Here is a 57,980-nt window from a genome sequence, read left to right as displayed (position 1 = left end):
CAGGACATAACATTATGTTAAACTTTGCTTTATTTGTGGTATATAATAAATGAGCTAAAAACTGAATGGTTATGTGTTTCAGTTTTTAGGCAAGAGCTTTATGACCACACGCAACATTGGAAATCTGAACTGAACTGACAGTCTGTGCTCTGTGACTAACACATTCTGACCTAAGGCGAGTCGTGGAGCCCCTGAAGACCTCCATTTCTACTACAAGCTGTTAAACAGTTGTTACTGTCTTGTTCTGGTGACTGTGTCATCGTGGTCTCACTCGCTGACGGCACATGCTGATGACACAAATGACACGGGTATGAGCCCATCCCTTCCAAAGTTTCAAGCAAAAGCGAGCAATGACGTCAAATCCTATAGAAAGTTCAGGCAAAACAGATTTCTTTCTTCAAGTGTCCATTGTTTTTAATAGGGGTTGGTGACTTTTACAGCCACAATTTCAGTGGTGTGATGGTGGTAAAGGTTAGACTGTGAAAAGACTTAAGACTAATTGGGTAGTCGAGACACCTTTTAAGAAATAGGAGCTTCCCTCCCTGCCACAAAATGTTTGACTGAAAGGAAAGAACAAAATACTGCAGATACAAGAGGAATACGGATGGATTTCAGATAATATTTAGATCAATATTTTCAACCCTCCTGGAGCCAGTATCCCCCTTTTATAATAATATATTCTAGTCATTATATCCTACTGAAATAAAATTCAGATAATTTAAAAAGCCAATTGAATGCTCTACCTATGAGAAACAGAAGAGATTTATAATAAAACCTCTCTGAAGCACAACTTATCCAACTGATACATATGTAGACAATAGCTGGAAATAGAGATCAGTGGGCTGTATTAGTGTCTTAAAATCTTGAGTGTCTTAATAGCTTCCCTGGTTGATTTTCTAAAATAGGCAAATAACTCTTAAGTCTGAATAAAGTAAAATACAGTCTTGCCCTGGTTTACATAGTAGTTGTGCTTCTGGATATAGTCGGTGTATTTTAAGAGTGCAAAATCCTCCGATACTTCGAATACTTGTGTTTATAAGTAAAAAGGAGTTGGTTCCAGGCTTAAATAATTATCAGGTTTTTCACTTACTGCCTGTTTGAACTTTGACCGGAACTCAACATAATTTTTCCTTGTTCACACTCATTTTTCTGTTTCTAGGCCTGGCAGTCTGAATGGCAGTAATGACCTTCAATCACTACAGATTTCCCAAAATTTTCTAAATTCACTTCCCTTTGGGAAATACCCTCTCCCTTATCTTGGATTCCTAACTTTCATTTAAAATCCTCAGCTAGTAGGCTCATTTGCTGTAAGGGCTAAAATTTACACACTGTGAAAGATTACTTTGAAGAGAAAGCACCATTTTTATTATGCCAGGTCAAAAATGTTGAAAATTTCAGAGCAGGTAGTTTCCTATTTCTCTTATTGTATTACTGCTGCTGTAACAAATCACCACAAATTTAGTGGCTTAAAACAATACAAACTTACTATTCTAAGGTTCTGGAGATCAGTACAGACAGCATGTCCCTGGACTAAGATCAGGGTGTTATCAGGCCTGTGTTCCTTTCCAGAGCCTCGAGGAGAATCCGTTTCCCTGACTTTCTACTTCCTAGAAGCTGTTTGCATTCCTGGGCTCATGACCCTTTTCTTCATTTTTAAAGCTAAGAGTGTAACATCTTCAATTTCTCAGACTCTTCTGCTTACGTCCTCCACTCTTAAAAGACATTTGTGATTACACTAGGTCCATGTAGATATTCCAAACTCTGTCAAGATCTTTAATTACATCTGCAAAGGCTCTTTTGCCATTAAGGTAATATGCTCACAGGTTCTGCGAGTTAGGAAGTGAACATATTTGGGGGGTTCAGTTCAGTCACTCAGTCGTGTCTGACTCTTTTCGACTCCATGAACCACAGTACGCCAGGCCTTCCTGTCCATCACCAACTCCCAGAGTCCACCCAAACCCATGTCCATTGAGTTGGTGATGCCATCCAACCATCTCATTCTCTGTTGTCCCCTTCTCCTCCTGCCCTCAATCTTTCCCAGCATCAGGGTCTTTTCAAATGAGTCAGCTCTTCACATCAGGTGGCCAAAGTATTGGGAGTTTCAGCTTCAACATCAGTCCTTCCAATGAACACCCAGGACTGATCTCCTTTAGGATGGACTGGTTGGATTTCCTTGCAGTCCAAGGGACTCTCAAGAGTCTTCTCCAACACAACAGTCCAAAAGCATCAATTCTTCGGGGGCTAGGGGGTGCATTATTCTATCTACCAGAAAAGGATAGAAGCAAGGAATACAGAGTTGAAACTGGGATACTTTAAAATATTTTTTTTCTTATAGTATTTCTTTCTTGCAGTTCAACCACCCTTATTTTTTGCCTTTCAAAGCCAAACTAAGAATTCTCTAGCTGCTTATGTTAGTATGGTTTCTATTTGTAACTTCCATTAAATTTAAAATAGCACGCTAAATGTACAGTAGAGATTTGTAATGTAAATGTAAAGTGGGGAGATAGACGTTGTACAGAATACATTTACATATTAAAGACAGATTTATTTTTAAAAATATTTATTTGGTTGCACCAGGTCTAAAGTTGCTGTACATGGATTCTTAGTTGGGGCATGTGGGATCTAATTCCCTGAGCAGGGATCAAACCTAGGCCCCTGCATTGGGAATACATAGACTTAGCCACTGGACCACCAGGGAAGTTCCCTCAAAATAGAGTTCTAAACCTGATTTTGGTTTTCATATTGAATACATAATATATGGTTTCATTATTCTGCCAAAGCTTGCTTATTTAGCATTATCAATATTGGAACAAGTTTTATATACCATATTTGTTCTATTTCTTTCTAGGATTTTCAGCAATTTTTAGAGTTTATCATCAACTAATTTTTTTTTAATTAAAAAAGAAACATGGAATTTATGATTAAAAACAAAGTCAAATCATACAGAAGTACATGTGGTAAAAAGTTAAAGCCTGTTCTGTTCCTGTTTCATTCCTCTCTGCAAAATAAAACACTGTTCAACAGTTTGATTTCCATAGAGCTGCACAGATTGCCTTCCAGACTATTAGACACATCTTCACATATACACTCCCCTGAGTTTTTGTTTATGTAAATGACGTCATACTAATTATACAGTTCTGCTATTTCTTTGCACTATATCACACTGTCTCTACACCTACACTATATTGATAGTTGAATGCCCATAGATATTAAGGTAGTAGCGTGATTTTAGAGTTTGGGTTCTAATTTAAATCTTGGTTCTGTCAAGGTATGCCCCTGGACAAATTAACCTTTTGGTACCCGATTTTCCTTATTTATAAAGTGGATGAAAATAACAGTAACTCTCTCATCAGTTCAGTTCAGTTCAGTCGCTCAGTCTGTGACCCTATGAGTCACAGCACGCCAGGCCTCCCTGTCCATCACCAACTCCCGGAGTTCACTCAGACTCGCGTCCATTGAGTCAGTGATGCCATCCAGCCATCTCATCCTCTGCCGTCCCCTTCTCCTCAGAGTTGTTATGATTATAGCATTGTGGATGTTACCCAAGACTAATGCATGTGAAGCACCAAGGAGGGCCTAGTAGTGTAATAGCCGTTTAATGGCATTGCCTTAATATTACACTATTTTTTACTGGCTATACAATTTTTTTTTTTTCCTGCCGACAACCATTTAAACTAGTCTAAAAATGTGAATGCTTCCAAACTGGGGTTCTAATGGAATATACTACTGTTAGCATTGAAGCCCATCTTTTTTGCTTGTATTGAATTACATTTCTAAAGCTAAATTTTTGTCAAAGGCTGTGCACACATTTATGGTTTTTGCTCTGTATTGCTTTCCAAAAGGATTACACCAGTTTTAATACATCAAAGAATTATTCAAACTTTGTTGGCAGGATTTAGAAAAATTTTGCTACCTTAGTAGTCATAAAATGGTATTTCAAATCTGGTTTAATTTGTACATTTTGCATCCTGGTAAGCATATTTACTTATGTACTTATTTATATTTTTCCATTCATTTTGCAGTTATATTGCACACTTGAGTGCATCACTATTCTAAGGGCTGGACAATCTAACAATAGTTAGACAAAAATCTAATCATGGAAATGGTTGATACAGCTCTACTGAAACTACAGTGTATTAGGTACTATATTAAACCAGCATAAGCTTTTCACACTAACACTGGCAAATCTTTAGGGTACTTGGCCTTTCTGGGATAAGAAGCTGGTACAGTCATGTGAAAGATAAGCATGGTGTACCTTCTGCTCATTTATTTACTATTAGTAATAATGAGGCGATTTATTTAAAGATTTGGAGTGAGAAAGTAAATCAGTACGTAATTAAAACTCATTTTTATAGTTACAAACGAGTTTTTAAAACTAAGACAGTTTTCAAGGAAATTTCCAGCACTTGTCCCCAGCCTTTGCTCCCTTTGGTATTTTCCCCTGTATTTCTGTGGAAAGACTTGGGAAGCACTTACAGACTATTCAAAATGAACTCCTGGGATGCTGAGGAGTACATGTGTGACAATGTTCCTCATGTTTTCAGCTTTTGGTGATTACAAATAAAGCCACTGTAAACATCTGTTTTCCAAAGTGGCTGTTTCATTTGTGTTCCTATCAGCAATGTATGAAAGTTATATTTGCTCAGCCTCTTCATTTCCACAAACACTAGTACAGTATTCCCCCTCCCATTCTAAAAGCTTTTCAGTGGTACCTCCTGAGCTTTTACTTTGCATTTCTCTAATGATTAATGATGTGGAGCACCTCTCCATGCTACTTATTTGCCATTTGTATATCTTTTTTGGTGAAGTGTCTGCCCTAACTTCCCATTTTTTATTGCTTTTCTCATTATTGAGTTTTGAGAAGTAAAATTTATTTATTAAAGATATGTTTTGATAATAAAAAAAAAACCAAGTCACAGGTTATGGTATCTTTGAGTATGTGTACTCAAACAACTGTGAACCACTTGAAGCCCACATTTTGGTTTTTTGTAACTAATTTAAATGAATCTGCAATGTTATCTTTCTGAGGAATTATATTTTTCTCTATCTCTAAAATGAAAAGAATTCGCTTTGCTGTCAAAATCTAAAATAACTCTCTTCAAGCTCTAAAATAGTATTCTGTATAAAACCGACTACAGCCTAAAATATAGCAGAAACTCTGCTTCTTGTTAGGATGTAAATAAGCGGAGTAATGCATGGCCCAGGAGTAAAGAAAACATTGTTTTCAAAAGACATTATTTTCTAAATTAGGTTTTCTTTTTTAAGTGAACTAGCGACAGAGTAAGGAATGATTTGAAAGAAAGACTGTTTTACCTTACCAGAATCCATACCTTGAGAAAAAGGAACTATAAAAAGGCAGGTGTTTTAAGTTTTGAAAGTAGCGCATGCAAGCTCTTCTTAGTACACATTTGCACCTGCATCTCTGATTTGCAAAAACTGATGCGTAAATTTTCAAAATAGCAAAATATAAGTCTGTTACAATATTAACATGTGGTTTCGTGCTCTATGCAGTAGAGCATGTTACCTTGCAAATTTGCATCCTTTACCATTTCTAATCGTTACTGTAATCTACTTTCATGCTGCTTGAACTGAGCATTTCGTAGGTATTAGACTTGAAACCTCTAGAGTAGTTGTAACTGCTAGAAGGTCCTGCAGTGCGGTTCCCCACTTCCTCTCATCTCGCTTGCGAGAGAAGGTCACCTTCTGCCGTTGACTACTCATTTATCTGGGCGAAATTCCCAGTCCGCTCCTGTCTTCCTGCATTCTCCTTCTGGACCAGGGCTCCTTCATCGAGCACAGCAGTTATTTCCCGAAGAGTCGGATAGGAGATTAAAGTACTTTGAAGGCCGGCCGCAGACCCGGATTATTTCCCTTTCCCGTTCCATGTGTCCAACTAAAAACTTTTTCACCTGTCACATTCCTGCTCCTTCCCGCTACAGTCTTCGCTAGATCAGTAGTTACGATGTCTGGCCAAAAAACCCTCGCATTTTTGCTTAAACAGTAACGGCCGCGCAAATTTTATGGTTAGGTTTGTTTCAAATCCAAAGACTGAGCCTCCTAACTAGTGAGGAGGGATGCCCCTGAGAACTGAGGAGCTTTGGCCGAGAGAAGGTTGCGGTGAATCGGACTGCTCAACCCCTAGAGACACCGTCCACGCCCCGGGAGAAGCTTGGACTCTCGCCGCCGCTTCCGGACACGCCTCTCGGAGAGCCTGGAACTCACTTTCCCAGCAGGCCCCGCGAGGCCCTTAGCGCCCCGCCCCCTCGGGTGCGGCGCTCGGCGCGCTCCGGGCCCTGTCCCAGCAAGACCTTTGAGCCGGGCACGGCCACACCCCCTGGCTCCCAGCTCCTTCCCGGACTCCCGCGAGTTCCAGTCCCGGCTTCCAGCTCCCCAGCCCCGCCCTCAGTCGCGCGCGCTCTCCCCGCCCCGCCCTCGTCCCCCCGCGTGCGGCCGCCACAGCCAATGAGGTTCGGGGCCGCGTGCGCAGATTCAAACGGCGGCTCTTGAGGGAGGCTGGGCGCGAGATTCGGCGGTGCGGACAAAACCCTGCAGGAGGCTACGATCCCTGCAGAGCTGCCCGCTGCGGGGAGAGGGCGGGGGTCGGCGCCCGCGGCAGAGCCGCGCTGGGACCGAGGCGAGGAGGCTAAGAGGCGGCGGGAGGGGCCAAGGAAGGGCGGGAGCGCGCCTGATGACATGTTGGGGGCATCCCTGAACGGGCAGGGCCGGGGCTAAGAAGCAGCGCTGCGGGCCGGGGGCGGGTCGCGGTCCGCCCCTCCGTCCCTCCGTCCTGCCCTGCCGGGGACCTGCGTTCTGCACTCGGTCGGCCTCGGAGCGGGAGCGAGGGAAGCGGCGGGGGAGGGTCGGAGAGAAGGAGCATTCGCCCCAGGCTGGAGGAGGCTGACCCGCGTCCCCGCCCAGCCCGCGCCTATGCGGTACTTGAAGGATGGCGAAGAGGTCGCGCAGGTGGGTGACATCCCTTTCGCCCAGGCCTGTGGGCACAGCCTCGGCTCAGATTCCCTTTCCTTTCCCGCTGAGTTCCCCCCGCGCCTACCTGGGCCCTCCGAGGCCAGGGCAGAAGTTTTCCTTCCCGCTGGCCAGAGCGCAGCCGTGACGTGTGGAGAGTTGGGGACCAGGGCATTTCGGACTCAGAAAGTGAGTAACATGCCCAGGCGGCTCCTTGGAGTCGATTCTCCCCATAGCATATGTCCAGCTCCCCACTGTCCCACAGCCACTTCTTGGGATTTGTTGGCAGGTAAGTCGGTGCGCTTTCAGGGAATACGCTCTGCACCGGAAGGTGGTGGTGTCCTGTCCGGACGGCCTGAAAATGCTGTTCTGGGGCCTCTTTCTCTCTGAATTCCTGAGCCAGTTACAAACAGGGGATCTGTGATACACCTGGGTTGGGGACCCCTCTGCTACCTTGAAAGGTGTGGAAGTCCTCTGAGGAATAGCTAAGGAGAGAGTACTTTTTTGATGTCTACTGTGATTACCATTCCCATAGTCGCAGTTTCCTTCTACTGGGAAGATGTCACACTGTTAACACCAGTAACTTGATCTTAAAATAAAGCAATGTATTTGATTCACTTAATATTTTGTGTGTCCGTTGGACTCTGACTATACCTGAGGGTTGCATAGAGGTAGGGCATTTCTTTGGTGGTGGTGGTTTTGGAAAACTTGCTAGGATGAATTTATGCATTTCGGTTTTATTTAAAGGTCACTCTAGTAGCTACTCCTAAACTGAGTGTGTAGGAATCACTCATATGACAAAAACACTACGGTGTCTTTTAGTTGTCAGTATTATTCAATAAATATGAAAAGTTGTTTGACAGCGTTTCCAAACGGTTTTATTTATCTGGATCCACAACTTCAAAGTCTGAACTAGAGGTGTTTTTCCCAAGTTGAAATTTAGTAGTAACTTCATTCATTGCAGATGTCTATTAAAAATTGTCAACAGTCACACCATAGTATTTGTTGCTCCATTTATTAAGGTTCTGCTATCTGTAAGGTATTTTTACAGAAATCAGCATAGAATGTATGTAATTAAGTCCCTATTAGATTATTATTTTGTACTAACTACAGAATAGATCAAACTTTTGAAGTGGAACAAATAACACACTTCTCTTGAAGAGGATTTTCAGCTTAGGCACTGTTGATATTTGGGATCAGATAATTCTCTGTATTGGGAATGCAGTGGTGGGGGCAGTGGGGAGTGCTGTCCTGCGCTTTATAGAATGTCTAGCAGCATCCCTGGCCTCTGTCCCATGGATGTCAGTAACACTTCACTTCCCCAGGTGTGACAATCAAAAAATGTCTTCAGACATTACCACCAAATGTCTGTTGAAGGGCAAAACCACCCAGGTGAGAATTACTGCTTTAGAACATCAAGGACCTGACTTCTCAGTCTTCAGAAAAGATAGATACTAAAAGCTCCTGTAACTATAATTACTGAGGTATTGATTTAGGCCTTTTCTTTTGAATTTTTAAACATACCTTCTTTAAGCAAGGTGACAAATGAATATTGTCAACTCAGTAACGAGTTTTTTTGTATTCAGTGTGCGGCATTATCTACTTGTCCATATTGATATTAATCTTATTTGAAACAGTTTCTTGGCTAATGCTGTCATCAGCAGTTAGTTATGGTTAGACATGGATGTTTGAATGTCAGAACCCTGCCTTCTTCAGTTAGTTTTTTGTCCATAATTTGTGTATGCTTCATAATAGTAGGCTAAGAAGAAAGTGATTTCATGATTAATTTGCTGGTGTAAGTTATTTTGTTTTATTGACAATATTGTGAGCTTTGAGATCTAAATATTAATTGTACTATTGACTTTTATTCCTGTCAGCTGTGTAAATTAATTGAATTGTATTATAGAATGATTGAAAGAGTCATAAGTCTGGAGTAATTAAATGTAGTGAAGCTACACTCCCTATGTGAATATACGGGTAGATGTGAGAAACTATCATCTCTGAATGGTGTATTTCTTAGGGTCTTCATCGTTGAATGTGTTTTGTCCTATAAATTCTATTTCTTGTATATGTAAATATGACTTATTTGCCCTAGATAAAAAAGAATGTGAAATGTTTTGAAGGATAAATAATCTTCTTTATTCAGCATAGTCTCATGCCTTTAACTATGAATCTAATTTATAGTTGAATGAGAAAGGGCATGAGTCAGTCACTTTGAAGTCTCCACTATACAACCATTGAACTGTTTGATTGAAAACTATACTTTGCTGTATAAAAGTTTTGCATAAGACTACAGGCATAAATCCTGTAATAACCTTTCCTGTATGATCTGAAAAAAAAAGTAAAAAACTGTTATCTCAGGGAGAAACAGCTGAAGGATATTAGCTCTTTTGATCATTGTTTAAGATAGCTGTAGTATCTCTGGTCTGGATTTACATAGAGGAAAAAGTTTATTTAGTGTTGTGACTTTAAATAATTTTAGGTCCCATTGGGGGTTTTAATGACATAATTTACAGGCAGTACTAAAATTGGTATATATGTTGTTAATGTGTACTTGATTTTTAACCATACTTATGTATTAAGTAAGTAATTTTAGATTTTAAAAGCCAGTTCCACTCTTAAAAATTAGCTTAAAAAAATGTCATTTAGAAGCTAGAAGATGTATTTAAGTAGTAACAGATTCAGGTATTTACCCTTGAGATGACTGGCAACTACAGTAAACTGGAAAGACAAAAGCCAGCTCTTGAATTAGAAGATGTTTTTCCATGGGGTATGTGTGTGCGTAGGAAGCAATTTTACTGTGTTGCTTCTAGTGAGATGGGTGTCATGGGTGAAAGAATACTGGAATGTGAAAACTGATATGTTTAATCAACTTTGTAATTAGCAATATTATTTGGAGAAAGCAAGTAAACTCTATATCCCAGTTTTTTGTCTCTTAATATAAGAGGTTTGGATTTTGTGGTCTATAAGTCTTTTAATATATTTCCTATTTTGAACTCTTTTTGTAATCATCTTTCCTCATTTGAAAAAAATGTTCTCGCATTGTTTTTGTTTGCAGATCGCTAGGTAGAACTCCTTTCAGTGTATATTTCATTATTGCTATTCATGGTCAGATGAAGTCCAATTTGTCTTAGTATAATAATGCTAGGTTGCAGTCCAGATTTGAAAAGATATTCATGTATGCAGTACATCATGTTAACCACTGGGTGGCCTGATTTCACTTTACTAAATCAAGCTGGTAAATTTTCATGCCTTGAATTTGATTGAACTTAAAAAAAATGCAAATGCAGTTATCCTGTCAAGACAGTATAATAAAGATGTATTTTTTGATTATGATAAAAATATTTAGGCTTGATGCAGTTTAATTTAAAATACTGTCAAGTTGAAGTGGGTTTGCTAGAAAAAATTTTATAGAACTTCTGATAATTCTCTAATTTCAAATCTGTAGTTTCTATTCAAATAAAATAAATTTTAAACAATTTCAAATTCTTCCTTTGGCATACCTCATTTTAATCTTTTCAGGTAGAATAATTGATGTCCTTTAAAATTGAACTTCTCTTGAATGTTTTATCTTGATATTGCCAAGTGTGAATAGTTTGTGTATTATTTCACAGGGAAAGTTATGAGTATCACATCCTATTAGCTTAACCCCAGTGTGGAATTACTTTTAAACAATTTTCCTGGTCTAATGAGTCATAATATTTTTGTGTGTGTGCTTACTTTTGATGTTTCATGATTACCCTAATCACTTTGTTCATAATCTACAAAAGTTTTTGAACATAGTACTTAGGTTATATATTAGACAGTTACAGAATAAATATTTTCTTTGACTTAAAAAATAAAACTGGCAGAATAATTCTGGAAACCAATTCCTGGAGAGAGATTCAGAGACCAAATTCCTCTTCTATTTTTGCCTTGTGACTGGAAAAATGATTTCACCTATTTTTACTGTCTTCTAGATTAGTCACTCTAGGCTTAGAAATGGTTTATCTATTTATAGATAGTAGAAAGTTGACTTTATTTAGCTATTAAATATTGCTAACATTGATTGCTACAATACAGAAATACTAAAAAATGAAATAAAAAGCAGAGAAATAAAGCAAATGAAATATGATTTGTTTTGGTGGTATCTAATGTTTTGATGGTGTCTAACCATTATTAAGGGTTCCCTGATAGCTCAGTTGGTAAAGAATCTGCCTGCAATGAACCTGGGTTCAATCCCTGGGTTGGGAAGATACCCTGGAGAAGGGAAAGGCTACCCACTCCAGTATTCTGGCCTGGAGAATTCCAGCAACTGTATAGTCCTTGGGGTCACAAAGAGTCAGATACGACTGATCGAGTTTCACTTCAGTTCACTTCAACCATTATTAAGCAGTGAAAATTTTCACTATTAAGTGGTAAAAATAGAACATTGGTGAGGTTATTTGTGGGGTTTTATCCCTTCTTAGTTTTCTTTGCAAAGCGTAGATGTCCTTAGGCATCTTTCTGTTGTTCAGTTCAGTTCAGTTCACTCAGTCGTGTCTGACTCTTTGTGATCCCATGAACCGCAGCACGCCAGACCTCCCTGTCCATCATCAACTCCCAGAGTCCACCCAAACCCATGTCCATCAGGTTGGTGATGCCATCCAACCATCTCATCCTCTCTCGTCCCCTTCTCCTCCTGCCCTCAATCTTTCCCAGCATCAGGGTCTTTTCAAATGAGTCAGCTCTTCACATGCGGTGGCCAAAGTACTGGAGTTTCAGCTTCAACATCAGTCCTTCCAATGAACGAACACCCTGGACTGATCTCCTTTAGGATGGACTGGTAGGATCTCCTTGCAGTCCAAGGGACTCTCGAGAGTCTTTTCTTGACAGTTCAAAACCATCAAATCTTCAGCGCTCACCTTTCTTTATAGTCCAACTCTCACATCCATACATGAGCACTGGAAAAATCATAGCCTTGACTAGACAGACCTTTGTTGGCAAAGTAATGTCTCTGCTTTTTAATATGCTGACTAGGTTGGCCATAACTTTCCTTCCAAGGAGTAACTAGTGATAATTTTCTAGGATCTTTTCTGTCATACTTACTTGAAAGTTTTATCATCCTTTTAACAATTACATAAATAATACAGAAATAATAACTTAATGCTTGCACCAAGAAGTAGTTAGGCAGATAGATTCTAGGAAAGCCCCAGTGGTAGAGAAATGGATTCTAAGAATTCTGCTTTAATCCTCCCTCACATTCAACCACTCAAAAAACCCAGCTTCCTGAACATGATGGCCATGCTTTTGCAAAACAGATAATGAAACCTCTTGTAGAAATAGAAATTTCTCACAAATCAACTATGTGGTTAAAAAATAAGGCAGATTTTTAAAGTTAAAATGAACACGTTTTCAGGAAGGTCATTCCTTGGAAACTAGTCTTTTGACCAAAACAACATTTTTGGATGCATATCTTGAAAATGTTTTGATAAGAACCTTATGGTGAATTTTGTACAGATTAATGTAGGTATTTTTGTGAATAATTAAAGTTTATATTAATGAGTCCCCAAATTTAAAGTTATTTTCAAATAACCTAATTTTTAAAGCATAATCTTAAAATATGCTGTTGGGGAAGCTGTTTGGGTCTGAGAAAAGGGAATAAAAGAGGGAACCTGTAAAAACCATAACCGAGGGCTGTTTGGGAAGGCTGGAAGTGTTAATGTTGCGGGGGACAGTTGTAGGAAAGGTTAGGCTGTATTGGTAGATGCCTCAAAGAACACCTTCTGTACTGAATATTTTCTTTACATTTGATTCAGCAGGTTTATGCTTCTTAAAATTCTACCACTTGGCGGTGCATTTGGATTTTGAAAGTTCTTTTTATGGGAGTATTTTTCACCTCCTCTTAGAGTATTTTAATTTGTTTAACAAAAAAGTTTTTTTTTTTCCTCTCATATCAATTTGAGATCATCTATACTGAGGGAGGTAGAAGTTTTGATTGGGTTGGGAAAGAGTGAGGTAATTTTGGAATACAAAATAGTTGGAGGAGATAAAAGCGTAAGTAATTTATTCAGTAATTTTACAGTCATTTGAATGGTCAAGTCTTGGACTTGGTGCAGAGAGGTGAACGTATTAGACATGGTCTTTGCACTCCGGAGTTTGGATGGGAAGCATAGATGCCATGAGTGCATATAGTGGACAGTAAGCTTAGTATGGTGCTTTATCAGGTTTAATAGCGCCTTAGAAATTTATGAAGTCATTGCATCCTGAACCATCTCTTAACAATTTAATCATCGTTAATCAGGTGATATTTCTGATAGCTGAAGATGGCTGCAAATAACAGGTATTTCTTTAATTAAGTCTGTGCTTTTATTTTCAGCATAGTTTATCGAAACAGTCATATATGAAAATGTAGGACTGGCAGATTGTTAAATAGACATTGGCTTTAGGGGAGAAAACGTTGGAATACCGAAGTGCATTGAACTAGAGAAGCAGTTAGGTGTCATAGCTAGTTGGGTGGGGGATTTTGGTGTCTTGTTTGGTCAGATAAGAATAATTTTTGGTCAGATATAATTGACAAATCAAGGAAATTAGAAGTTCCTGCAAAGCCTCTGTAAACAGTATATATTAAATCTAGGCCTTCATTTTCCACAATGTCTGTTACTCAGAAAGGTTAAATAAATTTTCGCTCGTGTTTTTCTCAGATGTTCATATCTTGGTTCAGTCCACTGACTACTCAGAATTCTCTAATTCAGTTTGTCGTTAAGACCTGCTCTCTTTTCTAGGGTTTTGTGCTCTCGTGGCTTTAACTTTTGTCTGTGTGCTCAGTTCAGTTCAGTCGCTCAGTCGTGTCCGACTCTTTGTGACCCCATGAATCGCAGCACACCAGGCCTCCCTGTCCATCGCCAACTCCCGGAGTTCACTCAGACTCACGTCCATCAAGTCAGTGATGCCATCTAGCCATCTCATCCTCGATCGTCCTCTTCTCCTCCTGCCCCCAATCACTCCCAGCATCAGAGTCTTTTCCAATGTGTCTGTGTGCTAGTGGTTGCCAAAACTAAGTCTCCCCTAGACCTAGAGATGAGCAGAAGATCCACATGCCCAGTTGTCTTCAAGATCTGCTCTGCCCAATAGGAGAGCCACTGGTCACATTTGGCTGTTGAGCTCTTGATGTACTACTAGTCTGAATTGCTGTGTACTTTTTATTTTATTACATCTAAAGTTTTTTATTTTTATTCTTCTGGTTAGCTGTGTCTGAAGCTAGGAATTCACTTTGTTGCTCCCGGGCTGTTTCTATCAGCTTCATCTTGTTATTTTTCTCTTTTGCCTTTGGCTCTCTTTTCTCCTGGACAATGCATGCCAGATTTCAAAGACTTAAGTAAGAAGAAAAGAATGTAAAACATTTTGTGATTATGTTGGTTACACGTTGAATTGATCACTTAAAAATAGATTGGGTTAAATATTATTTCTTATTAAAATTAATTTCACCTGTTTTTTTAAACTGTGGTTGCTAATAAATTACTTAGGTGGCTTGCATTATGTTTCTACTGGACAATGCTTTGTAGATATATCTAGTATCCACCTGTGTATTTCTCAAGTACCTTGAAATCAGTCCAGACTACTTACTCTCCTCATTCCCTTCTCCTTCCCAAAGTTCTTTTTCTCCTTCTATTCTTTATCTCAGCGGATAGCTCTATGTTTCCAAAGCCAGAAATTTTGGAGTTGTCCTTGAATCTTCTTCCCATGTCTCTCATATTCATCAGTTGAACAAAATCCTTTTGTTTATACTTTTTTCTCAGTTTTATGTGTCTTTCTGTTGCTACTATCATGACCTTAGTTGGTTTATTCTTTTTTGGTTTCTCGATTTTTGTCCATTTAGATCTTTTCTACTCAAGGATATAAAAAATAAGAGTTCTACCCTAAAAGGTAGAAGTAATAGGGCTAATAGGGCTTCCCTGGTAGCTCCAACGGTAAAGATTCTGCCTGCAATGCAGGAGACCCGGGTTCAATCCCTGGATCGGGAAGATCCCCTGGAAAAGGAAATGGCAACCCACTCCAATATTCTTGCCTGGAGAATTCATGGACAAAGGGGCCTGCCAGGCTACAATCCATTGGGTCGCAAAGAGTCGGACAGGACTGAGCAGTTAACACTTTTACCGTAATAGGTACTACTATGTTTTCATTTTTAAAAGTGTAGAATATTTGCTTCATCTGAATTTTTTTATTTTAAAGTAGGATTTTATTTTTTAAAATAACTACCCACTGTCCTCCTTTGTTGAAAAGTCCATCTTTACCACACTGATTGATATTATAATTGATGGAATTGCCATGTGAGTTTTTTTTCCTGGATATTCTATTCTGTTCCATTGATTTGAGTATTATTTATTGTTTCTCTGCAGTATTTTCTGGTATTTGGTAGTGCTAATTCTCTCTTTCTCTTTTTAGAGCTTTTCCGGGTATTACTGCTTGTTTGTTTTTCTATATGAACTATAGAATCAGCTTGTCTGTGTTCCTCTGAAAATCTATTGGTATTTTTATTCATTTAATTTAAATTTATGAATTAATTTACAGAGAATGGACATCTGTAATATTGTTTTTGTGCCCAAGAATGTGGTATGATTGTTTTTTCATTTGTTCTTCTGTCTCCTGATAGTGTTTTGTAGTTTACTGTATCTTGATCTTGTATATTCAAATTATTTCTACATGTTTTAACTTTTTTGCTGTTGGTGTTGTAAATGGCTCATTTCTTACATTATGTCTTTTAACTGACTGTGTTTTGTATTTTACCATTATCATTGCCAGGCCCTAATAATTTCTTACTTGGATTCTTGTGAAAGATCACTAACTGATCTTCCTCCATCTCTCCACATTCCTGCCAGTGATTTTTTTCTGAAACACAAGATATTTGTCTTTTACTCCTTTACTTAAATTCCTTTAACTCTGTAGGTTAAAGATCAGATTAAGAATAAAGGCCAAACTCCTTAGCATGACGTAAAGGTTATCACTTGGCCCTTGCTGACATATCTAGCTTCATTCCTGTGGTATCAGTAAGCACTATAGCTCCTGTCCATTATGTGACTGTTAATATTTTTATACTTTGAATAATCTCATTGGACCTATGTCTGCTAGTCTGAGTGGCTTATTTAGTTGTATCTATGTGTTCAGATTTAGTGATTGAATTCACATATTTAAATAAAAATCTTGATTTCAAATTGTGTTGTTTTCAGTGAGGATGAGGATGATGACCTTCAGTATGCTGATCATGATTATGAAGTACCACAACAAAAAGGGTTGAAGAAACTCTGGAATAGAGTAAAATGGACAAGAGACGAGGTGATTATGTGTAATATGGTTTACTAATTCCATACTTACATTTGTTGATTAATAAGATATGTATTAAAGATACTTAAAAACACAACATGAGAAAAGTTATCCCTCAGCTAACTTGCACATTTTTCTTCTTCAACCATACATGAAGAGTGGGTTGATGTTGAGACTGACAGAATCAGTTTAGTAAATGGGAGAACAGGTGTGATAATGGCTTCAGTGCTTCTAAAAATGGCCACCAGATATGACGTGAAAGAATTGGACAGTATATTCAGGAATAGGGGAATAGGGTGAGGGAAGGCTTTTTCATTTTCATAAACCTGTCTTAATAGGATGACAAGTTAAAGAAGTTGGTTGAACAACATGGAACTGATGATTGGACTCTAATTGCTCGTCATCTTCAAGTAAGTGAGACACTATCTCATACTGCTAATACGAATGATTTAGGCCATGGGGTTACATTTGCTGTTTTTCAGAAATGTGTCTAAGTTATTTTAGATTTAGGTTCCCATCCTAAAAACAACTGTTTTGTTCTGCTCTTCCTACAGTTGGAAACTTAGAAAGTCTGGGGTTTTTTTTTTTAGTAATTAGTTTATCCGGGGATCTAAAAAGATGACTGACATAAAGAGAGGGCAGACCTAAAAAAGATGGCTGACTTAAAGCAAAAATGATACGAAGTTTGGATAGGGCTTTATAAATATTTGCTAATCAGTGTTAAAACATTTTGAGAGAAGTTAAATCTATTGAAATAGTTTGGTAACTAATAAAACCAGAAGAAGCTATGTTGCTATGTGAATTAGAAGTAATGTATAGGATGTTTGGCACAGTGCCTTACATTTAGTACATGTTCAATAAATAAAATCTAAATTAGAAAAGCTGCTTACATTAGCTTTATCAGTTTAACTTCAGTGGTATAACAGCAAATGTAGTCAACAGAGAAATGCTACAAGGATGTACAAGAACAACCTGATTATTTTGAGAAAATGATAACCTTAAAGTGAATCAGCATTGATGTACTGAAGCTATACATGAAAACGCTCAGTATGAATAAAAACAAGTCCGCTAGGCATCAGGAGAGAGCTGTGGTTAAATACAGTATTTCTGTTTATGTCATTCAAAATTATCTGTAATCCTGTATATGAACTAATATCTTTAGAAACCAAATCACTAAAGGAAAAGTTATGTTAGTAGTATTATCCTTGTAATACACAGGACTTACTAAGTCATGAATTGACTAAAAATAAGGCTACACTTATTAATCATTTTTCGAGTTTGACATGTTTCTACATAAGGCTTTACCCTGGTAAATTTCATTTTCCTTTTGAACTTCAGTGCTTAAATATTTAACTGATATATAATGTATATCAATCTGGATATATTTAGTTTTTCTTGATAACTTGGAGTTATCATTTATAAACATCCTTTAAATACCATGCAGTAGTCCAATAATGCCTTTTGGGTTTTTTTTTAATTGTGTAGAGTTAGGTACTGCTATACTCTATGAGTCCAGGCTGCTATGCTGTTTGAGTTTGTACGTCTGTATTGTTTAGTTGTCTGTTTACTCCCTTTTATTCATCAGTACATTTCTTTATGTTAGTGTCTGTGTTATTTTGCTTTTTTGCTTGTGTTATCAGGCAGGGTATAGAGATAAATAATTTTAATTTCAAATATATAATTTTTATTTATACTCTAAGCAATGCTGACAACTTTAATTAAAAATGAATTGGAATACAGGCATATAAAATAAATACTGCATTTTTAGAGAATGCTATTGAATGTATTATTCCTGGAAACTTTCTTCTTAAGGTTGTGAAAGTTTGGAAGACAGTTGTTCATTAACAAAATCATCTAAATTCTTTCAGAATCGTTCTGATTTTCAGTGCCAACATCGGTGGCAGAAAGTTTTAAATCCAGAATTGATAAAGGGTCCCTGGACTAAAGAAGAAGATCAGAGGGTAACATGTTCATATTCTTTATTTTCACTGTGTAGGTGGACTTGTTTTTTTTCTTACTAATACATTGTTTTTGGGTAACATAAATACATGTTTAAATCACCTGGATTTGTTCTCTGAGTACTGCTTGTACTAGAATTGAAAATTGAGTATTTTGAGATGTAGTTTTTTCAGAATTGAGTCAAACCAAGTGTAATATAATATAGCTTTTACTGGTTGAAAGTTTGGTTTGTAGAATAAAAAATACTGTCAGCTTAGTCACCTTTTTAGAGCTTAGGTTAGCGATATTTAGGGCATAGTTTCTTACTGAAAATTGAGTTAGCATTTTAAAAACAATTTAATTTTATTCTTATTTTATCTGAAAACTTGAGGTATAAGGAAGTTATTCTTTCACTTTCCCTCTTAACCTAAAGTGGGCTCCCACATAAGACAGATATCTTATCATTGTGTTCCCAGAGAGCTAGAGGATTCAAAACCAAGGTAATTCTTTGTTATGAAAGTATGAGAAGAATGGGAAAATTACTATCATCTTCTGAGAATTACCCTTTAGTTCATGCTCTTTATGGCATCATCTTATTAATATAGTTGGAAAATTAGAGCATTTTTACTGCCACTCAAAAAAAAATTGGTGGCCAGTGATAAATTTTAAAATGTGTGATTTGTATCCTTTCAGTTTGAGAAAGAAAGTAATGAATAGACAGTAACTATAAATCCTTCCTGCTTCTGAAATGATTTATTTGGCTTTCTGCTGAAGCATTAAAAAAAATGTAAGAGTAGAAAATCTTTAAGTCTCAACATTTTACTGTTATTTCATATTAATTTTGTGTGAAACAATTTAATTTACAGGTCACTTTAATACCTTGTATTTAGATAAGTTTGGGATCAATTTTTTGAACTTGGCAAATGCTGAAGGAATATTTTTAGTAAAATTGTTTTTTTAAATTATACTTGTGGTTTGGATTTAATGCATTTAAAATAGCATTCTTGAGTTATGTTTTAAGATTCTATCAAGGTAGTGCTTTTTAAAAATTGAGATATATGGGACTTCCCTGGCGATCCAGTGGTTGAGACTCCACACTCCCAATGCGTGGGGCACTGGTTTGATCCCTAGTTGGGTAGCTAAGATCCTACATGCCATAGAGGGTGGCCTAAAACAATAGATAAATAAAAATTGGGATATAATTATATATTAGTTCCTGGAGAAGGAAATGGCAACCCACTCCAGTATTCTTGCCTGGAAAATCCTGCATTTGGAGGAGCCTAGCAGGCTACAGTCCATGGGGTCGCAGAGAGTGGGACATGACTCAGTGACTTCACTCACTTATATATTAGTTTCAGATGTACAACATAATATGTATATTATGACAGTCAGTTCAGTTGCTCAGTTATGTCCGACTCTTTGAGACCTCATGGACTGCAGCACACCAGGCTTCCCTGTCCATCACCAACTCCTGGAGCCTACTCAAACTCATGTCCATCGTGTCAGTGATGCCGTCCAACCATCTCATCCTCTTTCATTCCTTTCTCTTCTCACCTTCAGTCTTTCCCAGCATCATGGTCTTTTCTAGTGAGTTAGTTCTTTGCATCAGGTGGGCAAAGTATTGGAATTTCAGCTTCAGTCCTTCCAGTGAGTATTCAGGGTTGATTTCCTTTAGGATGGACTGGTTGGATCTCCTTACAGTCCAAGGGACTCTCAAGAGTCTTCTCCAACACCACACAGTTCAAAGCATCAATTTTTTGGTGTTCAACTTTATGGTCCAACTCTCATATCCATACATGACTACTGGAAAAACCATAGCTTGGTAAAGTAATGTCTTTGATTTTTAATATGCTGTCTAGGTTGGTCATAGCTTTTCTTCTGAGGAGCAAGCGTCTTTTAATTTCATCACTGCAGCCACAATCTGCAGTGATTTTGGAGCCCCCAAAGATAAAGTCTGTCACTGCTTCCATTGTTTCCTCATCTATTTGCCATGAAGTGATGGGGCTAGATACTATGATCTTAGTTTTCTGAAAGTTGAGTTTTAAGCCAGCTTCTTCACTCTCCTCTTTCACTCTCATCAAGAGTTCTTTAGTTCCTCTTCACTTTCTGCTATAAGGATAGTGTCATCTGCTTGTCTGAGGTTATTGATATTTCTCCCAGCAATCTTGATTCCATCTTGTGCTTCAACCAGCCCAGCATTTCATATGATGTACGCTGCATATAAGTTAAATAAGCAGGGTGACAGTATACAGCCTTGACGGACTCCTTTTATTTGGAACCAGTCTGTTGTTCCATGTCCAGTTCTAACTGTTGTTTCTTGACCTTCATACAGATTTCTCAAGAGGCAGGTCAGGTGGTCTGGTATTTCCATCTCTTTAGTTTGTTGTGATCCACACAGTCAAAGGCTTTGGCATAGTCAATAAAGCAGAAATAGATGTTTTTCTGGAACTCTCTTGCTTTTTCGATGATCCAACAGATGTTGGCAGTTTGAACTCTGGTTCCTCTGCCTTTTCTAAATCCAGCTTGAACATCTGGAAGTTCACGGTTCACATGCTGTTGAAGCCTGGCTTGGAGAATTTTGAACATTACTTTGTTGTGAGATGAGTGCAATTGTGCGGTAGTTTGAACATTCTTTGGTATTGTCTTTCTTTGGGATTGGAATGATAACTGACCTTTTCCAGTCCTGTAGCCACTGGTGAGTTTTCTAGACCACTGCAAATCTCATTAATATCTATCCCCGTACATAGTTACTCATATTTTTTCTTGTGGTAAGAACTTTTCAGATCTGCTCTCTTAGAAGCTTTCAATATGCAATACCGTATTACTGACTATAGCTACTGGACTGTACAGTACAGTATCTCCACATGACATTTATTTTTTAAAAAATCATACTTTTTAAACTTTATTTTTCTATTTCTTAGGTTATTGAATTAGTTCAGAAATATGGGCCAAAAAGATGGTCTTTAATTGCAAAACATTTAAAAGGAAGAATAGGCAAGCAGTGTAGAGAAAGATGGCATAATCATCTGAATCCTGAGGTAAAGAAGTCGTCCTGGACAGAAGAGGAGGACAGGATTATCTATGAAGCACATAAGCGGTTGGGAAATCGTTGGGCAGAAATTGCCAAACTACTTCCTGGAAGGTACTTATGCAAATGAATATATATTTTCCTGTACTTTAAACTTGATCTTTATTATGGTTACTATTAAATATATTTATAGGTACCCCATGACTTTTATTTATAATTAAAATTTAGACTGCAGAATACAAGCAACCCTTTGCGATATTTGTAGTACATTTTGTGGGAAGGGATGTAATTACTTTTTTAACAAAATATTTTATAGCAGTAATTTGTGCAACAAAATGATACACCTTTAGATTATGTAAACATTTAACGCACTCCCCTAAATTATGGTTACATATTAGTGCCAATCAAGCAGTCTTTGTACAAACTAAGCTGTAATGGAATCTAAGTTGAAGAGATTTCTTTCATATTGGATTCTTTGCATAAGACCAGAGAATAACAAATACACTGGCTGAAATAAATTGCTCTGAAAGTGCATTAGAGAAAATTCAGTTCTTAATTAATGTTTTAGATCCTGAGTAGTATATATATATCCATGTGGCTAAAATATGGAGTTTCCATCAGGAGCAGTGATGGGCTACATATACACTATACATTGCATTGGTTCAGATGCTTCCTAGCCGTTTGTAGTACAGTAGACCAGCAATTTTGGGAAAATCCATTCCTCACTCAGAAAGTGTGCACTTGTTTTTTATTGTTGTAATCTCTGTAAGTACATAGTAGTTAATTAAATGCATTTACATGTATCCTTTTTTTAATAGAAATCAAATACTTTTATTGTTGAATAAACATTAACTCAGAATGTGATGCCCATCATAGGCAATCTGATAAGAGACTGAAAAAAAAAAAAGAGAAATCTCACCTTTCACCCACATAACCAAGCAGATACCACCCATTATATGTAGGTTCTCAAGATAATATTTAGTCCTAAGTCAGAAGACTTGACAGCACCATTTTATTTCATGTAGTTCATCCTATATTTACCTAGCAATTGGAGTGCCCATCTGTTGTCAATTACTGGCTTTATGTAAAGGAAAAACAAACTTCTCATATCTTTTTGTTAGAAGATAGTTTTACAACTTGGAATCAGGTCAGCTAAAGTTGAGTTCCTTTCCTGATGAAACTTGGAGATAGAGCACTATATTCTATATATTCGTAATTAATCTTCATATACTGGTGAAATAATGCAGAGCAACATTGCTGTATTTGTCTTAGAGAAATTAAAGCATAGTGTTAAGTTTTTTTATCCAAGTTACTGAAGCTGGTTGAGGAACTTCTAATGTTTTCAGTGTTTGATACATCTTTTTACTATCCATAGAACGTAGCTTAGTGCTTAGCATAAAGTAGGTTCTCAGTAAATGTTTGTGTATTTTTAAAATGTATACTATAAGTAGCTGTAGATGAAGGCTTCCATTTTGACAAGGGGGACTTAGGTAAAAGGGGAGCCAATGAACTTTTTCTTCCATAGGTGTTTTGTTGATAAGAAGTGAAGATGAATACTGGGATTCTGTCTTTTTATGACCATATTTGATCTTGGCTTCAAGGCTTTTGCCTTTGTTATGCTCTTTATCTGGAATGCTCTTTTTTATTTTTCTTTTCTGTTCTTGTATGACTAGTTCATTCTTGTCCTTCAGATTTTAGCTTCCCTGTCCCCTCAAAATTGCTCAAAATCAAAATTACTGTAGTTACACATTTTCTCTTATTACTTTAAATGATCTGCATTACACTGTTTTTCTTATTTATTTTTTTGTTTTCTTCCCTCCTTCCCTGCTGCCATGCTTCCTGTGAAGGTGTAAGCCCCACGAGAGCTGGGACTTTATCTTATTGCCTTATCTCCAGTGTTTAGAAGTGTATTTGATTTACAGACATACTGAAAAGTATCTAATTTTACCAGTTGTAAAAATTTAAGTACTCTGTATACTTTATATGATGTTAAAAATTTATGGAGTCCTCTTTTTCTTTTTAAAATATACACTTTAATTTCTTAGGACTGATAATTCTATCAAAAATCATTGGAATTCTACTATGCGAAGAAAAGTGGAGCAGGAAGGCTACTTACAAGATGGAATAAAATCAGAACGATCTTCATCTAAACTTCAACACAAACCTTGTACAACTATGGACCATTTGCAAACCCAGAATCAGTTTTACATACCTCTTCAGGCACATATTTTTAATACTTTTTTGTTTAAAAATCTTCTTTAGTTGCTCTATGGGAAGGTGTTTAGTTTCTTAGTAGGATAAAAACAAAATATATTAAGAGAAACAGACATTTAAATTTCTAAAATGAAAAAATATACCATTACTAGCTGTTAAACCATTGTTGTTGTTGTTTAGTCACTAAGTCATGTCCGACTCTTTGAAACCCCATGGGCTGTAGCCTGCCAGGCTCCTCTGTCCATGGGATTCTGTAGGCAAGAACACTGGAGTAGGTTGCCATTTCTTTCTCCATTAGTGGAAGTTTATCTCTGCTTGTTTTGATTGATAAATATTTTGGGAACAAATTCATTAAAATATTTCCTTTTATATATCATTTTTACAGTATCTAATTACGAAACTTAGTATGTACATTTCCTAACTATCATTCTCTGAATCTTCATGATTCAAAGCTAACGATCATTTGTGCTTTAATATCGATTATAGTTTTCTTTTAAAACATTTTTTTGCATAATTGTAGGATAGCTTGCCTGTAAGAGGTGAGTGTATATAAATAATGGTTTAAAGGAGAAAACAGTCAAAAATATTTCAAGCCATCATTTAGCGGTGTGTGGTAAATAATTGGTTCTTTGGCATTCAACTTTGCTGTTCCCTCATCACTTAGCTGACTGAGTGAGTTCAGCCTTTGTTTAGATAGGTTCATTGCAGATTATCCACATTCATCATAGGGCAGGCTGTTTTCCTTTCAAAGCATTTTCCTACCTGCAAGAAATTAGGAGTTTTCATGAGCTTTGTTTTACCTTTTCCCTGTCTACTTGTCTGTCGTGCCATTTTTCATGTTGAGCAGTTCTTAATTTGTGTCACATAGAATGTAAAGATTAAGTCAGGGCTTAAAAGTATCTACTGCAAGATAAAATTTGGCTTGTGGTTAACAATCTGTGCTTAGTATTTAATTTTATTAATTTTATTCCAGATTTAACTTTATTCCACTAAATGGACATTATTGTTTTTTAGACATAATTTTCAAAGAACCTCTTTAAAAAGGTAGTGACATCTTAATTTATAAATAGGAAAACTTGCAAAGACAGTACAGTTATCTGCTGATACTTAGTACCTTAAAATTTCTGTTGTCTTTTTCTGTACATTTTTCTTTAGAGTCCTAGATTTCAGTAGCATAAACTGAAACATTCTGCTTCTGCCTTAAAAGTTATCTTTAAATTTATTTTTTTTAACTCACAGGATAATTTTTTAAGTTATTTGGGGCCAATTGAGTGTTTAATACTCTCAATCAGAATATATTGGAATGTGAGAGTATTTGTTACACTTTAAGAATTATTTACCTTTTAATGATTCTTGAAAGATTTGTGTATGCATAGTTCAAGTCATTTAAACTGCTGAAAAGCTAATTCTACTTTTGACTTGAAAGAAAAAATGGATTGGTATGAAGTACTGTCACAGGTTAAAATGAAAAGTTTGAGAAAGATGTTTCTAATTCATTGGAAGTTGAGCAATAACTGATATTAATCAAATGTAAAAATTAAGTTCTGTGTTAGAAGTTATACATAATGCTTCTCCATTAGTGATTTACATAGGCCATTATGAAAGATAGACAATTTCCTATTTATATTTATTAGATTTTAAGGTTTTAAAAATCTTATGAGGTTCTTCTCAAATTTCTCCCTACCACTGCACACTAAATTTGCATGCAACTTCAAAAATTTTATTACAGATTCTTTAGAAAAGAGACAGAATAATTCATTGTCTATTGTCAAAATACTAAAAATACATGAGTGATCCTGATTGTTTTTCTGAGACAAATAATAGAAGCAGCCTCTGTTTTCTTATCTTCCTATACAGAGATTGGCATGGAGGGGGCGGTGGTGGGAGTAGGAGATGTGAATATGGAAGACTTGCTTTAGTCTCCAGCTGCATAAGTGCTTCATATGGACCAATCAGTCCTTTGCCCTGAACGATAAAACACAATTACTTTGTCTTCTCCAGGAGATAGAGCAGTCCTTTAATAGCAGATTTTAAAAACCACTTGGTAGATATTGTAGATAATAAGTAGACTGATTGGGTGATAAATCTAGCCCAAGTAATTCTCATATTTCATTTAGGGGAAAATAGGTCTTTGCTAATAGTTATGCCTTTTAGTCAATAAATTTTAAGAATAAGATGTAGCTATTAAGAAATTACTATATGTGTAAATACTCAAAGTTAACAGAGATACTGACTTTTCCACGTTGATATCTTATTCAGTTTTTGTGCTTTGCCTCAGATTTTTAAAAAATTTATAGTGTTATATGTATGATATTAATGATATTAATTTTAAATTACTTTTTTAGATCCCAGGCTATCAGTATGTATCACCGGAAGGCAATTGTGTAGAACATGTTCAGGCTTCTTCTGCCTTTATTCAGGTAACTTTTTATTTATTAAAAAACAAAACCAAACCCCAAAGGAAACACTCAAACATTTTCAAATTCTAATAGTGCCTGTTGCTCGCTCATCTATAAAATTTCACCAAAAGCAATACAATCTGATCTACTTATTTTGAGTATTATAGCATTAAAGAAGAAAGTTTTTAAGTGTGTTTGAGAAATATAAACTGTACCAGTGTAAAGCAGTTCACAACACCAGTGAGGTGGTTCTTTCATTCTTCCAACTTAGAACATTCAAGTTATGAATGAACATATTTTTACTAAACTGGATAGAATGTATATATTCAGATTCAATAAATTAAAACAAATTCCACATGTAAAATTTTAAATTGATTAGATGATAGAGTGTAAGTTTTTTCATGCATTTAAATTTCCCAATTCTATTCTGTTAAATTGAAAATATTTACCAGCACCTCTTTAGGTCCCAGAAAAAGTGTGATACTGAGTATTTGGGATTTTGTAGTATTAAGCCTTTATTAGAGAGGATAGACTATGTTGCATAGAAGAAAATAAAACTTGGAACATTAATAATAAAAAAGCAATTTTGTAAATAATCTGTTTTTTCTCTTTTGCTTAACTTATTTTAGCAACCTTTTGTAGATGAAGATCCTGATAAGGAAAAAAAAATAAAGGAACTTGAGTTGCTTCTTATGTCGGCTGAGAATGAAGTTAGAAGAAAACGAGTTCCATCAGTAAGAAATAATCTAAAGTGTTTTATTTTATTGTTAGACTCTCTTATGTGCTTTATATGCCTTTATAGTTTTAGTCAGCACTGACTTTTGTATGCCAGCAAATGGAAAGCATATTCATTGTGATTTCAGATTTTAGTATGAACTGAAAATAGTTTTTCTAATTTGCAACTTTGAAGTTGCCTGTTTTTGATATGCATCTCTTGGAACATACTTTACAGTGTTTTGTATTAAGATGGTTCTTGAATAATATCAAACGAACTTAAGGTATAATCTTCAATATGTGTATTTGTGAAAATGTATGGATTAGATTAGGCTTTGTTTTCTATTAGACATTCCATATGATAATGGCCTTAATAGGAAAAAAAAAGAAACTTAAGGAATTTAATTAGATATGTAGAGAGATTTCTGTACTTCAAAATTATTTTTATTCTCCCTTTGAAAATGTTTTCTTGTCTACTGTATTAGAACACAAATTCAGTAAATTGGAAAAAGTAATAATGTTTTAAAATCAGGAAAAGGAAAGATTTAGGTTTTATGCTGTCTAAAGAAATCTTTCAGTGGAAGTGGGTTTTGATTACCAGATATGAAAAGTATTGTCTGAGATTTGGTTGATGAGAATAACTATGAGTATTAAATCAGGATAAATGATAATGATTCTAGCTAAGTTAAACAGGCTGTGCTAGGAAGAAAAAAAGTTTGTATTTAAATGACAGTTTTGAAAGTTTAATATCCTGGGATTTTTTTACATTTAGGAAAGTGTTTTTCTTGATCTAGGGCAGAGTCAGGGGACAATATATTTAGAGTGACTGGGAACTAATACAAAATTACTAAATACAATAACCTCAGGGCTTGAAATAGTATTATGAGGCAACTGGTGATGTCTTTAAATCATTTCAGATGGTATTAATAAAAATGACATTTGTTAATTGTAGTGAATGAGATAAATACCATGGGAAAAGTAATTTTTGTTTTGCAACTACAAATACCATGGGCAAATAGGGATACCTGAAGTATACTTAATTTCAGTTTTATTAAGAAACTGCAAATAAATATGATTAGAGGGTCCACATTTATAGATAATATATTCAGGTTTAAGCACATTTAAAATTTTTGATAATAGTGTAATTTTGTAATTTAATAGGAAAATATAATTAACTAAAAGAATTGCTATTTTGCATTAAAAAGGGAGAAAGTTACTAATTATTTGTTTTTCAAATTTGCTATCTAAAATCCACTGTCATAAAGATCTGGTTGAATAAGGAGATTGGCGATTTTAGAGGGAAATTGCTGCATCCAGTATAACAGAATCTATATTCATATAAAGTATTTATTCTAGACAATTATGTGGTAATAATGATTGCCATTTTTCTGAGTATTCATTATATTCCACTCTTGTAGATGTGCTAGATGTATTTCTGGTAATCCTTGCATTAACTCTGCAAATTAATTGCTAGGTATTCAGAATCAGATGTATGTGATTACAAAAAAATCTATGGTTTTGCCAGTGGGCATAGTAAGCTCCCTCTTTGAATCTTTTTCCTGCCTGAAAACTAAGTTGAAATGTATATGGTTTGGAAGTTATCTCCAAAAAGTGATTGTAAACTCAGAAAGTGGCTACACTAGTGAAATAAGATTGCTTTAATTTCTTTTATTTATAGGACTCTTTAAAATAGATGGAACTTGTTTTGAAACAGTCTTGGAAAGTTATTTTTTCACCTTAACTCGAGACTTAACATTTTGCTATTGTAAATATGTACTACATTCTAGTGATTTTTAATTTTAATAGTAACAGGTACTGTTTCTTGAGTGCTTCCAATGGATTGAGCAATATGTTCTCCAAGATATGGTAGCTATTCAGTTCAGTTCAGTTCAGTCGCTCAGTCGTGTCCGACTCTTTGAGACCCCATGAATTGCAGCACACCAGGCCTCCCTGTCCATCACCAACTCCCAGAGTTCACTCAGACTGAAGTCCATCGAGTCAGTGATGCCATCCAGCTATCTCATCCTCTGTCATCGCTTTTCCTCCTGCCCCTAATCCCTCCCAGCATCAGTCTTTTCCAATGAGTCAACTCTTTGCATGAGGTGGCCAAAGTACTGGAGTTTCAGCTTTAGCATCATTCCTTCCAAAGAAATCCCAGGGCTGATCTTCAGAATGGACTAGTTGGATCTCCTTGCAGTCCAAAGGACTCTCAAGAGTCTTCTCCAACACCACAGTTCAAAAGCATCAATTCTTTGGCGCTCAGCCTTCTTCACAGTCCAACTCTCACATCCATACATGACCACAGGAAAAACCATAGCCTTGACTAGATGGACCTTAGTTGGCAAAGTAATGTCTCTGCTTTTGAATATGCTATCTAGGTTGGTCATAACTTTTCTTCCAAGGAGTAAGTGTCTTTTAATTTCATGGCTACAGTCACCATCTGCAGTGATTTTGGAGCCCCAAAAATAAAGTCTGACGCTGTTTCCACTATTTCCCCATCTATTTCCCATGAAGTGATGGGACCAGATGCCATGATCTTCGTTTTCTGAATGTTGAGCTTTAAGCCAACTTTTTCACTCTCCTCTTTCACTTTCATCAAGAAGCTTTTTAGTTCCTCTTCGCTTTCTGCCATAAGGGTGGTGTCATCTGCATATCTGAGATTATTGATATTTCTCCCAGCAATCTTGATTCCAGCTTGGGCTTCTTCCAGTCCAGCATTTCTCATGATGTACTCTGCATAGAAGTTAAATAAGTAGGGTGACAGTATACAGCCTTGACGTACTCCTTTTCCTATTTGGAACCAGTCTTTTGTTCCATGTCCAGTTCTAACTGTTGCTTCCTGACCTGCATACAGATTTCTCAAGAGGCAGGTCAGGTGGTCTGGTATTCCCATCTCTTTCAGAATTTTCCACAGTTGATTGTGATCCACACAGTCAAAGGCTTTGGCATAGTCAATAAAGCAGAAATAGATGTTTTTCTGGAACTCTCTTGCTTTTTCCATGATCCAGCGGATGTTGGCAATTTGATCTCTGGTTCCTCTGCCTTTTCTAAAACCAGCTTGAACATCTGGAAGTTCATGGTTCATGTATTGCTGAAGCCTGGCTTGGAGAATTTTGAGCATTACTTTACTAGCGTGTGAGATGAGTGCAATTGTGCAGTAGTTTGAGCATTCTTTGGCATTGCCTTTTTTTGGGATTGGAATAAAAACTGACCTTTTCCAGTCCTGTGGCCACTGCTGAGTTTTCCAAACTTGCTGGCATATTGAGTGCAGCACTTTCACAGCATCATCTTTCAGGATTTGAAACAGCTCAACTGGAATTCCATCACCTCCACTAGCTTTGTTCGTAGTGATGCTTCAGCCACATTTAATTCAGAATTTTAAAATTCAACTTCTCAGTTGCACTAGCCACATTGTTGTTGCTCTTATGGCTGGTGGCGCCCATGTTGAGCAGCCTCAAGTGCAGAACATTTTCATCACCGCAGAGGGTTCTTGGGACCATGCTATACACTTTACATCCTGTTGCTTCTTGTTTTTTTCCTATTTTTTTGAGATATAATTAAGTATAGCTCTATATAAGCTTAACGTGTACAGCATCATGATTTTACTTACATATTGTTAAGTTTAGTGAACATTCATTGTCTAATATAGATAACCAAAAGAAAAGAAAAAGACAAAGGAAAAAAACCTTTTTTTTCCTAATGATGGAAGCTCTTAGAATCTGCCATTCTTAACAGTTCTCAGATTATGTATTGTTTCTTAACCATGGGTCTCCAGGATCTCACTTCTTGTTTTTTGTTATGAGACACTAGAAAACTAGGCTCAAAAGATAATTGGCCAGTGTACATCTCTAGCGAGATCAAGAAAAATGGCACAGTCCCTGAATTCAAAGGATTTACTTTGCAGTGGGGAAACAGTGTGATAAAGTAAGTCACACAGTTTTATGGGAGTTCATAGAAGATTGAGATTTAGGTAGTCAGAAGGGTTCCCTGGAAGAATTCCTATTTGAGCTTAGTCTTGAAAGACAGTGAATATATATTAGCAAAAGAGATGAACTTGGACATTATTATAAACAGAGCAGTTAACAGTGTATAATAGGAAAGAGTACTTCCCAGTATTTGAACTGTATCTTGAATGAGGAATAGGAATTTTTCCTGGTCAGTAGTTTGAGCCTTCTAAATAAAGAGAATGCTCCCTTTTCCTAGGGTAAAAGACCAAAACTCACCGGGAGCTGCAGGTACTACAGTTGGGTTATTCTGTATTCCCTGGGAAGAGGGCTTGTGTTGGGAGATGAAGTTTGAAAGGTAGAGAAAAGTCAGATTCTAGGAGTTTGGACCTTATTTTGTAGTATATACATACTAGTTTTATCTCACCGTGACATAGGTTTAAAAAAAATGTGAGTTAGACAAAAGAAATATAGTCAACATGAGGTTTAATGAAAAAAGCTTTTGGGTCAATTTTAAGGAAAGATGGTATATTTGCTACTATGTTGTTAGCTGAAATGTTGTAAAGGATGTTTTCCTAGAAAATCTCATGCTTAAAATCCACATTTTTGCTTAGGTTGGGAATGACAAGTAATGTTCAAATTTCTTCTGTACTTTCAGCAACCTGGAAGCTTTTCTAGCTGGCCTGGTAGTTTCCTCATGGATGACAGCATGTCTAATACTCTGAATAGCCTTGAGGAGCACGCTAGTGAGTTTTACAGTATGGATGAAAATCAAACTGTGTCTGCTCAGCAGAACTCACCTACAAAGTTCCTGGCCGTGGAGGCAAACGCTGTGCTGTCCTCTCTACAGACCATCCCAGAATTTGCAGAAACTCTTGAACTTATTGAATCTGTAAGTTTGAAATTGTGAAATTATCAAAAAGCTCAATTTTAGATATGTGGTTTCATATTCAGAAACAGTTTAATGGATACTCATCAGTTTTATGTTGCACATTACCTTGTATGTCATGGTTAATTTTGTTCTGATATTTTGCGGTGGTTTTTGGCAAAAAATACATGTATTTATTTATTATACAAGTTGTATATTAGAGATAGTTGGAAAGTAGAGAAAATTAAAGAAGAAAATGAAAATCCTCCATAAATCTAGAGTTAATAATTTGATGTATTTCCTTTCAGGCTCTGTTCTATACATATAAAATATATGCATGTTTTTTTAAACTCAGATGTGCACTAATGCTTGTGAATTTTTTTCCCACATTATACCATGATCATGTCCCTGTTTTCTTAACTTGTTTTTAAACTTGAATATAAATGGTTGATGGTATTCTGTCATATGAATGTAGCAAATTTTATTTACCCAATGTACTATCATTATTGGACATTTATCTGGTATTGTTTTTTCAGTATTACAAATTATAGAATATGTGTAAAAAGCTTTGTGCAAAATCATGATTATGTCCTTAGGTTAAATTGAATTTTGAATCACAGTGTGTGACCACTTTGAAGATACTCCATGTGTGTTTGTGTGTGTGTCAGTCGCTTAGTCGTCTCTGACTCTGCGACCCCGTGGACTGTAACCCTCCAGGCTCCTCTGTCAGTGGGATTCTCCAGGCAAAAATACTGGAGTGGGTTACCATTTCGTTCTCCAGGGTATCTTCCCAACCCAGGGATCTGACCCAGGTCTCCTGCATTTCAGACAGATTCTTTGCCATCTGAGCCACCGGGGAAGCCGTACATGTTACCAAATGATTATGTAGATGTAGAATAGAGAGTAAAGTTTTCTGATAGAATAGAATGTGGAATTTTATGACAAACTATACTGTTTTATGAAAATAATGTAATTTGTTCCTTTCATTTGAAGTACTTTGGTAATAAGCTTCAGCTACTGAATTAGATGAAGTGTTATTTTGACATGTTCCAAATTGGAGTTGTAGTAAAACCATAATCTGTTCCTCTCAGATGGTCTTGCTTAAAAAAAAGAGGAGGAACCAAGGAAAGCCTATTTCGATGGATAAAAATGGGTAGTTACTTAACTCTGGAAATCGTTATCCTATGTTCAAGACTAGATGTAGCCAGGTTCTAATGTTACTAACTTTAGCTAAGAATTTAATCTGTTGCAGGACCCTGTAGCATGGAGTGATGTCACTAGCTTCGGTCTTTCTGATGCTGCTGCTTCACCTGTCAAGTCCACCCCAGTTAAACTAATGCGGATCCAGCACAACGAAGGCGCCATGGAATGTCAGTTTAACGTCAGTCTTGTCCTCGAAGGGAAAAAAAATGGTTGTAATGGGGCAGACGGCGAGGCTGCTCCTTTAACCTCCCCAAGTGTGGCTAAGTTTAGCACTCCACCAACCATCCTCAGAAAGAAGAGAAGAATGCGAGTGGGCCAGTCCCCGGGCGGTGAGCTTGGCGACAGCTCATTCAACGACGGTGGTCACACAGCACTAAAACACACACCGGTGAAAACACTACCATTTTCTCCTTCACAGGTAGTCGTGTTGCTTCTGTTCATGTTTCTAACTGTTGATGAGCTCGATTGAATTGGATCTTGGATATCCATACTAGCAGCTAGTTCATTGCTTTAGTAACACATAAAAATGTATACTGTAATCAGATGTGTGAGAGTGCTGAGCTGGGATAAATCAGAAAAGTATCCCGGGAAGTGAAGTAGTTGCATTTTATCTTACAGTGTTTAGAGCTGAAAGGGATGTCTTAAATGTGTAGTTCCACATGTTTGTAGAACTCATCAGGAAGTAGGCCCAGAAAGGGAAAATGCCTTGCCCACAGTTATCTAATGGCTGAACTGAGACAGAGAGCCAGTTTCCTGACTGACTATTTAAGAAGTACCAGCTATATATTCCTAGACAACTGCTTCTTAGAAGAATTTCATGTGTCAGAAGGTCATCTAGGGATGTCAGGAATTAACCTGCTTTCTCCTGTAGTTATATTTTTGGGCAGCAGATACTTACATTGGGGCAAACTCTTTCTTTGATTTTATAATACTGTCTGTCTGAATGAACACCATATTCCAGGCTGTGTGCTAAACACTTTTCTTATAGTTTCTTAGTTAATGCTCTTGCAGAAAACCTCTGGAGGTAGTTAGAATGAAATTCAGAAGTTAAGCAACTTGTCCAAGATCAGTAAGAAAGAGATGAAGCTGGTATTTGTTTAAAGTGTATTGACAGAGGTGAAAAAGTTTTATGGAAGAAGAAGGAAGTTTAATGGCCAAGTAAACTTGGAGGCTGTTATATTGGAGGTATATTTTGATGCTTGGAAGATGAATATCTGGCAGTGACTACAAAGCCACTGTTTTCTCTGAAAACTTACCACCCCGCCCCCCGCCCCAGTGCACCCTCAGGAATTGCGAAGTGTCCTGAGGAAAGTGAACCTGGGTTGAGCACACTAGCAGTTTTGTTTTTGGAGTTTTGCATGCCTGCAGTTTTTGTTGAATAAATTCTAGGATGGAAAGTGGCTGAGAAGCAGAGGCATGATTGTAAAAACCATATGCTGTGCTGTGGTGTGCTAAGTCGCTTCAGTTGTGTCTGACTCTGTGCCCTGTGGACTGTAGTACGCCAGGCTCCTCTGTCGATGGGATCCTCCAGGCAAGAATACTAGAGTGGGTTGCCATTTCCTCCTCCAGGGGATCTTCCCAACCCAGGGATTGAACCCACATCTTCTGCATCCCCTGCATTGGCAGGCAGGCTCTTTACAACTGGAGCTACCTGGAAAGCCCATAAAGAAGGTATATTCCATAGCAAAGAGCTTGGATTTTATCCTGTGGCTTGCAGGCATCAGAAATGATAGAGCTAGAACTCATTTCAGTTATAAGTAGCCTTAAAGCAGGTTTTACTTTTCCTTATGATTGCTTCTAATCTGTTGGCTACAAAAATAAAGTAGTATTTCACAATTGTATGTAAGTTAAAATCCAATGTGTAAATTGTGTCATTTGGAAAATAGACTCTGTGATACCAGTTTTGGCTGCTCAAAGGTTCTGAACTGTGTTCTAAATAGGCACATTGGCCAGACAGCTGTATTTCTTATTAGTTAAACTTATTCTGGGGCTTCCCTGGTAGCTCAGCTGGTAGAGAGTCTGCCTGCAATGCAGGAGATCCCAGTCCATTTCCTGGCTCGGGAAGATCCTCTGGAGAAGGGATAAGCTACCCACTCCAGTATTCTTGGGCTTTCCTGGTGGCTCAGACAGTAAAGCATCTGCTTGCTCATCTGCCCGGGGAGACCTGGGTTTGATCCCTGGGTTGGAAAGATCCCCTGGAGAAGGGATAAGCTACCCACTCCAGTATTCTACCTGGAGAATCCCCATGGACAGAGGAGCCTGGCAGGCTATAGTCCATGGGGTCACAAAGAGTCGGACACAACTGAGTGACTAAGCACAGCATACCACAAACTTACTCTTGAGTTCTCTATGTTCTTATAGAAAGAAGCATTTAAGATCATTTATTAATAAAATCATAAAACTTTTTTTTAAGTTATACCATTGTACAAAGCTTACCTTTAGCAAAGCAGCTAGTTATGGCTTCTATAGATTCTCATTTGATAAGATATACTGTTTGGAAATTTTTTATTGTGTTTTGTTACTTTTGGATTTTTGTTAAATAGCTATTTTTGGAATACCTGTTAGGTGTTAAACACTGTTCTAAGAGCTGGGGAAGCAGCAATGAATAAAACAAAATTTCCTGCTCTCGTGGAACTTTATTTTTATAGAGTGGAATGTAAATATATTATTATTGGTATCTTTTACTGAAAGGAATGGAGAAATAACTTGAAAATTTAATCAGTTTGATATTTGTGTAGGATTTTTAAATTTTAGAAATTGTCTCTACACTCTCTTTTTTAGTTTTTCAACACATGTCCTGGAAATGAACAAATTAATATAGAAAATCCTTCATTCACATCAACCCCTATTTGTGGGCAGAAGGTTCTCATTACAACTCCTCTTCATAAGGAAACAACCCCCAAAGATCAAAAGGAAAATGTAGGGTAAGTAGATACTCAGTAATTGTGTTGAAGAAAATGGGAAGCAGTTTCAAAAGTAGATTAACTTTTTGTCCATTTATTTGTATATCATAATCCTTTTCTTAATGAGATTTAGAATTAAAAAAAATCATAACCTTGAATTTTATCCCTAGGAGACTAGAAATCAGCTAAAGGTGGTATAGAAGTTTGATAACATTTTTAGTACTTATTTCTACATTAATCTTTTTTCTGTTTTAAGATGATTGGAATAAGAATAGTTTAGGCAGGCAAATTTTAAAAGTCTTGGAATATTTAAAGCATGTATATATCCAGAAAAATTCAGTGTGTGCTTTTATGATGGCTTTGTCTTCCTTAACTTACATGAAATCAAATTTTGACTATAATAAAAATATCTGGACAGGTTTAGAACACCTACTATTAGAAGATCGTTATTGGGTACCACACCAAGGACTCCTACTCCTTTTAAGAATGCGCTTGCTGCTCAGGAGAAAAAATATGGACCTCTTAAAATTGTGGTGTGTATACTCCTTTTATTTTTAAAAATGTTCCTAATTTTAATAAGACACAAATTTTGATTTTTTTATCCTTGATTTTTAACATTTAAAAAAGATGTTCAATGAACTGGATTAAAAAGACTTACCTCCTGTACGTTTGAATTTGTGTTAATCTTTTTCCTTGTAAATAAACCCTTGCTTGGCTTGTTTTGAATTTACACTTTCTTTATGTCATCCAGAGAAAGCAAATCAAGTATCAGTAGAACTCATTTCTTAATACTAAAACCTACCTTTTAGCAGTTGCAGTAGCAGTTACCTACAGTATAATAAAATAATTTTAATATTTTGATATACATAAGCACTGGAGAAGGAAATGGCAACCTACACCAGTATTCTTGCTTGGGAAATCCCATGGACAGAGGAGCCTGGTGGGCTACACAGTCCATGGGGTCACAAGGAGTCAGACACAACGATTTAAACAACAAAATTACATAAGCACATTCCTAGTAATATTTATGAAACTGATCACGATACCTCTTTAAGGCTCAGTTTCCTCTTCTATTCAGTGGATATTACAAAACACCCCAGCAGGTTATTTATGAAGGTAGATAATAGAAATTAAGGGGCTGGTACTAGGATTCAAGTAGTATGTGCTTAGTTGCTGCTATTATTATTTTAATAATGATGGGTAACAGTAGTAGTACGTGAATAGAGGTGGCAAGTGTTATCTGTACTTTCATATATATATTGTCAATGTTGAAGTACCTTAGGTAAGCCATGAGCATTCTGATTCTAGGCAGATATAGATTACTGACAAATTAGGTACATTAGAAATAAAATATGATTTTTAAAATGGCCATTTCTAGGGTACTTTAGTTATGTAAATCAGTTAATAAATTCTGGTTTACTTGATCAGTTTTCTACGAAAAAGCATGTATCGCACTCAAATGTTCTAGTCTTTTCCTTATTTTGAAATACTGTTTTAGAGGGTACATAGTAGGATTGATCAAGTCTTTTTGCCACTTAGCTCCATATACTGCTATAAGAAAAAAAAAGCTTTAGCGTTCTCTAAACTTCTTAGTTTTTATGCATATACATAATAATAGTGGGATCACATTATGTACTTTTTGGTAACCTTTTTAAATTTATAAATTGCATTCATGTTTTTGTACTGTTCCATTGTATGGACTTACCTAGTTGATTTAACTAGTTTATTTCAGCATTTTTTTACTCATTAAAAAAAAATCATTAATTTGACAAATACTGACTGAGTGCCTCCTGGGGTGCCAGCTGCTGGGCTAGTCTTTTGGGGATGTAATGTTAAACATGTTAGGTGTGGTTCCTGCCTTTATAAGGGTGTTTGGCCTAATTGAGAATTCTAAAAATAAGCAATAATTTGAAAACATTTGAAAAATTCTAACAGTTCCTCAGGGTCATTTCACCAACATATACTTTGAATAAAAATTGTTATTTTAATAATAATGCACAAGAAATTAGGTTTCAGGTATCTAAAGTCCCTATCAGTTTGTTCATGTTTGGGAAGAATTTATCCATTGCCAAAATAGGTTGTTTTCATCAAAAATTTAAGATAAAAGGAAAGTGTAGATTTTGCAAGTAAAATTTCTAAAATATCTGCAGGCTCATTTGCAGCAAGCTGACTTCATTCCTCCAGTTGCTTACTGAGCACCTGCTGTGTACTAACCACTGAGCTTTCCTTCATATCTTACTATGGATCAGATGTACTTCTTGGACTTTGGCTTTCTAGGACACTTGTATTCCTTTTTTTAAAAAAAAAAAAAACTGAAGTATAGTCAATTTACAATGTCAAGTTAGTTTCTGATGTACAGCAAAGTGATTCAGTTACATATATATACATTCTTTTTCATATTCTTTTCCATTATGGGTTATTACAGGATATTGAATAATTTTATAGTCCCATGTGCTATACCTTGTTTTTTATCCTTTCTATATATAATAGTTTGCATCTGCCAACCCCAGATTCCTAGTCTTTCCACCTCCAACCCCTCTTCCTCCATGGCAACCACAAGTCTGTTATCTTTGTGAGTCTGTTTCTGATTCATACATAAGCTCATTTGTGTCATATTTTAGATTCCATATGTAAGTGATATCATATGGTATTTGCCTTTCTCTGTCTGACTTGACTTAGTATGATAATCTCTTAAGTCCATCAGTGTTCCTGTATACGATGTTGTTTTCTTTCTTTTTTAATGGCTGAGTAGTATTCCATTATATATGCACCACATCTTAGGGCACTTGCATTCTTATAGGCGAAAGAACAGATTCCAGATTCCTTTTTAAGAATACATAACCTGTGTCCTTTGTGAAACGTAATCCTTAAAACAAGAGCTCTTAGAGCAACACACAGAAATACTCACATAATTCCTGCATGTCTCAGGCTATAGATGAGAACAGTTTAAACATTCTGTTTCCATTTAAAAATTTTTGTAAGTACTGTGAAATCTCGTTTATGTATGGATGCTGTTCTCTCTAACTTTGTTGGCTTGGAACGTAAGCTGCTGGTCATTACACGCTGCCAGTTTGTTCTTTGGTTTAGTGGAGCTTTGATTACTTTTTTTTTTAAACAGGTCTTGGTTATGGTAGATCTTAAGACCTATGGTAGGTCTTAATATAATTTACATTTTTTTCTGAATTATATAGTGTGCTTAGTTATTTGAGGACTTCCCTGGTGGCTCAGATGGTAAAGAATCTGCCTGCAATGCTGAAGACCTGGGTTTGATCCCTGGGTTGGGAACATCCCCTGGAGAAGGGAACAGCTACCCACTCTAGTATTGTTGCCTGGAGAATTCCATGGACTTTATAGTCCATGGGGTCTCAGAGAGTTGGACGCGACTGAGTGACTTTCTGTAGTTATTTGATAGAAGGATAAATGAATAATATTTTGAGACTATTTCGTCATTCAGCCCACATTCAAGTTTTGTGTTTTTTTTTTTTTTATTCTCCCTTCCCACACTCCAGTACACACATAGACAGCCACAGACACACATGCACACACACATGCTTCCTGAACACTGACTCGGCTCTAAGCTTAAGGCTAGATGTGGAGAGATGTATACAGAAGAAAAAGCTCCTAAACAGCTTACATATGTAGTGGTAAGACAAACATGCAAACTAGTAATTACACACTATATAATAACTACAATAAAAATAGGATAAGGAGAGCTACTGTCGTCCAAATTTATTCTGTGTTTGCTATTTTTATGTAAAAATAGGGAAGTAATCTCTCTCTTTTTTTTAATTCTGAAGCTCCTGATTGAAGCAGGAGCTATAATGGGTTCCCCCAAGGGAAGACTTTTTATTTAGTGCCTTGCCATGAAGGAAGTGGCACACTTCATTCAGTGCTTGCAATGTGCAGTATTATTTTTGCCATTCAATGGATTAGTTAATTTATTCAACTTATATGTCTATAGGGGCTGGGAGAAAATTATGCCAATAATGAAAAAGTATAAAAGTTGGGTTTCTATATATGGGGAGAAAAAAGGAAGTGCTATAAAAGGCTTTTTAAAACCCCTTTTAAAAATAATTTAGTCACAGCCACTTGCTTTCTTGGAAGAAGATATTCGGGAAGTTTTAAAAGAAGAAACTGGAACAGACATATTCCTCAAAGAGGAAGATGAACCTGCTTACAAAAGCTGCAAGCAAGAGGTGATCTTTTAGTATTGTTGTTGATAAAAAGTCTTTATCATGTTCCTGTGACTTGCCATAATGTCCCTGTTGTAAATTATTCATTCTAGCATACCGCTTCTGTCAAGAAGGTCAGAAAATCACTAATCTTAGATAATTGGGAAAAAGAAGAACCAGGTACTCAACTGTTAAATGAAGACCTTTCAGACTTGCAGGTTTGTAAAGGATTTTCCTTATATTAAGATGGTTACTTTGAGCTCTAGTGGTTCTTGTGCTTTACTCATTGTGTGGTTAATTCATTAGAGATCATAGAGGGTTTCCTTTGGTATTGTTCAGCCTAATTCAGAGAGAAACAGTTAACTGTAGAGAATATTTCATTCACATCCTTACTTTTTATATTTGTTTTTTGTTTTGAGAGAAGTTAGCTCTCTTATGATGTCAAAGAGTGGTAGTCCTCAAAGCTTGAAATTTCAATGTTTATCTTTGGTTCACCTCTTAAATATTTAATTTCGCTACATTACTAGAAATTTCATCGGAGTGAAAGCTTTCTTGGAGGGACATGCCCAGGATTTCCACTACCACTTACTCCATAGTCCTTCTGTTCATCTCCATTTTTGAATTAGTTATTTTATTTTCCTCTTTCTTTTTTCTCTTAGTCAGAAAATATATTTACAACATCTTTATTAATGATACCATTATTGGAAATACATGACAATAGGTGCAACTTGACTCCTGAAAAACAAGATATAAATTCAACCAACAAAACATATACACTTAATAAAAAGAAACCAAACCCTAACACTTCCAAAGTTGTCACATTGGAAAAGAATCTTCAGGTATGAATTTATAAATTTCTTTCAGTGACTTTTGTTGTTGTGTATTCAGCTATCACTTTGGACCTCTTGATCACAAATCATACTTTTTCTTTTAAATTCAAAATAGACTATAATAGTAACTAGACAGTCACCATTGTTTTGTCACTCAAACTAGATTTGGGTTTCTGAGAGACTCACTCATCAGGGCACATATAAAGTAAACACCTGGAATTATAACTGGGGACTCTCCTGGTGATTTCTTAAGCACTGTTTCATTCTTAAACTAAAAATACCTAAATCTACTTCTGGCACCTCTTCTGTAATAAATAATTGTAGCCCAAATTGCAACTTTTAAAGGGTAAGTGGTTAGAAGCAGTTTCAACTTGATTTTGTTGGTATAATGGTTTCCAGTGAACTTTCTGGCTCATAGTGGTAAAACAAAATGGTTTTTTTCAGATACTGTGCAACCATTATGTTGCTGCAAATGAAAGCTGGAAAATTTTTTACTGTATCTTAAGAATTCAACCTAGAGAATTTGAGAGGTCACTGAGGAAAAAGTTCTCTTCTTTACGCCACAATGACTGCAGAACTGGCGTTCCTGACATTCAAGCATTCCTTGAAAACATCTTTGGCAGTCAGCTGTGTGGCGCCTCCTCTCCTTATGGAGCCGCTGCTCCTCACAGAGCCGTGCAGCACATTCTCTGAATCCATTTAAAGTGATCTGATTTACCAGTGTTTAACACAGAACTTTTCGGGAAAATTTATTACATAGGAGGTCATACCTATACAGTAGTAACCTTGATAATAGAGGACAACAAATGTAAACTTGACTTTGTGTTATTTTTCCTAATTTGCAAGATATAAAGCATTCTCGATTCATTTTTTTGACATTATATCCTCTTTAAATCTTTTGCAAAACTTTGAAGCAGTAAAGACTGATATCTGTGCTCAGACTGATTTTGTAAAGCAACTATATACTCCAATTTAAAAATAAACTGGAATTGATTTGAGGGGCAGTTGTGGAAATAGAACTTTTAAACTGCCTTCACAGGCCTGTATATGGCTAAAACATTGACTAACAATTGATCATAAACATTTTAGTCTGTGATTTTGAAACATCATTATTTAAAAAGAATCACAATGCCATTGTAAAAACATTTTATAGTAATTACTTATCAAATATCCAATCGATTAATTGATTTTTTAAAAAGTCTTAATTGTGAAGTAGAATGGATAATTTTCTTAGCAGTTTTCACATCACTATTAATATTTCCTTCCTAGTCAACTTGTGAATGGGAAACAGTGGTTTATGGGAAGACAGAAGACCAACTTATCATGACTGAACAAGCAAGAAGATATTTGAGTACTTATACAGCTACAGGCAGCACTTCAAGAGCTCTCATACTGTGATTGTTACTAAGACTGATGAAATGTCCCCACTCCCTTACTAGATTCTATACTAAGTTAGGCTGCAATGAAATTTTTTTGTTGATTGTTTTTAAAGTTTTAAAACAGCCCTAAAACGGTTTACATCCTTCTTCATATTGGGCAAGCAGAAAGCTAGGCACTTAAGTAAGGGGTAGGCAATTTCATAGTTTATTTTTTTAAGACATGAGATTTTTTAAAATTGTATTTAAAGAACAAGATGGGGAAATCATATTAGAATGTTCAAGGATATTCTGAAAGTAAATTCTCATATCTTTTCTTCAGAAGATACATGTTGCTACTCTCCTGATGCTGCAGTTTTGTTATAGATAGGTCTTATGAGTATGTGTGATTTCTGAAATTAGTCTCTATACAGAAAGCACACATGGCCTTATGAAGTACTTTTGCCTATCTGCTGATTTACTTAGGCTACCATTTACAGAGAAACACAGTGGGAAGGCATTTAAAAGAATAAAAGTTGCACTACTAATTTTTGGTATTTTTCAAAAAATAGTAAAATTAACTACAGTGTTAAATGTATTTATTTGAGCGTAGTCCTCAAAACAAAAGGCATTGCAAAAATGTTTTTTCCTTATTGGTAAAGAGTCAGTATTTTCTCCATAAATCTCAGAAGAGCTGAGAGTTTTGTTGAATGTATTGTACAGTATGTAGGAGCAGGAAAACTTTGTAAATTGGAAAGAAATCTGTTTTTATAATTTATTTTCATTTTTAAAGCTTAAATGTAGATATTTAAACTTATACAGGGTGTCTAGAAGCCAATGTTGTTTCCTGTTATTACAGATAACATAGTAAAGAACAATTTTGACTTTTAAGTATGAAACAGTAGTAAGTTATAGCTGCAAAGAATTCAGTATCTATACTGTATGTCACATCTACCTAAATATTGCACTATGTCCTTTAAATCATGTTGGTTATAAAGTAGTTCTAAAAATTTACTAAATAATAATTTAATATTTTCTTTTTAAATTATATGGGGGGTCATATAAATTAATCTGGTGATTTGTATATTTGTTTGAAATTTTTGCATTTTGTTTAAAAAAATAATATGGTACTTTGGTCCCTAAAAACAGTCTGCACTTAGAAGTTTATTATATTTACTCAATGTTTAAGAAGTAGAGAACATTATCTTTTATTTATAAAATATTTGTCCTTTTATAAATGTTTTGTGTTTCTCTACAGGTTACAACAGTTGCTTCAGTTGCCTGTTTTAGGTGTTTGCACTTACTTTATTTCTTCTTGAAAGAATGTCTTTATTTGCTTTTGTGTAGAGATTTTATGTAATTTTTTGAAACATATAATGGTATGCTGTCAACTTAAACACTGACAGGTAAATAGAATTGTACACTGTAGTTGTAATTATTTGTAATTGACACACTCTCTCCCTCTCCACTCCTGAAGTATGCTGCTATAGAAAATAGCAGAATCGGCTTGCTGCTATGAGAGAAGGAAAGAGCGACCACCACTTGCACTGTGTGAAAACATAAAAAGTATGATGATGGCAAGTTCTCAAGTTAACTTAATGGAATCAACCATTACCAGGCAAATTCTTGCAAATACCAAAATGCTCTGCCTTAAAACAAAAACAGCTTAAGATTCTCTGTTGATGGAAATGGAAATACGAAGTATTTTAATGCCTAGCTTTTGAACAGTAGACCTAAAAGGATTTTAAGCTATTTAAATCTACTTGCTCATTTTTGCATATTATATGTAGTGAGAAGTGAAGAAGATGTGTGGTACTAAGATTATGCCTTGTTGATAACAAATAGATGAACCAATTTGAATCTTCCTAGCATGTTTGTTAAGTATGTTGATTGCTTCCTAATTAGTGAACTTCTCACAGAAATTTCACTTTGTAAAACCAATGATTGTAGCAAAATCATACTGGATCATTTCAATTTCAGTTACCTTGAACTAATAGCACATAATGGTTCCCTTTTATCTTTTCTCTTTTTTAATGTAGCCCTTGGCTGGTTTGGATGTACATAGTCTCCAATTACCAAAGTATAATATCTTGGAAGAGCTATATTTTTTTAAAGCATAGTTTTTCTTGAGCATTAAATTATCCCACATGTAATATATTGCAGATAAGCTTGGGATTTTTGGACATAGTACGTATTTCAGTTGGTATTGGTTGAATCCTCCAGTTAACTGCTTTGTTGCTTTTTGCAAGAAGATTTTTTAATCTTAAACATGTCAGGCATCTTAAATCACCTTTTATACTGTTACGTTCAATTTGAATTTCTTTCAGTATGTTAAAAATGCCAGACATAACATGTAGCAGCCATACTTGCATGGAAACTGACTACACATATAATACTGCATTTTGTTGTAAGGTTTTCGCATTAATACAGCCATTACCCTGACTAAATTGAGTTTTTTGATGTATGGGAAAAAACTTTCCATTGTAAGAGAATCTTGCATACAGTGTTGACTGTTAACATCCAAAATAAAGCATCTGTGTACAAGCTGACATGGCATTGCTCGTTTCACTCAGATTTTGTGTTTTGTATTGACTGACCCTTGAAGGACTTAACCCAATGTTCTGTGCTTAAACCATTTTTCTCCTTTCAGGTGATTTCATCCGTTAACACAATTTGACCTCTTTACTCAAGAAATGAAAATACATTTCCATTTCTTGAGCCTCATTTAGAGCCATATTTTCAACTGCCTTTAGAGATTTCCATACGAGTCTTCTGTCAACACCTTAAATGTAGGATGTTCTGTTTTTCTCCAGCTTGAACCTGCCCCTCCTTTGTTCTCTTAGTGGTGTTACTTTCCCTTCAGTCACTCACTGAGAAACCTTGTGCCTCTCCCTAACCTTCCAGGTGGAAATCTGTTTTAAAATCTTAGCCCACTGAAAGGCTCAGCTCTAATTCCATTCCTTTCTCTCTGACTTAGATTATTGCACTTATCACTCTGCTCTCCATTCTCCAGAAGTATCAAGAAATTGTTCTGTGACATCAGGGTGTCACCTAGGCATGGCTGACCGGTCACCCAGACAGGTTTGTGCAGTATTATATCGCCTTAGTCAATGTTACCATCCAGATTTTACTGTTAGGCTTCTAGGCTTAGAAATCTGATGGATTAACCCATCAGATTAAGAGACTAAAATGAGTTTACCCCTCACTGGAATGTCTGTATCAAGTGAATGAGACTGACACATGAATTCAGAACACATTAATTTACAGTGTGAAATGTAAGCCCTGAGAGGAAAGACAACTGCTTACATGTGAGCGTGAAGCTGCTGCTGCTGCTAAGTCGCTTCAGTCATGTCCGATTCTGTGACCCCATAGATAGCAGCCCACCAGCCTCCTCTGTCCCTGCGATTCTCCAGGCAAGAATACTGGAGTGGATTGCCCTTTCCTTCTCCAATGCATGCGTGCATGCTAAGTCGCTTCAGTCATGACCGACTGTGCAACCCCTATGGACAGCAGCCCACCAGGCTCCTCTGTCCACGGGATTCTCTAGGCAAGAGTACTGGAGTGGGTTGCCATTTCCTTCTCCGGTGAGGGTAAAGAAACATAAGAAAACACAGAGATTTGGTCACCTCTCCTGTTCACAGATCTTCCACAGTTGTCTGTTGCCTAAATAACAAGAATTCTCCTTCACTTCCTAATCTGGACCTGGGGACCTGGATCTTTTAGGAACAATGTATGCATGCTTCTGCCTCCATGCCTCCCCTCATTGCTGTTTCTCTTTATCTCCCTACCTGTTAGAATTCTACGCAGCCTGCAGGGCACAGGTATGTGTCATTTCCTGATTATCCTGGTGCCTCCATAAAATGTTCCCACTAGACTATGTTTTGAAGAGTAGGAATTGCTCTTTATAACTCCTGCATCTAGTATGGTGCTTAGAGAGTCTCAGGAAGTGTTAAATTGAAAGCATGTTAAAAAATAGTCATGACTCTTAGGAAATATTAACCGTATTTGTTTTACACGATGGGTTGTGAATAGCTTGGGTTTCTTAGTTTTGCTTTATAGTCCGCTATTATTTTGTTAAATATCTTTTGAGCTCCTTATATAAGCATGTGATTTCCTGCCTGATTTATCTAGTTATAGAGCAGTAGGCTTGCCAGCCAATCAGACTTTTAATTGTAATATAAAACAGATGGAAGGTTTTGAAGAGGTACTTCCTACTCTGTGACTCTGTGAGAAGTGAAAAGTTATTTTTAATTAGGTAGTGGAGGATAGAACAAGTGCAGTTCCATAAAAGCAGGGAAGGGGAGGATTACTTCCCCTTCCCTGGCTGTTTTTGATTTTAAACAAGGTCAAGAAGATGTTAAAAATATTGGTAGAAAACCAAGATAAAGTATAGCAGGGAAGAAAATTATTCATGACTGAGCTGACATGTTGGGAAGAGAGAGTTTTTAAAAACTTTAATATCTTGGCATCAGTACATTGAGTTTGAGCAAACTCCATGTTAAAAGCAGTGTACTCTCCTGCCCTTAGTTTTGAAGGCCTCAGATCTGGTGTGCTTATTCAAGTTCCAAGTACAGAATGTGCTAACTTTGAGGAGATTTTTCTGACCAGCACAGGGAAAGAAGGAGGGAGATTGACTGCTCTGGTTTTACTATAATTTTGCCAAAGTTTGGATAACATTCTGACATAATTTCCTAAGACTCAACACAGTTAGCACTTATTTGTTCAACTAGCAACCAGTACTTACCTTCACGCTTCCAGCACCTGGCACTAGGTGAGCTATGGTAGGTAGGACATGACCCTTCCTTTGAGGAAGCTGATGCTTTAGAAGGGGAGATAGATAAGTATGTAACAGAAATAGCATCTCTACTCCCTCTGGCCAAAAGTGAGATAGATCAAGTAGCCAAGTTTCATTTGAGAATAAGGGATGGTGCGTCATTGCCCAGATAGTGTGGATTTTCCCTTTAAACTGTGGAGAATTGTGCCCAGGTGCCTTCCACCCTAGGAAGTTCACAGGCTAAAAGTTTGAGTACAAGTAATAGTTGCAACCATGTGCCAGCAGTAACATCCTACCAACAACTATTAGGTAAACATTTTATAATCCACTTCTGTGAATTTGGAAGCAGGCTTGGGTTAAGAGGCTTGTCCAAACTCAGTACAATGCTAAGCTGAGATTCATTCAGACATCTGAGATTTGGGTTGATTCTTTAAAATTAAGCACAGGGCACAAAATACATATATATATATTTCTATAAAAGTATAAAAACACAAAACTAGTGTATAGTAGGGTTGGGGGGTTGTTGAAGGGAGCCTGGGAGGGAGGCCCCTGGAGTGCTGCAATGCTCCCTTTCTTGCTCTGGGTGCTAGGTTTGTGTGTGTGTGTGGCAGAGGAAAAGGAAGGGCCACACCTCATGGCTTGTAGACTGTTAGTTCCCCAACCAGGGATTGAACCCAGGTCTTGGCACTGAAAGTGTGGCGTCCTAACCACTGGACCACCAGGGAATTCTCTGGGTGCTGATTTGATGGATGGATTCAAGCTCTACTATTATATGTGTGCACTTTTCTGTGTTTATATACATTGTGTTTCAATAACACGTTTAAAACAATCCTAGTTTGGATTGTAGAGGAAAATACAAATGTAATGAATTATTCCTTGCCTGTACCTATGATTACTGTACTTGTAAGCATCTACAACGCTAGCTCTGTTATGGGTGTTTCACTGTTATTCTCCAGCATATGTTGGGTCCATTTCTTCTGGTAAATTTTTGTTAAATTTCTGCATGGAATAAGTGAACTGTGTGAACTACTACTTTGGTCTGTATATACCAAATATACCAAAAGTTTACATGTAAGAGCTTTCTCTACTCCACTGAATGAATATTCTTTTTTTAAAAAATATGGAATGCTTCATGAATTTGCGTGTCATCCTTGTGCAGGGGCTATGCTAATCTTCTCTGTATCGTTCCAGTTTTAGTATATGTGCTGCCGAAGCGAGCACTGAATGAATACTCTTGTTATAATCCCTCATAAAAGTCCACAATTGAACCTAGCCTCCACCTTAAAATTCAAGCTTTTACTCCCATCCCACTGAAATTTCCATATTCAACGAATTACAGCTCTGTCTAATGTAGTCCACTAGTTAGTTACCTTTGTCGATTGCATCTCTTGATAGCACAATGTGTTGTTACCTTGTTTATTTACCGTTGATGTTCTATAAGCAAGCATTCACTTAATTCAACCATCTAATTGACCCACATCCTTCCTTCCAAAGTCCCCACACAGGCCTTCTCCAGGTTATTTAACACTTTTACTCAATTAACAATGCATGCAAATGAAGTCACCTAAGAGGGCTTCTGCTGCTGCTGCGGCTGCTGCTAAGTCGCTTCAGTAGTGTCCGACCCTGTGCAACCCCATAGACAGCAGTCCACCAGGCTCCCCCATCCCTGGGATTCTCTAGGCAAGAACACTGGAGTGGGTTGCCATTTCCTTCTCTAATGCATGAAAGTGAAAAGTGAAAGTGAAGTTGCTCAGTCGTGTCTGACTCTTAGCGACCCCATGGACTGCAGCCTACCAGGCTCCTCCATCCATGGGATTTTCCAGGCAAGAGTACTGGAGTGGGGTGCCTTGGGATTTTCCAGGCAAGAGTACTGGAGTGGGGTGCCATTGCCTTCTCCAAGAGGGCTTCTGCTGCTGCTGCTGCTGCTGCTGCTAAGTCACTTCAGTCATGTCCGACTCTGTGCAACCCCATAGACAGCAGCCCACCAGGCTCCCCTGTCCCTGGGATTCTCCAGGCAAGAACACTGGAGTGGGTTGCCATTTCAATAAGATATTTTATCTAACCCAATATGTCCAAAATATTATCATTTTAACATATGATTAATATACATTATTCGTGAGGTATTTTGCATTGTTTTTCCATTCTGAGTCTTTGAAATCCAATGTGCGTTTTACACACAACTAAGCCCCAGCCAGCCACGTTTCAAGGGTTCAGTAGTCACGTGGTCAGTGACTACCACACTGAGCAGTGCAGTTCTCAATCACTAGGAATTTACAGGAAAAAATGTTTTGTAATTCAGAAGAAACACTACCTATTTTAGGCCACAGCAGAACAACTTCAGGAGAGAAACACCTTTCATGGGAGGCTGTGACAAAGGAAACTGATCTGCTTTCCTCAGGAGAAAGTTATGTTTGAAGTGAGACCTGGCAGATGGAAAGTGTGCGTGAGTGCTAAGTCACTTCAGTCATGTCCGACTCTTCGCTGGAGTGAGCTGCCACGCCCGCTTCCAGGGAATCTTTCGGACCCAGGGACTGAACCTGCGTCGTTTATGTCTCCTGCATTGGCAGGTGGGTTCTTTACCACTAGTGCCACCTGGGAAGCTCAGCAGATGGATAGGCACGAGGCAATCAGGTAGAGAAGAGCGAGGACCTGTGGGTTAAAGCCCTACCAAGGGGGCTAGTGTCCACATGCAGACTGCAAGGCCAGAGGGGCTGAAGGTGAGATGGGGGAGGAAGAGGACTGTGCAGAGAAGGCTCCTGAGGAAGAGGGGAGAGAGAGGGGGAGCCCGAGTTCCCTGGAAGCAGACCATGGTAGAGGTTGGCAGGCAGGCCATGAACTAGGGGGTGCTCTTGTCCCCAGTGCCTGAAGGAGGCAGGGAAGAAGGCAGGGTTGGGCAGCGGGAGATGCAGGCCTTGCCATCTCCATGGGGACCTCTGAGGCTCCTCCAGAGAGAAACCCAGGTCTTCTTGGGCCTGTCACCACAAATGGGCTCCCCTGGAAGGGGGCCTGTCTTGGGCCAGCATTCATCTCAGCAGAGGACATTCTTTGACTTCAGTTTCTTTGCAGAACAAGAGTCGAGGTATTCTGCTGAGAGAAAAGGAGGAATGGTTGGAGTGGGAAGCACCATCAGAGATCTTAGGAGAATAAAGGATTTCTGAAACCATCCTTGAAAAGACTGGGGAAGGGATTTGATCAGGGGCACCCAGCGGAACTAACAAGCAGCTTCAAGGACTTGTTTTAGGTTGGCAGGTGTGAGTTCAGGCCCTTGGGCTAGGTGGGTCAACATGGTGATCTTTTGTGTCCACCCAGCCCCGCCTACCCCCTGGGCTGAGTGTGTGGCCACAGGCAGGGCTCTGTACCAAGACATAGCGATGTGAGCCTGCCCTGCCCGGCACTGAGGTACAGCAGTAGAGGAAGACCACAACATGTCCATCTGCCAGATGGGTGCAAGGGAGTGTGGAATGCTATCAAGAAAGGTTAGGCAGGATGACTTCCACTGGAAGTCACTTTGCCTCTTCTGAGTCCTCACTGCCCCTCCCTGGTGGTTGTCATTATTTCTGTTTTTTGTCATAGCTTTTTATGTATGCTTTAATTCCTCTCCTGCATTTGCAGCTCTCTGAAGAGTTCCAGCTCCCACCGAGCCCTCAACAAATATTTTCTAAATGTTCTAGAGCAGTAGTCTCCAACCTTTTTGGGACCGGTTTCATAGAAGACAATTTTTCCACAGACTGGGGAGGGGAAGGATGGTTTTTGGATGATTCAAGTGCATTACATTTCTTGTGCACTTTATTTCTATTATTGTTCCATCAGTTCCACCTCTGATCATCAGGCATTGGATCCCCGAGATTGGGACTCCCTGTTCTAGTGTTGTCTTCTGGTTTTATTTTGCCTCACCTACACTGACTTCATTATAGGTTAGCCAAGTGTTTGTTAGGGGGTGAGGAACGGAGCCTGGATCCACACTGCAGGTTCCTCATTCATTCATTCATTCACTCAACAGATGTTAAACCATAACCATGAACTAGTAGGGACAGGTTGGACCTGGTTCCAATCTTTTGGGATTTAGTGTTTAGTGGGGAGAGAGACACACTAAGCAAATAACCACCTAAAGAGTATATGACCACAAACCATGAGGAACATTCTGAGGGAAAGGAATGCAGTATTTTATGTGTGTCTCTAATGAAGGGATCTGACTAGATGGGTGGTCAGGCAGAGATTTCCCCAGGGAAATGAGGTTTGAGCAGAATCTCTCCTGAGAGAAATAGTGAGATAAAATATAAGAATATGAACAGAATGAGGCTAAAATTATTTATTGGCTGGCATTTGCTATACAGGCTCCATGTTGAACACACCTCCAGTCTGCACTCCCCCTCAGCAGGCAGGCTTCGGCAGCTTCTATTGCATCCACTGAAACACTGCATTCTAAGACCAGAGGCCACAACTGCAGAATGTTTAAGGTGCATGCCTGAACGTGACCTCAGCATCTTTCAAAGTTTCAGGGGGTCACCTGGTTGGGGAGTGTTGGAAGAAGGAATGCCACCTCCCAGGAAAGCTCTTTGACTTTCCTGGTTCTTTCCTGGTAACTTGGTTCTCAGTTACCAACTCTAGCTGCTTCTGGCAGAACTTTCCTTCCCAACAAGTACTATTATATATATATAATATATATATATAATATATATAATTATATATATTATTATTATATTATATTATATATATTATTATTATATTATATTATATATTATTATTATTATATATATTAATATATATATTATATATATATTGAATCTAGAAAATCAAGCCCAGCATACACTATTAGGGCCTTATCAGTTATTTTAATTGTCAGCATACTGTGTTTACTAATTATCATTAAGTCCCATAGAACTCTAGAGTTTATTGAAATAGTGTTTTTTTTTTCCCCAAATGACTTGAAAGACAGAAAAAAGTTATTAGGTAAATTCTTTTGTTAAAAATAATGTAAAAAATAAGCCACAAATACCCAGTGTAATAATAAGTGAAGGGTCTCATTGGATTATGTTTATGGATTTTTTTAGACAATTTTATCTTCTAGGTTGGTTTGCTTTTATGACCCACCTGGCTCTTGCCCATAATCTTGTCATTTCTGCTCAAGGAATATTGAAACCACACCCCAGAGAGTGAATGGAAGCTGGTGGCTACCAGGATTTGAGTTTGTCCTGCAGAGCTACAGTTAGGAAAATGGCTTATTAAAACTCCTCTGCCTGTAAACTGCCTTCCTTGCTTAAGCTCATTTTTGTTCTATTTTCTTTCTTTTTTTCCTCTCTTTAATTTTATGCCTTCCTAGGTTCACATAGCCTAGTTGTTTTACAGGAATATGGAGTTATTTCTTGTCCAGTACCAACTGGCTAAGGCTGGTTGGGACCTCTGACCCTAAAACTGGGCCTGTGTAGGTGCCTGATGAATGGCCTTTTGACATCAGAGGATTGGGAAACTCCATCCTAAGATCCTGCTAAGTGCCTTCATTTTTGGATGTGCAGAAGTATGTAACCCAAATATACCTGTGCCTTTTCCCCTGCCTCCAATCGCTTCTCCACACACCTGAGACCTCCCTGCTTATCTCATAAATATCCCGGCTCCCTCGACTTGAGAGAGGTGAAGCTGAGACTTGTTCTCCCAGCTCTTCATTTGGCTGCCTTGTAGTAAATTCTTTCTTGGCTGGGAAACTTGGCATCTCAGTCTTTGGTTCGCTGTGCATTGGCCAACAGACCTACTTTGGTAACAATATCAGCTCATTCAAGTCACTGTGCTAACTATTTTGGATCATAGAAGTTTGAAAGATCTTAGATCTCTCTCTGTAAAATGGGAAATTAATACACTATACTCTGTGTATACCCAAAGATGGGCTCGATAAAGGACAGAAATGGTCTGGACCTAACAGAAGCAGAAGATATTAAGAAGAGATGGCAAGAATACACAGAAGAACTGTACAAAAAAGATCTTCACGACCCAGATAATCATGATGATGTGATCACTAATCTAGAGCCAGACATCTTGGAATGTGAAGTCAAGTGGGCCTTAGAAAGCGTCGCTACGAACAAAGCTAGTGGAGGTGATGGAATTCCAGTTAAGCTGTTTCAAATCCTGAAAGATGATGCTGTGAAAGTGCTGCACTCAATATGCCAGCAAGTTTGGAAAACTCAGCAGTGGCCACAGGACTGGAAAAGGTCAGTTTTTATTCCAATTCCAAAGAAAGGCAATGCCAAAGAATGCTCAAACTACCTCACAATTGCACTAATCTCACATGCTAGTAAAGTAATGCTCAAAATTCTCCAAGCCAGGCTTCAGCAATACGTGAACCGTGAACTCCCTGATGTTCAAGCTGGTTTTAGAAAAGGCAGAGGAACCAGAGATCAAATTGCCAACATCCGCTGGATCATGGAAAAAGCAAGAGAGTTCCAGAAAAACATCTATTTCTGCTTTATTGACTATGCCAAAGCCTTTGACTGTGTAGATCACAATCAACTGTGGAAAATTCTGAAAGAGGTGGGAATACCAGACCACCTGACCTGCCTCTTGAGAAATCTGTATGCAGGTCAGGAAGCAACAGTTAGAACTGGACATGGAACAACAGACTGGTTCCAAATAGGAAAAGGAGTCCATCAAGGCTGTATACTGTCACCCTACTTATTTAACTTCTATGCAGCGTACATCATGAGAAATGCCAGGCTGAATGAAGCCCAAGCTGGAATCAAGATTGCTGGGAGAAATATCAATAACCTCAGATATGCAGATGACACCACCCTTATGGCAGAAAGTGAAGAGGAACTAAAAAGTCTCTTGATGAAAGTGAAAGAGGAGAGTGAAAAAGTTGGCTTAAAGCTCAACATTCAGAAAACGAAGATCATGGCATCTGGTCCCATCACTTCATGGCAAATAGATGGGGAAACAGTGTCAGACTTTATTTTTTGGGGCTCCAAAATTACTGCAGATGGTGACTGCAGCCATGAAATTAAAAGACACTTACTCCTTGGAAGAAAAGTTATGACCAACCTAGATAGTATATTCAAAAGCAGAGACATTACTTTGCCAACTAAGGTCTGTCTAGTCAAGGCTATGGTTTTTCCTGTGGTCATGTATGGATGTGAGAGTTGGACTGTGAAGAAGGCTGAGCACCAAAGAATTGATGCTTTTGAACTGTGGTGTTGGAGAAGACTCTTGAGGGTCCCTTGGACTGCAAGGAGATCCAACCAGTCCATTCTGAAGGAGATCAACCCTGGGATTTCTTTGGAAGGAATGATGCTAAAGCTGAAGCTACAGTACTTTGGCCACCTCATGCCAAGAGTTGACTCATTGGAAAAGACTCTGATGCTGGGAGAGATTGGGGGCAGGAGGAGAAGGGGACGACCCAGGATGAGATGGCTGGATGGCATCACAGACTCGATGGACGTGAGTCTGAGTGAACTCCAGGAGATGGTGACGGACAGGGAGGTCTGGCATGCTGCGATTCATGGGGTCGCAAAGAGTTGGACACGACTGAGCGACTGAACTGAACTAAACTGAACTCTGTGTATTAATTTCTTATTGCTGCTGTAACAAATACCACACATTTAGTCACTTAAAACAATGCAGATTTATTATCTTACAGTCTTGAAGTCAGAAATTTGAAGTCAGTGTCAATGGACTAAAGTCAAGGTGTCAGAAAGCCTACATTGCTTCTGGAGGCTCTAAGAGGAAATCTATTCCCTTGCATTTTCTAGCTCCAAGAGGCAGCCTGCATTCCTTGGTGCACAGCCCCTTCTTCCATCTTCAAACCAGGAGTCATTGGTGGAATCATCGTCTTGCTACATCCCTCAGACATTTCTCTGTCTGGACAAAATCTCCCTCTGTCACCTTTGTGATTATATTGGGTCCATCTGGATAATCCAGGCTGATATCCCCAAGTCAAGACCCTTAATTTGATAACGTCTGCCAAGTCTGTTTCACCATGTAAGGTAGGTAACATGTTTATAGGTTCTGGGAATTTGCACATCAATGTATTGGGGGTGGGGTGGTCATTAGGCTGCTATAACAGTGTGAACTGTTGCATTTGTAGCAAATATGTAGCCATGGACAAATTTTTAATAATGGAGTGAATATAATATATAAATCACACAATGCTCAGAAATTGTGGTCAATCAAAAGAAGCTATCCAGATAGCCCTTATAAGATGAATTTTATCTTTAAAAATTTTGTTTGGACTTTATCTTAAATGCTCTTTTTTCTGTTGTGGTATTTTAGTTTCTTTCTTAACTGGTTTTTTTTTTTTTTTTTAACAAGGTTGGGCACACTTTCCTTATTAGGAATCACTATTCATCAAGTTACACTGATGTAACCGGAAAGAAAAATCAGGTCAGCCTAACGTTTGAAGAATATGAAACCCAAAATTCAAGATGTGGGGAAGAAACCTGAGTTGAAGCTTTTGGAAAATTTAATTTAAAATTTGAGGTTAATTTTCTCTCTAACAGAAGGTGCCGTTACCAGACATTTTCTTTCCGTATTTAAGGACATTTGCTTATAAGTATTCAATTATCTCCAAATATTTTAAAAATATACTCTTCTTTTTTTTCATTATGAAAGAGAAAACTGTAGTCTTAGAAAAATCCTGGCAAGTGATAGTTATGCCTCACCACCCCCTCTTTAAAATCAGTGAACTGGTTTATTGTCTCCTCTCTCCAGCACTGAGGTGGTATCTCTCCCATCCTCCCTCCCATTAGTCTGATCTGCTTGGAAGATGGGGCTAAGCCTCCTTGTTAAGATCATCGTTCCCGCCCAGCGTGTGGTCCTCTGACTCCATTCCTTCTTCCTTTGTTACATAAGGCAAGGTTACTGGAGAAGTTCTTCAAGCTGGAGAAGCTGTAACTGCAGAAACTTTTTTTTTCCTTTCTTTTCATTAAAGGCAGAACTAAAACCGAGGTGAGTCATTTAAAATGAGACACTTTGCATCTCTTGCCTGGTGGGATGCCCAGGTTGTGTTTTATTTCACAGATGCCTAATTAACCCCTGTTTATCAAAGCCAAAGGATATCATGTAAAATGCAGCCGCACGAAACCGATCCTTGGAGGGATCTATTTTGTAAAGTGTGAAATCAGTCGCTGATGGACTACTTTTGTGGTTACCTTAAGACTTTAGCATCTTGGAAAAGTTGGCCCCAGAAGGGGGTACTTTTCTTGATGAGGCTACAGGAATTGGAAATAGTTCACTGAAACCTTCGTGAGTTACTTACAAGATATAAAGGACTGTGGCGAAGTCCCAGTGGTATGAAGGCACACGGTTCTGTATTGTCCAAACTGGATTTCCCTGCAGTGATTTGTAAAAGCCGAATCGCTAAGGGCGGCGGGTCCCTCTGATGAGTACGGGCCACCAGAGAGGCCAGCCCTGGCAGTGTCCACTGCCAATGGGGCGTGAAACAGACACTTCTCCAGGCTTTTGTTCCCTAAGCAGACCAGCTTGGGCAGGAAATTCATCTGAGACTGCTCTGAATTAGAAACTACAAATTTATGAATGATCCGTCTGCTCACAGGCCAGAGCCGTTGAATCTCTTGCGTCCTTTAACATTTTTCTAATTGTGTCAATGCATCCCCCCAAAATTTTTTTTTATTTGACCATTGATTTTAGAATAAATAATTAAGGGGGATGAGCCAGATAAATGATGGCTTTACCTAGTTCCTCCTTTAAATTGCTGGAGGAGATTATAAAAGCTCACAAAATCTATTAGTCTAAAAATCCATTACAAATGGCATAAGAAAGGCAGGCAGCGATTGTTAAAAAATGACTAAACTAACTAGAAGGAAACTGGTCTCTCTGAGGAGCTGGTGCAGTATACAGTGTCGCATACCTCACCTCCATCTCCCAGTCACTGGAATTAGAGGAATAAGAATCAGGGTGTGCAGTCCCCCTAGGTTCCAGCCCTGATTTCTGAACTATTTCACTTGGTCCTCATAGCAACCTTCGTGGGTAGCTATTACGATTCCATTTTGTAGATGAGCAAACTGAGGATCAGAGAAGTCTGACCTGCTCCAGATCACACAGACAAAGGTAGACTTACTATAAAGTAAATAAACTTCAGGGCCCCCACTTGCAAGGGCCCCGCGAGGGTGGTAGTCACATTGTTAGGGGGTCAGGACCCCAGTGGGGTGGGGTGGAAACAGATTGTAATCAGAGAGCATCTCTGCATAAATGTTTCTGATAAATTGTCTAAAGAGATCTCAGAAGGCAAGATTGGAATCTCTGGAAATGTGTTGTGATTTCCTTCTTCATTTCAAAGAAATATTCAGTTCTGCTCTCAAGTTTGTGTTCTTAAAGAGAAGCCCATAAGCTTTGGGCCCCTTAAGACCTATGAGGTAGAACTATGTTTTGAACTTCTGATTCCAAAGCCTGTTCTATTTTCAGACCATGTAGAAACAGAAAAGTATAAACAGAACATCAAGTTTAAAAAAAAAAAAGCTGGATACGAGAATTGTAATTGTAATAATGTAAAGCTTTTGCTCTTATCCAAGCCCCCATCTTTGGGCTTGTAGGTCCACAGCTCATCTTCCTCCACATCACATTCATGTCTGCTCCTTCCCAGGACCCAGGAAGGGCAACACGCCAGCGAGTGGTTGATAAACATCAGTTAGCTCGTATAAAGTAGTACATGTAATTTATACTTTCATATTGGTTTACTGTTCACTTTCTAAAGGAGAAAGTACATGATGTCACCAGGGAGACACACACAAATGGATGATGACATCTATACTTCCTGCAGTGGCTGAGCCCTGCAGATCTCATGGGAACTTATTTGTGTGATTTTGAGTCTTTTAATCAGTTTCTTTTGCTGTAACTCTTCATGATGTAGTGATAAAGGTTTGCTGATGGAGAAAGAGTGGCAAAGGGAATTATTTCCCTAGGCCATCATACAAATGAAGGAGATGGGGACGTACAGGCAAATACACAACAGTGCCAACTGATCTTCTGTGAAATGTCCATTGATGTCGCCCACCTTAAGCAACTGCTATACATCCTAGAAATAACTCATCTCCCCTTGCCACACCTACCATGCTGCTTGCATTGGTGCTCACCTAAGCTCTGCTTTCTTTCTCCATGTGGGGGGCAGGCTGTCCTAGGAGCTGAATAGCCACCCTAGCTGGCTGCGCTTGCAGATCCTTCTCTGCCCGTCATCTCTGGCTGCTGGATCACTGACTTCCTGGTTAACCTGATCATTATCATCATCCTATAACAATGTTGAAATATTTCCATGTCTGAGAAAACCAGGCCCTCTACATCTCCCATTTCTTTGCAGAACTCCTGTTCCTCGCTCTCCCTCTTATCTGACAAATTTTCACCCTGCCCCATTTGCTGTCCTACTCTTATTCTCCTGACCCCTTAAGGACACGTGACAGAGC

At 37.7% G+C, this 57,980-nt stretch overlaps 1 protein-coding gene and 1 non-coding gene across 2 annotated transcripts; one reads left to right on the top strand and one right to left on the bottom strand.

The window, feature by feature from the left end:
• The first annotated feature begins 6,927 nt into the window (after nt 1-6,927).
• Nucleotides 6,928-44,359, top strand: MYBL1 (MYB proto-oncogene like 1). The gene is made up of 17 exons (XM_040261688.1): nt 6,928-7,152; nt 15,367-15,377; nt 16,149-16,254; nt 16,581-16,652; nt 18,111-18,203; nt 21,102-21,322; nt 23,254-23,428; nt 25,768-25,842; nt 26,451-26,555; nt 31,138-31,371; nt 32,600-32,968; nt 35,332-35,474; nt 35,872-35,986; nt 39,533-39,649; nt 39,739-39,843; nt 40,285-40,464; nt 41,725-44,359. Exons 1-17 carry the CDS (start codon nt 6,928-6,930, stop codon nt 41,851-41,853), a joined length of 2,475 nt encoding a protein of 824 aa, XP_040117622.1. The 3' UTR covers nt 41,854-44,359.
• Nucleotides 44,360-47,698: 3,339 nt separating this feature from the next.
• LOC120879141 lies at nt 47,699-47,805 on the bottom strand. The gene has a single exon (XR_005724709.1). It is a non-coding gene; the product is annotated as a U6 spliceosomal RNA (small nuclear RNA).
• Nucleotides 47,806-57,980: the final 10,175 nt, after the last annotated feature.

Source organism: Oryx dammah, unplaced genomic scaffold, assembly GCF_014754425.2.
Source record: "Oryx dammah isolate SB20612 unplaced genomic scaffold, SCBI_Odam_1.1 HiC_scaffold_19, whole genome shotgun sequence".
Taxonomy (NCBI): Eukaryota; Metazoa; Chordata; class Mammalia; order Artiodactyla; family Bovidae; genus Oryx; species Oryx dammah.
Note: the sequence above shows the minus strand (reverse complement) of the source record. Positions and strands in the feature narration are given on the sequence as shown.

Excerpts from the sequence above, each read along its gene's own strand:
- MYBL1 (XM_040261688.1), top strand. The coding sequence starts at position 6,928 with ATGCGGTACTTGAAGGATGGCGAAGAGGTCGCGCAGGTGGGTGACATC. Across the intron at positions 21,323-23,253 it reads GCCAAACTACTTCCTGGAAG|GACTGATAATTCTATCAAAA; the intron begins GTACTTATGCAA and ends TTAATTTCTTAG. Across the intron at positions 40,465-41,724 it reads CATTGGAAAAGAATCTTCAG|TCAACTTGTGAATGGGAAAC; the intron begins GTATGAATTTAT and ends TTTCCTTCCTAG.